Raw genomic sequence first — 72,089 nt, 5'->3', positions numbered from 1 at the left:
CCTGAGTTTGAGAATCTGTGCTCTAGAATATGGACAGATCATTTGTTTTGCTGCCTGTGGTTGAAAAACAAAATTTAGGGCTAGTGTATACAGACATTATAAGAGATACAGGGGAGCTGTATGCACACTAGATATTATTGATCACTATGAGAGTGCACACAGACTTTGCCATATAACATAAAATAGAAAAAGTAGGATCTGTCCTGGTCATGTTTTATGTGAAGGGGTTGGTGTGCTTGGGCTGTGCATTTTTTAGAGATCCTTGAGCCCTTGTGTGCATACGTCTCCTTTCTGTATGAGGGAATTAGGAACTGTCCATCGCTGTTCTGTACTTCGGCAGCACTTATATTCACTAAAGAAAGAAACATTAATACAAGCAGCTACATATGTTTTTAATGTTCTTACCACTTAATTTACTGCACACTTTCTGTGAAATATCAATTATATAACATCAATAACATAGCTACAAGTAGCTTGAAATGAAACCAGGAAGATTAAACATCAAACACAAGGAAAGTTAATGGCTCCAAAATAGCAAATACTCAGCCTAGTTACCATTGGCAATGACTGTTTTGACGCTAGACACGTAATATATACCTTTTTTTTTTTACCTTTTGTATAAACAAATCTAAGCATATAGTACATCTAGGGGCCCATTTTGCAACTAGTTTTATCATATGCAATGAGTTTTAAAACTCGTTGCGTATGATAATGCTGCTCCAGCCAATCAGCTCCTGTCATCTGTTTGAAAACTGACAGTTAAGAGCGGATTGGCTGGAGCACCATTTATCATACGCAACGAGTTTTAAAACTTTCTGCGTATGATAAAACTTGTTGATAAATGGGCCCCCTAGTTTGATACAATTTGGGGAGTACTATAGGGTGTATTATTAGATACAATACATTTACATTGGATCAATTTGTTCTGACTCTAGAGTAGACATTTGTGAGTCTCGTAAGAGTCTGTGGTCTCCCCTGGTTTGAGGTATATATCATTTTTTTTTTCAATTTAAAGTGGAACTAACCTCAAAAAAATTAAAGCTCTTATTTTAAACCTTTTTTTATGAGGCATTTATTGTACATGTAAAAGTGATGAATGACTGTTTATATACACATACACACACACTGAGTTAAATCAGTTATGCAGTTTCTATCACCTGACAGAGACTGCAGGTGGCACTGTTCCGTATAGATGGATATGATTGGTTAGAAATCCTTTACTGTAATTGTATTTTTGTAAATGTGTAATATAGGAGCAGAAGTCTATTGCCGTACACATTCCTACTCACAGGGCTGAGCTTGTGGGTTAGATCCTCGCAGAAACAGTGCAGCATGCAGTCAGCCATTTTTTATAAATATATATTAAAGGGATTCTAAGGGCTCCTGCACATAGGCATGAAGAAACAATCCTAGTTAAAAGTGCAGACACAATATTTGTTCTCACTTGAACACAACAGTAGAAGCACTTTCATTAAACTCGCCTCTCGCAGCCCTCCTTGCAGTACTATAGACCTGATTCAGACCCGCTAGCTAGATGCGGCCGCTCACTCCCAGCATATTTCAATTTTGCAAAGTGACGTCAAGGCAGCCGCTCGCTCGGCAAGGCATAAGCATGCCCTCTGTCTTGGCGAGCGATCACTTTGTGTTTGTAGATGCCCACTAGCATACTTCATCTCCAGGAAGTATATACAACCATCGGATCTGACCACATCACTTGCGATTGACTGTACCCTTCCGCGAGCACTTCAGTGTATTATTCAACCAGGTGACGTGTACTATGACACTGCCTGTTAATTATGCACGCCCTAGAAACGGCGTTGAAACACTCAGGCACGCCTGCGTCCGTAACCCCACTCCCCCATTACTACTGCCCTGCCCCTGTTACCACCCACAAACTGCTTCTCCTGTCACTCCACTGGGCTGGAACGAGTGGCCGCTTGCTAGCAGGTCGAATCAGGTCCTATGTCCTTAAGGCAGGGGTTCCCAACCACGGTCCTCAAGGCACACTAACAGTCCAGGTTTTAGGGATAGCCATACTTGAGCACAGGTGACTTAATTAGTACCTCAGTTATTTTGATTTAACCATCTGTGCACAGTCATGGATATCACTAAAACCAGGACTGTTAGTGTGCCTTGAGGACCGAGGTTGGGAATCACTGCCTTAAGGAGTGGTCTCATACGACTCCATTGTATTTTACCTTAATAAAAGTGACGCAAATTGAAAATTTCTTAGAAAGTGTCTTTGTGTACAGATTTATTAACCTAAATAATATTTTAGATTGTCAGTGTTAAAGCTGGTTTAATAGGCTTTATGAATGCACTTTAAAAGCTTAAAACAAATCCTTGTGTAAAAAAAAAAATAGTAGTTTTGTTTTTTAATGCCCCTTCTGGTTTTGTGTAAATATTAACAGATGCAAAATATTTTTGTTAGAGGACTTTGCCTAGTTTCATTATTACTAGTAATTCTGCTTCCAAAACGTATCAGTCGGTACAGTTCCATTGTATCATTAGCTCTCCTTATAATCCCTGTGTTTTCTCCCAGCACTGGTAGGAGTAATAATAGTTTAAGATAAGGCCTAATTATAAGGGATGTGTGTGACCTTAGAACTAGTGCCAGGTTTATACCTGGTCCAAAAATACGTCAGAGAGCAGACAAGGTAGCAGTTCCCTCACAGCCTGTACACAGGTTCAACATACAGTATTAAGCTGGCCACACATCTAAAGATTACACTGTACATCAAAATAATACTTTTAATTTGTTTCCTTTCTAAAAAATAGTCATACATTACTAATTTGAGGTCAAGAAAACTAAAATGATTTCAGAATGTTTTTACTAGCTCTATTTCTTGAGCTACACTACTTGCACTATACTGTATGTATATTAGTAATATAGTCATAGTGAAAAGCTATTTTAAAATAATTTTATATTTTCTTGATTGATCGAAAATAAATAAGTTGTTTTAATTCAATCACAAATAAGAATACAAAACAAACATACAGCATACGAAAGTACTATCTAATATAGTGGCCTATTCATGGGGGTGCTTTCTCTTTGCTTGTCGCTTGTACTCCTCTTCTGGGGCCTCTCTTGTCACTGTCCAACAGTAGTGATTCACCTACCCTGATATCTTTGTTCCATTGCTGAAATGTCTTGGTGGAATCGCTCACTATGCTTGTCACTCAGTGCACCACAGTTATCGTATGTGGGTAATCCCGTGAATTGCATATATTTGAATAGGGGAGGGGACAAATAACTGATTCATTTAATTGGGTCATTAGGCCCCGCCCCCTCTGCGCGGAACGCAGATTGCTGGTAAGATTCTCTCCATTCTGCCCACTTCACTAGGAATACCCCTACATCGTCATAAATGGGCTATATCTCAGAACTCAGAGCTGAGAGTTTTAAATGTCATATTCATTCTTTGCATGCTGAAATCAATTAGAAGTAACTATTTTCACATCGGAAACATTTTCATTGTTGTGCAGTGTTATCTGTCCAACCAGCCAACTAGTTGATTGGTTGGAATGAAAACCTGGTAAGGTATGAAAGCAAATGACAATCAGCAATTTGCTCCCAAATGCCAGAAAATGGGCAAAAACTGTTTGTTAAATGTTTGATCTAAACAATTTGTTCAAACTTGTCTGAATGACCATTTTCATCTGTTTTCTGGCATTTAGGAGCAAATTGCTGATCATCAGTTACTCCCATGCGTTACCAGATTTTCATTCCAACCAATCAACTAGTTGGCTGGTTGGACAGATAATCTTTGGCCAGCCTTGCACTGTGCAGCATATAGATTTGTCCCAGAACATATCCAAGTTCCTTTTGCTTGAACTGGTCTGTCTTGTGATACACATTTCACTCTACAGTATGTCGAAATCTTTAAAGTTTTTAGTTCCACTTTAAAAAAAAAAAAAAAAAAATAGAAAATATATTTATATGTATGTATTTTGGTATTCTGAAAATCAGGATAATTAAATAAAAAAAAATTGGACAGAATCTTCCCACCTTTTCCTATTGCTAGTTTCAGATTTTAAAATGCTGTTACTGTAACATGTTCTAACAAGCTACTAAAAGAATACCCTGCATGTATCCCCAAAAAAAGAAAAATAGTATTAGCAAAAATGAATTAAGGTACTCCCAGCAAAACCCAGAACACCTGGTAACTACCTTCGGTCGTGAAGTGGTTAATCAAACACAGGTGACTAAACACTAATTGAGCTTGCTACACTCTACCCTGCATGTTCTCCAACTGTAAAGGGGAGAATTCAATAGCTTACTTGCGCCCACACCTCCCATCTACAGAGACGGAGCTATTCTATTGTTTGTGCCACTGGGCGCCCATTATATCTGCTCGCAGCCTCCTGATTGGCACATTTCTGCTTGACACAAGTAGGTCTTTTGGGCGCCCGAACACATAGCGGCCAGTAGTTTGCTCGGTTTTAGCTGCAGGCAACATTGCAGAATTTTCCTTCTCTCCCTATAGCGGCGCAAAAATATCTGCAATGATGTGCACAACCGCACATTGCTCTGAATTTAATTGCCCCCTAAGTAACAGTATGCCATTGGTCAAGGACTCTGACATGTCAATGTGGCTTTGTACTAAGGCAAAGGTTCCCAAACGCGGTCTTCAACAGTTAAGGTGCGTACACACACACACAACGATGTAAGTTCAGTTTTTCCCTTGAAAAAGTGAACGAAAATAGTTTTACAAAGTAGTTGGTTTTACTTTACTTAATAAACGATTTTCTGTGTGTTGAAGGAAAAAATGTTGCAACTTCTATTGAAAATCGTTCAGTTGGCCATTCTGACTGAACTACAATCGACAAACTTGAACGCGCATGAACGATAATAGTTCATCATTTTACACTGAACGATAACGACGTCGTTATAGTTAAATCGTTAAAAAAATCGTGTGTGTACGCACCTTTAGGCTTTTAAGAATGTCCATACTTGACCACAGGTGACTTAATTAGTACCTCAGTTAGTTTGATTTAACCACCTGTGCTCAAACATGGATATCTCTAACACCTGAACTGTTGGGAAGCCTTGAGGACCGCGTTTGGGAACATCGGTAATAGGTATGAAAAAGCGAGAGCTCCCAATTGAATGTATTGCTTATCTGACAATCAGACCCCTAAAACTGTTACTATGATCCAACCCCATAGGTTATAGAGCAAGAATTTAAAGTACCAGATAAAGTGATGCATCTCCTAGCCACGAGGAATGGCCCTAGCATATGTGATTTGTAGATTATCACTTTGTTATTAAATGCATTGTTTTTATTTTATATTTGTGCTTCATTATTCCTTCAACCTTCATAGCACAGGTTTTGAGTATAGGAGCAAGCTGACTATGGAGTGAACATAATGCAGTTTGAAAGCTCCCCTGAGAAAGTGAGTTATACTTTCAGAGTAGAGAGCTTATTCTAGTGTCCTGTATAATTCACAGCTTCTCCTGCTATATGCCCTACAGGAGGTGAGCCCAGGAAACAGTAATTCTGTATTACCTTTATGTATGTAATATTATATGAGTGAAAGAGACCATGTGGCGGCACTCCAGGACTTGTAAAAAAAAAAAGATGAGGCTACACACTCCTATTTACCAATGTTTCAGTAATGCTGGGCATACACTATACAATTATCTACAAGATATCTGTCCAATCTGGCTGGTTGGAATGAAAATCTGGTAATGGATGGGAGCAAATGACAATCGACCATTTGCTCTTAAACACTGGGAAACTAACAAATTTGTCTGAATGTCCATTTTTGTCTAATTAAACAAATGAAACCAATTTGAACAATCGGTTTTGTCCATTTACCAGTGTTTAAAACCATATGGACGATTGTCATTTACTCCCATACATTACCAGGTTTTCATTCCAACCAGCCTGATTAGACAGATAATTGTATAGTGTATGCCCAGCATAAGGATTTACTTTGCCAATGTTTCAGTAACGATCCCTAACCAAACGAGTGTAGCCTCATCTATTTTGCAAGTCCCGCAACATGATCTTTCTATATTACATACATCTGAATTGTATATGGTGGAAGGCAACCTAACAAGTATTTGCTTGTAAGCTGGTTTTAGTGCCAGACTACTGCTGTTGAGATTTTTTTAACAGGGTAACATTAAAACTCATGTTTATCTTCAGAATTTGGTTACGCCGGGCATACATGTCTATCAGTCTGACAGACATTTGTTTGGACAATGTCTGTAGAGTGTTTGTCCTGTAAAGGGTATAAGTGAGGACACATCCTTCTAGAGATTGTATCTTACCAAAGATTAAAGATAGAACAATCAGGCTATTACAAAACATTAAAGAATTGGCTCTATGGATATATTACATTTAAAATGTTGGTCTATTGGGCAGAGTGACTTAAGTAGACATACCAACTGTATATGTTGTTAATAAAGCACATGCCTACCTTTTAACCATTCATTAGACACTCTATTACAGAGTGTATCTTATGGTACCAATTTCAAAAGTTTCCTATACATGTAGGTATTACCTGCCTTCTCCCACATGTACTCTGATCCCACTAGCAGTGGAATTGTAACCATGTGGAAAAAAAAAATAAAAAAAATATATATATATATATATATATATATATATATACACACACACACACACACACACACCGGTTGAGTCTCCCATATCCAAATATTCCGAAATACGGAATTTTTTTGGCATGACTGAGATAATGAAACCTTTGATTTTTTGATGGTTCAATGTACACAAACTTTGTCTAAGGCACAAATTATTAAAAATATTGTATAAAATTACCTTCAGGCTGTGTATATGAAACATAAATGCATTTCATGTATGTACACAAACTTTGCTTGAGCCACAAAATTATTGAAAATATTGTATAAAATGACCTGCAGGCTATGTGTATAAGGTGTATATAACATAAACATGCATTCTGTGTGTATATTGGCGTCCTATTCCCAAGATATTTCATTATTATATGCACATATTCCAAAATACCCCTGCTCCCAAGCATTTTGGATATGGGAGACTCAACCTGTATATATGTGTGTGTGTGTGTGTATATGTATATATATATATACACACACACTTCCCCTGATTTCAACCCCCAATACTGGCCAGATGACAAGGCAGTTGGGGGACAACAAACTTAACATGTACTGTAAGTTAATTACTAAAAAGCAGCAAAATTTACCGTTTTTGGCATGTACAAAAACTGAAAAAGGAGTTGTCCATCTGCCACTATCCTTAGTTGTTTGCCATTATCTGTCTCTTATCTCGCCTTAAGGATTCCATGTAAAGGTGAAGTATTTAGATTTAGGAGAAACTTTAGGATGCTTAAAAAGATGTAACTTTCGAGAGAATGAGAATATTTCTACAAAATGCAACAATGGTTTCTCATAAAAGAAATGTAAGAAAATGAGCCCAGGCACTTGAGTTAAAACACAAACCCTAATTCAATAGAGCTGAATGGGGTAGTCAATCCCAAGTAAATAGAAACAATGCATAAACATAGATTAAAATACAATGGCCATCCACTATACAATTTTCTGTCAGCTATCTGTCCAATCTGGCTGGTTGGAATGAAAATCTGGTAATGTATGGGAGCAAATGACAATCGTCCATTTGCTCAAAAACACTGGAAAACAGACAAAAAAAATGGTTGTTCAGACAAATTGGTTAAAACACACAAATTTAACCAATTTTTTTGTCCTTTTTTTTTTTTTTTTTTTCAGTGTCTAAAACCATGATTGACTGTCATTTCATTCCAACCAGCCAGAGTGGACAGACTTTGAGTCCTGTAAGAAAAAAATACAGCTTCCAACTGTGTGGATAAAAAAAAATAGTTTATATTGGTACATGTCCTGGCTCAACTAAATTGTATGTAATCTTGTAACATGTCAAAGGGAGAGCCATGTTATACAGCAGACTTGGGCATGTGTTGTAGAACTAAAGGTTCCAGCATAGTGAGCCATGTTACTTTTGTTCTGCAGAGTTGTTCAATGGGAATGTCTCTTGTTCAAACAGTCTCAATGGCAGCCCCAGCTCACTACTGTCCTGTAGTTAAAAAGTACAAAGTGCTCCTTTTACCTACACACGCCAGAGGTGGCCAATTTGTAAGTTACCCAATATTCATGAGAATTCAGCCTATCACGGAACTGGTGAAATCACTGAGGTACTTCATGAGTCAATAGTTGCCATTGAATGGATAGGCTCATGAATCAGGATTTAGCCATAACAGTCACCTCCAACATGAAGGTGACAGGTCATTTTTAATGGTCTAGTTACTTTGGCAGGTGCATTTTTACATCTAGTAAGGACTATTTACAACACTGAACAAATAGCACCAATCTATGGTTTAACAACCCTTCAAATATTACAATTCAATAATTTATCTTGCAATTATTTAAATTACTCACTATAGTTCTGTGGTTTTTTTTTCCATGTTAGAAATGGGCATTTAGCATTGTCTGAAATTTTATGTATTCACCCTTTGTCAGTTGTAAGCAGGGACCAGATGTCAAGCAGTAGTGCCATGTTTTTTGGCATAGGGGTGGTAAGCATTAGATTAACATTGTTATAGAAGCACTGTGGAGAGAGCATCTCCTCAGCATTGCAGGTGGTCGTTCACAGGGACCGTTTGGGATAACTGCAACAAAGTTATAACCTGGGATAACCAATACTTTTACTTTCTAAATTGTACAAACAAAATAATTCAAATTTGGAAGGTTTCTAAAGGTGCGTACACACTAGACAATATTTTACACAATTCGCCCGATTTCGACGCATCGGAACGACAAATCGTGTAAAATATGTGCACTCACAATGCTCGTATCCGTGGGTCGTACATCGCATCTTCAGATTTGCCAATCTCATACACGATTTTGTGCAGATTGATCTTTAGTCAGATTGGACACTTTGTAGCACCATATCGTGTCCTGGAGAACCGGGGAGAGTTCAAGGAAATCACTCACGATATCGCATCATGAGCACATAGTCAAGGGTGTAGGCACCTTAAGGATTGTACAAACTGTCCTATGACCTGTAGAAGAAATATCATACTGTCCCTGTGTGTCTACAGCAACACATTGTGTGCTGACATCACTACAAATTGTCCACATCAACAGTTCTAATTGATTTGACTTATTGCATATTTGCATAAATGGAGTTCATTAACTATTTCAGTTCTTAAGTGGAAAAAAAGTCATTCAAAAATATACAATTTGGTTGATCATTTAAGATGTTTGAATATTTAATTCCACAAATAGCAGATGTGGATGGCAGAAATGTAAATGTGGCATTTAAATCATCCTTTAGCCCTGTTGTCTGTAAAGTGCTTAAGTTACATTGTATAGAACTGGATCCATGAAAAGAATATTAGGTATGGTACGTGTCTTCCAGATTATATCAGGGTTTCTGTCATGGAATGTAAAGAGCTCATTATTTGAGAATGCAGTTAGTGTGCCTTCCTCTTTACACAGTGGAGGCAGCCATCTTATGGGCAAACAAGTATACATGAGAGTAAAACCTGTCAGTTTACTAGGAACCAGCGACATGACTAAATCACACAGCCTCCATTTATTCCCACAGAAATCGCTAAAGCATGAATGGGAACATTTGTTAAGTTAGCTAGTCCCTGAAGTGTTTAAGGTTATCACTGTTATGAACAGTTATCTAACCTTCAAAATGGCCACACCTTACCCTTAATCTCAGTAATAAATTAAAATAGTATATATTTTTTACAAAAAAAGAGGCCAAATCTGTATTAACATAGCAGGCATTCTAAACAAGTGCATAGAGCGATAACAAATCTGACAGTAATGTAGGAAGAAGTCCCTAAGTAAAAGCTGTGGCAACACCCATAGTAACCAGTCAAATGCTAACTGTTTTCTAGTGCAGTTCAAAAATAAAAGCACATATCCAATAGGATTATATGGGTAAAACTGCCTTTTCGACACCATTATATACAGTACATACATGTATTTGATCTGGCATGTACAGTCATTTTGGTATATGCACTGAACCTTTGTGGCGCCTTATAAATAAATGATCAGAAAGAACAGTTTTCCACACTTGAGGCATCAGAAAAACCTGCTAGAGCGAGGCTCCAAATGTTTCTCTGATGTATAACTGGTAGTCTAATGCTGGGCATACACTGTACAATTATCTGTCCAATCTGGCTGGTTGGAATGAAAATCTGGTAGATGTATGGGAGCAAACGGCAATCTACCATGGTCGTTCTCAGACAAATCAAACGAATTTAACCAATTTGAACAATCCTTTTTGTACATTTTCCAGTGTTTAAGATCATATGGTTTATGGTCACTTGCTCCCATACATTACCAGATTTTCATTCCAACCAGCCAGATATCTGGCAGAAAATCGTATATAGTGTATGCCCAGCATAACTGAGATAAAGTTAAATGATTATGTGACAACTGGGGAATATTGTGCTACACCAAATAGGTAGGTGACAACAGATTTCCATCCAGTGAGAAAGTAGCATCTATAAAATCAGTGTGGGACATTATGAAACCCGGTGCTGTAAGTCATCGCCACTAAAACTAGTTTGATTTTCTATGCTGCACGCAAAAACTGACAATCGCCATCTGCTATGGATTCCCGCACCTTTCCTTGCGCAAGAGTTTTCTCACTTGACTCCCCCAATGTATATAACACACAGGTGATTCCACTGAATTGTACTTGTGTACAGTCTGGCCACCCATATTGAAGGCTACACCATTAGTAAAAAGTATTAACATATAGCTTGTTACATTAACATACATTTCTTTGTGAAAGCTCCAAGTCTCATGCCAGAAGTTTTGCTGGTGAGCTAGGCCTGCTTGCTTACAGCCTGTTGCGTATAGTAAAAGCCTCGTCATATTTCACATCTTTATTCAGTAAACCATTATTATTTATTTGTGAAGCTTACTAATTTAGTTTTTTATATAATTTGCATTTTTAGATTACTCAGTCCTTTCAAAACATTTGGTCTATGTACTAAGTTTTGGAGAGAGAAAATACCAAACAATAAGCAGCTGCTGTCCCAGGCTGTGTTTGAAATGACAGGAGCCGATTGGTACTTTATCTACATCCACTTGCTCTTTCTTCAAGGCTTTGTACATAGACCCCTTTGTCACACAGTAGTCAATTATAGATCTGTTAAGAGTAACGTATAAACATACATTTAGCTGGCTCTCTGGGCATATTATGTAAGTCTGCAATACAATTGTGCTTACATGGATAACTGTACACTAAAAAATTGGTTTAACTGTAAAGAGCATTTTGTAAAATAGATATATTAAATTCTTGTATGCTTTAAGAAAAACTACAGATATGTACAGTTGCAGTTTCTGATTGCAAGGGAAAAGTGTTTACCTTAAGTCAAGAAAGCATTTTACATTATATATTTGTGGACATAAGAAAATGCTCTTTCATATAAAGCCAAAAACCTATAGCTATAGTTTATTAGAATATAAAATATATATTATATTTGTGCCAGTAGCATTGTCCTCCCACTGTGGACCAATCACTGACAGTTGTAGCACTTTGATATAAATAGTTTGGTTTATTAGTAGAATTCATACAGTGTTTTGTAATACAGAAAAGGGAACGTAAACAAAGTTCTATTTTTTTTTTTTTGTTTCAAGAGTGAAGTTTGCTAAATAAACATTTACTAGATGACATGTTGGTCATTGTCTCATTTACACACAGCAACTATGGTCTTGGACGATAATATATTTCAGAGAAAGTCTGCCCCACTCTCACGGGTAGATTTACTAAAGTGCGAGTTTTTAGAAGTGGAGATGTTGCCGATAGCAATCAGATTCTAGCCATTATCTTCTATAGATAAATGTTAAGTAGAATCTGATTGGTTGCTATGGGCAACATCCAGTTCTAAAAACCTGCACTTAAGTATACCCCACAATCTCAGATGTGTCAATAATTAAATTACACTACAAGCAGTAACGATATGATACGTCATTACAGACTTTATTGTATCACTTTACTTTTGACAAAGATATATAAAATTCTTTCAGTTTGCAGATTGGAGTCTAAAGACAAAGTCCACACCTGCTATTGAATCTACCAACCCTTTCCTGTGCACGGCTGCAACGGCTCTGCAGCAGCTAGACTTGGCTCTGCTCAGCACTGACATCTGCTGCAGTACAGAAAAACTGATGCGATTCTGCATTTTTGCTCATTTCTTTTCACGCAATAAGTCATAACTACGTTCTGCAGCAGGACATTCAGACAGACAACCCTGGAAATGCACGTGAATTTCCTGGGTCTCAGTCCCCGACGCTGGTACAGAGCAGGGTCGTGGACCCGGGACTTCGACCCAGGTTGTTTGCATTTACACATAGCAAAAACCTGAGTTGATGCGCGTTCACGTGTGAGATAGGAGTATCAGTTTGCTGAATTATAGGTGGTGCATGCCTGCTTTTACCATCAGAAACTATTCTCAGTGTATACAACCTTCATATAAAATTATTATCTATGGTTAGAGCATGTGCTAACAAAATCATGGCAAACTCAATAATTTTTTCCCCTATTTTTGCAGTGTCTGCTTGTTTGCGCGGCCGCTGAAGTGCTCATTTCACACACACACAGCATTGTGCATGATATTGTTAAAAGTGATTTAGCCGGTCACCAAATATTCAACTCGTCGTCAGGTAATTTTTATTTTCTTGCTACGTGTGTCTAGTGATATACGGACTCAAATTACTTTGTGTATATTGGGCAGCTTTCATAAGAATGGTCAATTCCTCTGTGCAATGTAAAAAGGAATATCTTGGCTTCATGAGCCTGGTGTGACATGGTCTGATTGGCTGTGGAATGCTTCATGTATAGTCTGCCAATCAGGTGCACTCCTCACCTAATACACTGCTGCCGTCTTAAAAAATGCAACTTCTTAAATTACACTAAACAAATGCAAATACATTCTAGTGCTCCCTTTCAATGTCTAAAAGCAGATCACCACTGAGAAGTGTAAAATAATGCACAGAATGGAACACCTGAAGGGGCATTTATTTACAAAATGGACAAAGATGGGAGTACAGTAAAAAAAAACCAGTACTTTAATAGTCATTTAAAAACTGGAAACTATTTTAAAGTGGGCCTGTCACATACATACCAGTGAGGCAACCATCAATTTGACTAGTGATATCATTTAAGTAGTCTGTGCCTCATGCTTCAGTGATATCACTAGTTCCTGGTAAACTGACAGGCTGACTATTAGTTCAGCCCATAAAACTGCAGCCTAGGCTGTGTAGGACAGGTCCACCTTAAGTTAGGATAAGTGGTGCTGGATACATCCGAGTTGGCCGCCACCAGTCAAAGGTAAGAAAAAAAGAAAACAGATTGAAAATCCCCTTCTAAAAGATTTTGTGGCACAAACCAGTATTACATTACCGTTTCTTCTTTAGTCATGGACTTGACTGCTGCATTAAATGTCATCAATAGCAAAACATTTTGGTGCCAACCTCCCCCACAACATACTTTTTTTTTTTTTTTTAGTCACAGTCCTTAGCAAATACTTTTTCTCCATCAGGGAGCCATTAGTGCCAATACTTGTTGGCATTCCAGAGCTGTGCTGAACTATACAACAAAGACAGACCAATAATCACCCTCATGTTGCCTGGCGTGGTAAAACATGCAGATACAGATTTGTAGAGGCCTCTCCACTGCACAAGTTAAATAGTTGGGTTCTTAATGGCGGGTTTGGTGCCTGTTGACAGTCTGTGGTATTGTTGCTCCTCCATTACAGGCTCCCAGCCAACCATAATTAAAGTTTGTCCACCCCCCAATATAACACCTCTTAAATCATCCCCTTTGATTTTTGAATACACAATAATAATTTAAAAAGAGGAAAGAAACGAGCGATACAATGATAAAGACGGGAATGATTTTGGCTAAAAAGTAAAAACCCGCACTGAGAAATGGGAATACCAAAGGTTAAAATGCAGTTAGATACAACTCCTTGCCCCGTCCATGGACACTGTACCAAACATTACATTCTGGATGAGGATGATTGTTTTATTGGTTACTGTTCCCTGATGGTGGAGTCTTGGCGGAGGAGTTTGGCTCTGCCTTGTGCTGGATATACTGCAGCGAACCTCAGGATCAGTCTATTTTCACTGCCGCGTAGATCTTCCTGATAAACATGTAGGCAGCGTAGAAGCCGATTGTCCCAGTGAGGAGCCAGAAAGAGAGGACCATGAGTGTGGTGTAACCAAAGTACAAGAGAGACGGGATAACCTCTACAATATCCAGCTGCAAGGCAAACAGACTCATATTAAAAATCTTGCCACGGACATCACTTTAAAAGTACAGAGACACAGCCATCATATGTGACACAGCCATCATATGTTTACCTTGTTTATAAAGTAGAATATGGCATAAACCAGCACATAGAAAGCAGATCCTCCGGACACCAGAAACGTCCTCCACCACCAGCGGTAATCCTATGAACAACAACATTAGTCTTCGCACTGTAAACAGTGCATCCGGAAAGTATTCACAGTGCTTCACTTATTCCACATTTTGTTATGTTACAGACTTATTCAAAAACGGAATAAATTACTTTTTGTCCTCAAAATTCTACACACAACACCCCATAATGACAACGTGTAAAAAGTTTTTTTGAGATTTTTTGCAAATTTAATTAAATAAAAAAAACTAAGAAATCACATGTACATAAGTATTCACGGCCTTTGCCATGAAGCTCAAAATTGAGCTCAGGTGCATCCTGTTTCCACTGATCATTAAGAGATGTTCCTACAGCTTAATTGTAGTCTACCTGTGGTAAATTCAGTTGTTTGGACATGATTTTGAAAGGCATACACCTGTCTATATAAAGGTCCCACAGTTGACAGTGTATGTCAGAACACAAACCAAGCATGAAGTCCAAGGAATTGTCTTGTAGACCGCAGAGACAGGATTGTCTCAAGGCACATATCTGGGGAAGGGTACAGAAAAATATCTGCTGCTTTGAAGGTTCCAATGAGCACAGTGGCCTCCATCATTCGTAAATGGAAGTAGTTCGGAACCACCAGGACTCTTCCTAGAGTTGGCCGGCCATCTAAACTGAGCGATCGGGGTAGAAGGGCCCTAGTCAGGGAGGTGACCAAGAACCCGATGCTCACTCTGTCAGATCTACAGCATTCCTCTGTGGAGAGAGGAGAACCTTCCAGAAGGACAACCATCTCTGCAGCAATCAGGCCTGTATGGTAGAGTGGCTAGACAGAAGCCACTCCTTCGTAAAAAGCTCATGGCAGCCCGTCTGGAGTTTGCGAAAATGCACCTGAAGGACTCTCAGACCAGGAGAAACAAATTCTCTTGTCTGATGAGACAAAGATTGAACTCTTTGGCATGAATGCCAAGAGTTATGTTTGGAGGAAACCAGGCATCGCTCATCACCAGGCCAATACCATCCCTACAGTGAAGCATGGTGGTGGCAGCATCATGCTGTGGGGATGTTTTTCAGCGGCAGGAACTGGGAGACTAGTCAGGATAGAGGGAAAGATGAATCCAGCAATGTACAGAGACATCCTGGATGAAAACCTGCTCCAGAGCGCTCTTGACCAGGAGCGCTCATCTTTCAGCAGGGCAACGACCCTAAGCACACAGCCAAGATATCAAAGGAGTGGCTTCAGGACAACTCTGTGAATGTCCTTGAGTGGCCCAGCCAGAGCCCAGACTTGAATCCAATTGAACATCTCTGGATATCTCAAAATGGCTGTGCACCGACGCTTCCCATCCAGCCTGATGGAGCTTGAGAGGTGCTGCAAAGAAGAATGAGCGAAACTGCCCAAAGATAGGTCCTGTGCCAAGCTTGTGGCATCATATTCAAAAAGACTTGAGGCTGTAATTGCTGCCAAAGGTACATCAACAAAGTATTGAGCAAAGGCTGTGAATACTTATGTACATTTGATTTCTAATTTTTTTTTTTTCTTTTATTAAATTTGCAAAAATCTCCAAAATTTTTTTTTACATGTTGTCATTATGGGGTATTGTGTGTAGAATTTTGAGGACAAAAATGAATTTATTCCATTTTGGAATAAGGCTGTAACATAACAAAATGTGGAAAAACTGAAGCGCTGTGAATACTTTCAGGATGCACTGTATTTACTAGTTACAATATAAATATTAACATTTATTTTATAAATAAATAAGTTCAGGGTGCAAAATTAGGTGATCTTCCTTAGACCCTTTAAAGCCACCATCAACGCATTTCAATGCTGTCAAACAGGCCTTCTATCTCTGGTTGGTTTTAGTGCCCATGCAGCCCCTGGTTCCAATTAAGTAGCTGGGAAAGTACAGCTCACACGAAAAAGGACTGGGTTTCCCCACTTGCCACAAAAATACTCTGAGCTTGAGGTCAGATTTCCCAGGTAACTACAGTAAAAAGGCAAATCTTAGATCTGGCCTGCCTGTCAACACAGGCTGGACTTTTAGTGGCTGTTGGATCGGTTTTTAGATTCACCTGAACCCATGTTGACAGTACGGTGGTAAACCTACTAAAAAGGTTCCCGGGCTAAAAAAAATAAAAAGGATTAAATACATCTAAAATAGAAGTAAAACAAAAAGAAAATCTACCTCTGTTCTAGGTCCTATAATGGTTATATGTTACATTGAGTAAACGTGCTATCACTTTAATTGGAAAATCTAATTAATTACATTTTGAGAAAACTTTCTGCTGTTGTACAATTTAAATTAAAGATGCTGTGTAAAGAATACTTTGTACCAGTATAATGGATTCATAATAAAACAGATGTGGAAAAGCACTATTTATCCACAATCCAAAAAGGACAATTAAAAAAAAATTTGAAGTTTACCAGCGTTCACAGTGTTCCTAAAAAAGTAATTATATATATATATATATATATATATATATATATATATATATACACACACACACACACACATACATTATTGATTAACGATTAGGTGGCAATACAGGGATTGCGATCCATTCAAGAGGGTATAAAATGAGCACCATTATGAAAGAGCCGACTATGATAGAAAGATCTTGTTCCTAATTGTGTTTCTCAAACAAACTCTCTCAATATCATGGATTACTATACATGATTCACACTGCCTTGAAACTTCCCAAGTAGACAATATGGGTAATCCTACTGTTGGATTAAGTTTAGTGGGTTATATGCGCTAATATAATAACCATAACTTCTTTCCACATGGCCATCTGTCCCCCACCAGTGCTATGGACAATGTACAAACAAGCCCCTGCCATTCTAAGAAACCCTCTGGAATATACCACTTCCATTACAAAAACAAAAAAGCCCGTTCCCCAAATTTACCAGTCCACACACCTATAGACTCCTGTACTACATCAAAAGGTGCCAGCACCTGTTCCCAAACCTTCACACCCAACACTGCTGCTGTCCTTACCTCTGCACACAACTGGAAATACACCATAACAATGCTGATCTGGGAGCACGATACCACAAGGATGATGAATACCAGGAATAAAAAGCCAAACAGGTAATAGAACTGGTTCTCCCAAATAGCCTGGAAAAGAGTTGTGTACAACAGTTCAGTATCACGTGGCAATATTTTATTTATCTTTTATTCAATGGAGTTATTCCATAAAAATGGCAAGAAAAATGTTGTAAAAGTGGCTTAAAAAAATAATTTATTTAACAGTCGTATTGACTTTAAGGGGATTGATTCAATTAGCTGCAAGGGGTGTGTTTCCACCGCATGGAAACGCGGTCAACAGCTCCTTAACTCACCCCTTGGAATCGCAGAATTTAGTACGCAGCCCTTAGTACGAAGCAACACATAAATACGGCATATAGCCGCACTTACTAGCCCGGGCGAGCCAATTGAATCTACATCTAGAAATTGACACTACATGGAGACAGATTATATGAAAGCGCATACATTTGTGAGGATGCCATGTGTCTACCTTTATATGTAGAGTGACCTGCCCAATGCCCATTTATCCCCCTCCCGGTTTCTCCCTAATCCCCTTCAGCCTCTTCCACAATACAGATTGACACTTTTTGATTTACAAACAGTTCCTCTGTGCTTGGTGCTGTACAAATCAACTAATGAATAAAGGATCAGCAAAACACATTTACACCATATTAAAGTCATTTTAACAATTTGAAAGTGAAAATGTATGTAAATGATGACAAACGGTATGCCTGTTACTGGCTTACAGTTTACAACTTAAGTACAAAAATTACAGTAATTAAAATTTGATACTACATACAGTAACATTCACAGTTGAAAATACCTGCTATTTGGGCCGAGTGAACAAACTAAATGTAAATAAAAGCTAAACTAAAAGGAAAAAAGTGGCCAGCATTTATCACAACGGAAGTTCCCAGACAACCAGGGGTAGTATAAAAGAGCTTCAACTTTTTGCCAGAAAATGTAAAGAGCTCAAGCTTCTGTCAGCGCACACATACCCATGGTATACAGTGTACCCCAAAACGATGCTAGAGAATGTACAGTATGTGCAGACACCCAATACGATATGAAACAATAAGAAAAATGAATAGGAAGGAATTTAAAAATATTGCATTTAGTCACCAACATTGCCATCATGTTATGTTGGAAAATATTTTCCGAAGATGTATGCCTCATATTTTTGACCTGTGATAACTTGCATGCAAGCATAGATCAAAACTGTACGTGACCAGTCTGATAAAAAAATAATGCACAATGTTACATTGCACAGTCACAGGATAGTGTATCTGCTGCAAGCGTGTCTACAACAATGTGACCAGAACAGGCCACCAATGTGCTTACACTGAAGATGAAGAAAAGTTCAATGAACATGGCTCCAAACGGCAATATCCCAGCCATCAGAATCCTAGGAGGAAGAGAGACCAAAACATGACAGGGTCAAAACTTCTGTAAAGCAAAGTACAGATTAAAGAGCAGGATTTACTGGACAGAATTATACTGTACAACACAGATTAACCTGGACAGGGTTATATAACTAGGCAAACGCAGGGTCATCTAATGTAGAGTGTCCTGATAAGAGGGCAACCTACCCAACAAATCTCTTCATATACCAGCGCTGCTCTGGAATTTGCCGTGGAATCTGGTTGGTTCTGACAGGGTTATCATAAGGCTGCTTGCGGAAGCCAAAGTAATAACCAAGGTAAACGAGTGGGAGAGAGATCCCAAACCACATGCACAATAGTGCCAGCATAGTGGGGAAGGGAACCTGGGGAGACAGAGAACTTAGTACACTCAGAAAATGGTCACGTTATCCTGAGGAAGACCTATCTTTAAACTCACCGCGCCAGAGGAATGTTTTCCCCAGATAAAGCAATTCAACACAAAGCAGATCCCAAACACCACTCCGGGGTAAAGAGTTGCCGTCTGAAATTAAAGGAAATTTAATTGGAGAGAAAAAAAAAAAAAAGACAAATATCAAAGATGGTGGCAGCATCTCTGACAGGTATCTCCTATGGTGCCTATCTGAGCCATTTGTATACCAATACATAATATAAATGACTTTCTAAGCAATCCACTATATAACATAGTGAATGTTGATTACACTTTACAGCCAACAAGTTTCTTTTTAAACTTCCAGCAAAGTTACTCACACAGAATGCTCCTTTGCGCCACCTATGACCCTTCAGAGTGCGATACAAGCGACCAGCGAAGAAGCCACCAAAGACCCTGAGAAGATCACAAAAGTGTGATGTCATAACACAACCTTAATTCTAGATTATAGGTAAAAGTATTCTCCATTGTCTTATTGAGCATTTGTAGTAGACAAATGTGTAAATAAAACAAGCTAAAACTGTCACATATTACACACACACACACACACACACACACGAGGTGGTTGTTTCATGGACTGAACCAATATTCAGGAGCCTTTGAGGAGAGGTATACACAGGGAGACTAGACCCAAAACCTCCTGAGACCAGCAGTTTAAGCAGAGCACTGACGAGTGGTCGCTGGGCGTCTCATACACAGAGGATAGGAGGAGCAGCTCAGACGTGGGAAAACCTCGGATGGATCGCCGTCTGGGCTGGCGGAGGGGCTGCCAGGGAGAGCCTACCTCCCCTATGCTGTATTAACCCCCCCGGGTGCGCTGGTATCCTGTAGCACCATGGCTACGACCTTCCCCGGCGCCAAACAATTATGCCCTGGTGGTCTTAGTGTGGGAGCGGTCACAGCGGTCGCCCCACTGCAGCAACCTCCGGCGGGTCTCCACCACCGTAGGTACGGACTGCCACACTCTGTTTTCCGCGAGTTTCTTACCTGCATCTCCGTGTACCCGGCCGCAGTCCTGGGTCCCAGCATCGCCGCTAGCCAAACTCTGCTGGTGCCTGCTGAAATCACCAGTCCGGTTACTGGTGTTGCGGCGCCGGCAGATGGAGCAGCAGCATCGGCGTTCATTAGGACGCCTAGTGCTGCTTGCTCTGTATAAAAAAGGTGCAACTGATCCTGCTGCACCAAACAAAAAACTGAATGCCTGTGGCCAGGGGCAGGGTATGTGCGGAGGACGACTCGAGGCATCCTGGGAGCTAAAAGCTTAACTGTTTGGGGTCTGGATCACTCCAACCACATTTCCCCAAATAATAGTGCAGACGTTCTCACACATTAAAGAAACACTTTGTTTAATATTCACTCACATATTCCACATAAAAAAACAAAGTGTTTCTTTATTGTGTGAGAACGTCTGCACTATTATTTGTTTCATTATTATTTTGGGGTCAAACTGGACATCTGAGAAATACAGAAAGGAGGTCCCAAAAGCTGCATCAACTATTATATGATATATGCCTTCAATTACCATGGAAAATGTGAGTGCATTAAATGAGTAAAATCAAATACTCTTGTAAAAAGGTTTTCCACCATTACCTGATGTCTTTTTACTTTTGGGTAACCCACTTCTGAAAAGAACATTATATCAACGGAAAATACCTTAAGGAGGATATGAACAATACTTACTTTCAAAGAGTAAGAGTGAATATATATCTTTTTGGTAGATGTGGTGGAACTCACGTTTGAAATTTTCTACACTGGTGTTTATCCCTCATTTTTTGATAGCAATTAGCGCCCTCTAGGCAAATCACCTTTTTTCTGTATATTTCCATGTGTATGAGTGTGGTGTAGACTCATTTGATTCACCTAGAGGCTGCCGATTTTGTTGCGCAATTAGTAAGGTCATTTATTCTTGTTTCTATTTGCTAACAGAAGGCAGACCTGTCTTTAATACAAGTTTCTCCTTCATCCACCAGGGGACACTGGAGCCTCAGTACAATGGGGTATAGGAGTGTGTTAACCGGGAGCTGGCACCTTTAAATAAAAAACTACTGGTAACTAGCTCCTCCCCCTCTATACCCCCTCCCCAGGTCAGTCTAAAAAATGTGCCCTGGGAGCTGGACGTAAGCCTCCTTAGGGCTCCGGAAATATACTCAAGCATTGAGGACAGACAGGCAGCCTACTGCACCTGCCTGTCTGCGACGAGGGAGCTGCCGGGGAGATCCTCACTGCTGCTGCATGGGTTTTGCGCTGAGGTCTCCTGCTACAGAGACCTCAGTCTCTAGGGTACCCAAAGACGCGCTGCATGCAGTGCACGTCGCGGGACCCAGTAGCATATGCCTGCCGCCGGCAGCACAGGCAGGGCTAAGGTTAGTGTTTCCTGGCTCCCTGGTAAGCAGAGGAGCCAGGACATGTATTCAGGCGGGCATTCACAGTGCGCTCCGCTAGCGCTGAGAGCGCCATAGCGTGGGGGCGGAGTCTAAGTTTCCCCTTCTGCTCCTGCCTCCCAGCAGCCTCAGCGCTTCCAGAAGGATGCTGGTGGCCATTTTAAGCACAAGGCACACGCACTACAGGGTGGAGTGAGAGCTGTGCAGGAGTCAGGCTAGTATACTGTATCAGCAATTGCATTTGTTATTCTTATCAGCACTATTCGGTTAGCGCTGCAAGCATTATAGTTTATCTCCCTCTGTGCCCCTTTCAGGTCTCTGTGTGGTGTGATTGAAAAATCTGTTATTGCATTACTGTCCTTTTCTCTGTGTGTGTGTGTGAGAGTGTGGTGTCTGTAACAGACATGTCTACCAAGGGGTCTAAAGCAGCACAGAAGTCTTTTTCATGCAAGACTTATGGTGAAAAATTCACACAGGGACAATCTAATGCTTCCTTACTGTGTGATAAATGTGTGTCTTTACCTCAGGATACTAATCTTGAAGTCCAGCCTAGGTGGTCTGAACAATTGACTGCAGTTATATCAAATCTGTCATCAGAGCTGGAACCAGCTCGGAAGGACAGGGAGAGGCTGAGACAAACAGCAGCTGAACCAGATTGGGCTCGCTCTCTGGCCAGATCTGTGGAGGGTCTTACAAAAGCAATGTCCCAGGCCCCACCTGCTTCTTCTTCTCCTGCTCAAATCCTTAGTAAGAGATTGATTCATAATCCCTTACACTGGGATGAGTCAGATGAGGAGTTGCAGGACACTGAAGAGGGCGAGGTTCAGGAAGAGGAAACTTACATTCCTGAAGACCCCGAACCTGCATCTCAGGGCGTAGATGCTTTAATTTCAGCAGTACGCCAGGTGTTGCATGTAGAGGATTTAGAGGTTACAGAAAAACCATCTATTTTTGGTAAAAGATTTAAACAGTGTTACCTTTCCAGCATCAGAAGAGCTGGATGAGATTCTTTTTTCCGCATGGAAACACCCAGACAAAAAATTTCAAATTTCTAAGAAATATCTGTCTTATTACCCTTTCAGTAGCCAGTCTTTCCAAGAAAACGGTGCTTCCGGTGCCTGGCGCGGTTTCCCTAAAGGAAACCTCGGATAGGAAGATGGAACACACATTGAAATCCTTGTATACAGTTGCAGGGGTTTTGATGCGTCCAGCACTAGTCAGTTGTTGGGTGAATAAGGCCATTGAAGCCTGGGCGCTGCAGCTGGCTGAGGGGATTAAGACAGGTACGCAAACTGAAGACTTAATTCAGTTAGCCGAACAGATCGCAGAGTCGGCTGCTTTCCTCGGAGAAGCGTCTAAGGACATTTGTAATCTATCCGCCAGATCTTCAGCATTAGCTATATCTGCTAGAAGGGCTCTGTGGCTGCGTCAATGGCAGGCAGATGCAGAGTCCAAGAGAGCGGTAGAGGCCCTTTCCTTTACTGGGGAAGTACTTTTCGGATCGGAATTAGATAAGTTGATCTCACAAGCTACAGGTGGGAAATCCACTTACCTAACATCTGCAGCTCCTCCTCCTCCTCCTACTAGAAGATCTTTGGCAGGTCCCTCCTTTCGATCCTTTCGTGCCTCTGGAAGATTTAGAGGGCGTTCCAGAGGAGGTCCGGCCTTCTCCAGAGGTTCCAGAGGCCGAGGTAGAGCTCCAGCATCAGCCGCCTCCAATACTCAGCAGGACAAGGCAGCTGCCAAGCCTGCCGCATGACATCCTTCCTTCTCATTTGGGGGATCCCAGGGTTGGGGCGCGCCTTTTACGTTTCAAAGACATTTGGATCCAGTCCTGCCAGGACGCCTGGGTCAGGGACATCATTATTCACGGCCTGAAATTGGACTTCAGGGCCCATCCTCCTCCTCGTTTTTTCAAAACCGGTTTACCCCTGGTTGCAGAAAAACGAGGAGAAATTTTAGGGGCAATACAAAAACTGTTATTGTCCCAGGTAATAGTGAATGTTCCGACCCATCAGAGAGGTCAAGGGTTTTATTCCAGCCTGTTTGTGGTGCCCAAGCCGGACGGCTCCATGAGACCCATACTCAATCTCAAGGATTTAAACCCTCATCTTCGAGTTTTCAAATTCAAGATGGAATCCCTCCAATCAGTTATAGCGAGTCTCGACAGTAACGAGTTTCTGGTGTCCTTAGACATAAAGGACGCTTATCTCCACATCCCCATCTGGCCCCCCCATCAGGCCTTTCTTCATTTTGCGGTACTAGAGTCGCATTTTCAATTACAGGCCCTACCTTTCGGACTTTCGTCACCTCCAAGAGTCTTCACAAAAGTTATGGCGCCAATGATGGCCCTACTGCATGGTCAGGGGGTCGTCATTGTTCCATACTTATATGATCTATTGATAAAGGCCTCTTCGGAAGCTCGGCTGTTAAGGGACATTCGCTTAACTCAGAGCATCCTCCTGCAACACGGTTGGATACTAAATTTCAAAAAGTCCTCCCTGATCCCCACACAGCGTTTACTATTCCTGGGAATGATACTGGACACAGTGCAGCAAAGAGTTTTCCTGCCTCAAGACAAGGCTGCCTCCATTCAGCATTTGGTGCACCTGGTCTTACATCGCCGAGTGTCTGTATCTCTGTATCCGCCTTCTGGGGAAGATGGTGGCGGCCTTCGAGGCGATTCAGTATGCACGATTTCATGCCCTTCCTTTTCAATTGGATCTCCTCTCCCAGTGGTCAGGATCCCACCTTTTTCTCCATCAGAGAGTTCTCCTGGCGCCTCAGACTCGAACATCTCTCATTTGGTGGCTGAACCCTTCCCACCTGCTGGCGGGGAAAAGGTTTGCGGTGTGGGATTGGACCCTCCTCACTACGGACGCAAGTCTGAGGGGCTGGGGAGCAGTGACTCTGGGAAAGCATTTTCAGGGGCACTGGACGCAACAGGAAGCCAGATTGCCCATAAATATCCTAGCGTTAAGAGCGGTATTTTATGCTCTCTAGCTGGCGCATCCGCTGCTGGAGGGGCAGGCAATCAGAGTCCAGTCGGACAACGCCACTGCAGTGGCGTATATAAACAAGCAGGGCGGCACAAAAAGCAGTGCCACCATGAGGGAGGTAACCAGGATTCTGCTTTGGGCAGAGGAATTCGCAGTAGCGATTTCTGCTATCTTCATCCCAGGAGTGGAAAACTGGGAGGCCGGCTACCTCAGTCGGCAGGACGTTCATCCAGGGGAATGGTCACTCAATCCTCATGTGTTCCACCAACTAACTCTGAGGTGGGGCTGTCCTAAAGCCGACCTTATGGCGTCAAGGTTAAACCACCAACTACCAGTTTACTACTCCAGAACAAGGGATCCACGGGCAGCTGCAGTGGACGCACTGACGGCTCCGCAGAAGTTTCATTACATTTACCTATTACCTCCGTTTCTGCTCATTTCACGCCTGCTTCAAAGAATCAAGCGGGAAGGGATCAAGGTGCTTCTGATAGCACCAGATTGGCCCAGACAAGCGTGGTACTCCCAGATACAGAATCAGTTAATAGACGACCGTGGCCACTGCCTCTTCAGGATGACTTCCTTCGTCAGGGCCCATTTGTTTATCGCAACTTAAGGCGGCTTTGTTTGACGGCCTGGCTATTGAAAAGGCCGTCCTCAGAAAGAAGGGTATTCCGTCTAGTGTCATTCCCACAATGATTCGGGGTAGGAAAGAAGTCACTTCTCAACATTACTACCGCATATGGAAGACATATGTGGCTTGGTGTGAGAGACGTAATTCTCCTCCTTCGGTCTTTAAGGTATCACGTCTCCTTTTTCTTCAGGCAGGTCTCACAGCAGGCCTTCGTCTGGGTTCATTAAAGGTACAGGTATCAGTGTTGTCCATTTTCTTTCAGAGGAAATTGGCTTTTCTTCCGGATATACAGACTTTTCTCCAGGGAGTTGTGAGGATTCAACCCCCCTTTGTGTCCCCCACAGCACCATGGGATTTGGATTTGGTGTTGGCCTCCCTCCAGTCTGATACTTTTGAGCCATTACAGAGAGTGGAGATAAAGTACTTAACCTGGAAGGTGGTTCTGTTGTTGGCTCTCGCTTCGGCAAGGTGTGTGTCAGAACTCAGTGCTTTATCCTGCCGCCCTCCTTATCTTATTTTCCATGAGGATAGGGCGGAGCTGCGTACTCAAAGGGCTTTTCTTCCCAAAGTGGTGACAGCTTTTCATATAAACCAGCCTATCGTGGTTCCGGTGTTTAAGGATGACTCTTCCAATTCAAAATCCTTGGATGTAGTCAGAGCACTCCGGATTTACGTTGACAGGACTGCCTCCCTCCGTAAATCGGATGCTTTGTTTATTCGGTTTGATGTGGCCCGTCCAGGTTGGCCGGCCTCCAAACAGACCATTTCTAGATGGATTCGCTTCACTATCAGGCAAGCATATGTGATAGCTTCCAAACCACCACCGGGTCCTATTACGGCGCATTCTACGCGCTCAGTAGGTCCTTCATGGGCGGCTGTTCGCAGGGTTTCCTTAAACCAACTTTGTAGAGCAGCCACTTGGTCAGGCACGCATACCTTCCTACGATTCTATCGTTTTGATACTTTTGCGGCCTCCGCTTTGGAGTTTGGCCGTGCGGTGTTGCAGGGCTCTCAGTGCTCTCCCACCCGGGATGTAAGCTCTGGGACGTCCCCATTGTACTGAGGCTCCAGTGTCCCCTGGTGGATGAAGGAGAAAATAGGATTTTGGTACTTACCGATAAATCCCTTTCTCCGATTCCACAGGGGACACTGGACACCCACCACTACGCTGTTCTGCCTGCATTGTTACTGTTTTTACAGGTTCAGACGCTAGTTTGCGTTTAATGTTGTCTGACTGACCTGTTCTTGTTTTCATGTATATGTGGTTTTCTTATGTATGTGTGATTAATGTAGCTTTTCTGTCTCCTTCTCCTTACTTTCCAGCTCCCCTCGGGCACAGTTGTTTTTAGACTGACCTGGGGAGGGGGGCTATAGAGGGGGAGGAGCTAGCTACCAGTATTTTTTTATTTAAAGGTGCCAGCTCCCGGTTAACACACTCCTATACCCCATTGTACTGAGGCTCCAGTGTCCCCTGTGGAATCGGAGAAAGGGATTTATCGGTAAGTACCAGAATCCTATTATTAGACTAGTGCAGGCAGGAGGAAACCTTTAGTTCAATAACAGCTTTACAGCCACCAGAATATCCTGGAAGCCAATATATATACTACACCACTGCTTGCTCGGTTTCACAAATATATTATATTTTTTAAGGATAAGCTCTAATTGTATGTAAAGGTTTTTTTTCTAAAATAAGTTCAGCTATACTATTAATTTATTTACCCCATGAACATAAAGAGGAAGCATGCCGTGGTCATCAGGGCTCCCCTGCTCGATGGAGACAGCATTCCGAGCATGGCCACAACTAGAGAAAAACAAGGACACTGAATTAGCAGAATGTCTACCTAACAGCCATACAAAGGACTTCACTGTTCCCAATATACTCACAGATCACAATCAGGACCATGCAAAAGAGCTGAATTCCAGAGCCCAGCAGAGAACTTAGTATCATAGGGTACTGGGGAGGTCGGAACACGTCCCCATGGACCAGCTTCCAACCAGATTCCTCCATTGTATCTTCCTGTGGGAAGAGGTCAAGAGAATAGTTAGAGGACAGTAAGGTTATCTGGTTGGTGAGAAATGGGGGCAAACTTAATCGGCTGTGGCATCGAGACACTGGCCGACATTTTAAAGTAGCAGTCTTTTAATAGCCAATATCAGCCTGGTTTTGCCTATTAAAAGACTGATACTTTAAAACATTGGGTAGTCCAGCACAGGACTCACCAAAGTCTCAAAGCCTCAGCTTATTACATTTACCCCCTGGTCTGAAAAGTCACCTACAATATCATCTTCCTTGTTGTAGTTTGCAATATCCTTCCTCAATGTTCTGATTATTATCATGCTCAGAATACCTGGGAACCAGAAGACAGAAGTATAAGTACACTGCAGAGCACCCACACCAAGCTCCTCAATAACAATCCTCTGACCCTCTGCTCACCTGACAGGAAGAAAACCACCACCACAGAATTGATGATGGAGAACCAGTGGATCTGTACATCACTCATGGTGAGGTAAGTGTCCCATCGAGATGCCCATTTAATGTCGCTCTCCTAGAGAGAAGAAAACAAATGCTAATAACAGACAACACTGCTTAAGAACTTCCATACCAGATCATCATGAAGTCCTGACTGTCCTACCTGCCAATGTACAGAATATGTGAACAACATCTTATTTTCCGTTGTCGGGTTAATTTCCTGGGGTGCTGAATTGGAGCTCTCTGGGACAGTGCAGTGCCTATCCTTAGTTCCCTTGAGATCTGCATGACGGAGAGAGTTATTTGTAGTCAAATAGCAAACAGTCATTATGTTAAGGTCAGCAGCATTTCAGATTTATATTCGAATATTCTGTATACTTGTCACAGAACACAGCTATTACATTGTCTATCCTATTAACAAAAGGGACTCTTAAAAGGACCAGCTACCACCACCTCCCTTGGGAGCAGAAGCTTACTGTAAAATACCCTCTCTACGATATTGATGGAGCTTCCTTCCTTCATGTCTGACAGGCTGGCCAGGAGGGAATACATTGGTAGCGTTGACATAATGATTGTCTAACTGCCATATGGTCAGACCCACGTTGCCAGCACCAGTAAAGCATTTTTATGATGCCACTAATAAAACTTTAAACAAACTGTAAAAATAGTTTAAAAAGTAATACTAGTAACATTTTTAAATTGTGTTAAGTAGCATTTTAACATTGTGGGCATACTGGTGCCGGGAACGTGGCTCAGACATATGGAGTGTCGACTACTTGATGTTTGTCAATCTCGGAACTGCATACCGCCATGTGCAACCTGTAAAGCGCACAGAGAGATCTTTGTCGTACTTAAATATATTTCCATATAGTACTTATATCTAGGGCCCCTCCCCCTATATATTTCCATATAGTACTTAGGCACGCTTTCATATATTACACATTTTACAGATGTAAACATTCTTAGTCTAAGTTTTCATCACAATAAAGATTCATTATACAATTTATTTTGTTGGATGTCACTGCACTGTTCAAGCCCCCTTAATGTTCATACACAGAGATGAGGTCAATCAATAGGCTTATATACATGGGTGAAATACACCTCTCTGTGCCAGATAAAGTATTAGTAGCCTTTGCCGACTGACATCAAGCCCTTTTGGCAAGTTTGCAGTTAAACACACTCCACAAATAAATGCCCCAAAATAATAATACTAAATGAGAAATAGCTGCATTATTACCATTTATTCCCAAACACTAGTTTACAGTTAATCTATTCCATGGTTTACTACTGAATACAACTTAGGTCACCAGACCACACACTGGTCACTATGCAGATCATCCTGTGATCTTCGTCTCTAAGAATAGAATATCCTCAATCCAATATAATATCTGCTATTATGGTCACAAATTGCATCATACTGTTACCTTCCATTTTGATGCTTTGGGGGACAACCTCAAATCTCACAACCCTAAATGTGGGTTCCTGATTATCTTCCACCTCTTCTCGATGAAAGTACAGGTAGAAGGAAAGGTGATTGTGTAGATAAAACTGGAATAAAAGCAAAGCTAATTAACATCATTATAACCTAAACAAACAACATGGTTCCCATTATCACTGAAAATCTGTCATTTTACTATAAAATTCAGCTATCGAGGGGAAAAGGTTGCTTTCTGCCTGCCTACAATGCAATACGGAATGTGGTGAAAACAAACTACCGTATATACTCGAGTATAAGCCGAGTTTTTCAGCACAAAAAAATGTGCTGAAAAAGTACCCCTCGGCTTATACTCGAGTCAAGTGCAGCGCTGACCGGACGGAGTTCGGTCAGCGCTACACACTGCCAAACACACAGCCGCCGGAGCCGGCAGCTGCGTGTTTGGTGTAATCAGCAGCCGCTGAGAGTCTGTCAGACTCTCAGCGGCTTCTGCTGCTCCCACTGCGGGAGCCATCTTCCGGCTCCCGTAGTGGGTGATGGGAGACACGTCGTCATGACGACGTCTCTCCCATGCAAAGCGGCCGGAGGAGCGGACAGCGGCGGGACCAGGAGCGGGAGTTTAAGGTAAGTGTTTATTTTTTTTTTATTCTTTTCACGTCTCTCTCTACTAGGGGGGGGGGACTACAGGGGGCACTACCAGGGGACATTATCAGAGGGCACTACCAGGGGGCGATTACTACAGGGGGCACTACCAAGGGGCATTATCAGGGGGCGATTACTACAGGGGGCACTACCAGGGGGGGGATTACTACAGGGGGAACTACCAGGGGAGGATTACTACAGGGGGCACTACCAGTGGGGGATTACTACAGGGGGCACTAAAAGGGGGGATTACTACAGGGGGCACTACCAGGGGGGGGATTACTACAGGGGGAACTACCAGGGGAGGATTACTACAGGGGGCACTACCAGTGGGGGATTACTACAGGGGGCACTAAAAGGGGGGATTACTACTGGGGGTACTACCAGGGGGGGATTACTACTGGAGGCACTGAAAGGGGGGATTACCACTGGGGGCACTACCAGGAGGGTTTACTACTGGGGGCACTACCAGCTGTTGCCATTTCCCATACTAGGCTTATACTCGAGTCAGTAAGTTTTCCCAGTTTTTTGGGGTAAAAGTAGGTACCTCGGCTTATATTCGGGTCGACTTATACTCGAGTATATATGGTAACTACAAAGCAAAGAGAAGGCACATGGGAGATTTAGAGGGCCATATACCTTCTGAGTCCTGCTTGAATTTATAAGCAGGGTACCAAGGATGGGTATGAAATGAAAATGGGAACCAAATGGGAGCTGAAAATGAATCATAGGGACATTTGATCTGGTTCCTAAGGGCACCAAGGATGATAGACTTCTCCTTCTCCTGTAGGCAATTTTTCTTCACTTAGAATTAGGGATGGGCAATAAGCGGCCCTCCAGCTGTTGAAGAACTACACATCCTAGCATGCCTTGCCAGAATTTTACTATTTGGTCATGCTAAACTGTTGCAATGCATGCTGGGAATTGTAGTTCAGCAACAGCTGGAGGGCCGCTTATTGCCCACCCCCGAGATGTGAATAGTGGAGAAGTTGCCCACAGCAAACAATCAGCTTCTACCTAGCATTTATAGAATGTACACTTGAGGAAGCTTGATACATCACCCTCCTAGTGTACAAGCTTAAGGCGGTAGGGCTTATAACCCCCAATTCATGTGGTCTTCCCCATTGCAACATGATGAATATATATTCCCAAATATTACCCCTATTTCTCCCATTTCTATAAATGTGTGGTTTTTGCCAACAGAATGGTATAAATGTATGATGTGAGGGTTTAACTTTTTTTTTTTTTTTAAACCATTCAAAACAAAGTAACCTTTTTACTTTTCATTACTGTATTCAAATAAAGTACAAATAGATTTTCACTTTTGAAACACCCATTTCGTTACTATAGAGCAGGGATGGGGAACCTTTTTTCTGCCGAGGGTCATTTTGATATATATAACATTTGTGGGCCCGGTGCAGGCCACGCTCCCTCCGTGTTATGTTACAAGGGGACGGGGCCACAATCGCCGGTGATTACAGCAATGCCTGGAGCATCCTGAGGATGCTCCGGGGAGCTGTAAGGGCAGCGGTGTGACCGTCTGAAGTGTCATAAGGACACTCCAGGCAGCACTGCTGCATAGGGCCAGACCAAATTATTGCGGGGGCCTCATATGGCCCCTGGACCTGAGGTTCCCCATCCCTGCTGTAGAGACATAGGGGCTAATGCTGGGGTGGAAGCAAAGAAAAAAAAAAAAAACTTTGTAAATCGGGAAAAAACCATGTTGCAATGCAGGGGTTATAAATACATTTGTTTTTTTTGCATGCAGGGTAAATACTGGCGGCTGCTGCTGCATGTAGCCCTCAAATACGGCACAGCTTTATTTTTACACTGCAATTTAGATGTCAGTTTGGAGACACTCCTCCCAAATTCAACTCTCTCTGCACATTTTACACCTGTCCCACCTGCAGTGCAGCATGGTTTTACCAAGATGCAGTTACTTGCTCTATGTTTTTCTATTCCCAAGTCATAATCAGCCCCATAAACTGCACATCTTCTCCCTTTTTTTACACTAACGAGAGCGGTCCCGTGACTACTGTAACTCAGTGTGCCTCAGTTCTGCAGGCGGCCCCCTGGGACCATGTGATGTATGGATCTCTCTTAAGGGATGAAATGCATCTTTGCCTTACTCATTGCTAGAATCACCAGGCCCTAAGGATTCCTGTAGCCTTCTCCTTTGCTACTCTCCCCATATCTTGAATAGACATTCAATAAATATAACATTTGGTAACCTAGCTTAACAGCATACTTAGCCACCCTCTATTTTCCAACTCAAAAAGCATGTTTGCCACACCTCATGCGTTGAGAAACTTCCTTACCACCTACATGATAAACCACACACACACATTTACTTCCACATGGTCCTTATAGTCTTTCCATAAAAGACATGACTACCTCTCAGGAGTGCTACACATCCCTTCTCGTACCCTTCTGATCTAGACCACATCCTCCCTATTTTAAACAATTCAGTTTTACAACCAACTGGTCACCCTTGATAGACCTTTGACAAGCCGGTGTAGTATCCAGTGCAGCAGGGGGAAAGCAGCAAAGCACTCTCCTCTCCTTGCTCTGCTGATATGCAGCGTACGTCCTGGAGCATGGGGAGAATGCATACTCTCCCCTGCTTGCTTTGCTGATTGGCTAGAGCATGTCCAAGAGCTGGGGGAAAGTGGCAAAGCACACTCTTCTCTCTGCTCTGCTAATAGCCCAGAGCACGTCCTGTAGGACACTGCCTTTTTTTGTTGTCCCACTGTCATTGTGCGTCACGCGCCAAGGACCAACTCATGACACACTAAGGTGTTAATACACACACATTTAGAAGCGCTGATTTCTAGTGTCTAGTCAGCCCAACTTCACGTGTACATCGGTCATAAAATAATAATAATACGGCAGCTAGGGATTTAATCCCTGACCAAGGACTGACTATTGTTGACAGGTTAAAAAGTTTATGGGAAGGTGTTTGTCCAGAATTGCAGTTTCTGCCCAACTTAATGAACGTCATACATCTTCAGCAAACTTCCAAGCCACAATATACAAAATGCAGGTTGGTGATGTTCTGACTAAGGAACATGTAAAACTGTAGCATAATTCATTCAATATTGCTTATTTGTAAGGTGTCACAAAAGTCTGCAGCACTGGACAGTCAGAATAACAAATCACACACAAAAAACAAGATTGAATGAGGATGCAAGACAGAGGACCATGCTTTGGAGAGGTTACAGACTAGAGGCAAGGAACAATGCTGATACAATAGGAGCAAGTGGAGATTGGAACAGTAGCAGTTAAACACTCAGAAGTATCAGGTGGAGGTATGGTAGGCTACAGTGCAGAGATGGACTCAGAGGGGTATATTTACTATAGTATGGGTATTCAGAAGTGGAGAAGTTGACCATAGCAACCAATCAGATTCTTCTTAACATTTATCTAGCACCTTCTAGAAGATAACAGATAGAATCTGATTGGTTGCTATGGGCAATACCTCCACTTCTAAAAACCCACACTTTAGTAAATACACCCCAGAGAGCGATTAAATGGTCACACACATTAACAGTCAATATGAGAAGGAAAAGATCGCCATCAACTCATGAGTCAAAAGTTCTGTTCACCTGAAGCCTCATGGGCATAATCTGCCATGTACCAAGGAGAAGCAGTAGAAATGAACATACACATGTATCCTTACACATCTTTGCTGCAGTCGCACTAAAAGCCCCTCTCGGCGCACCAAGTCCCGCGAGACTCGGCCCGCGCTGGGCTTCTTTTTTTTGTCTTTATTGCCGAAAATGTGAAGCGACTGGGACACACCAGCAGACTGTGCTGATTAATTGCATATCCAACACTTATGTCTGTGTATAGTGCTACAATGTAGCGGCCGCAGCTTTTTTCATTTTCATTCCTGAGTCTGTTCTGCATATACAGACTCAGGTGCACACAGATATACAAGTCTTGCATATCAAATTGATCAGCACAGTCTGCTGGAGTGTCCTGGTCACATCGCAACTTAGACGCAATTTTATCAAAATATGAAGCCCGACGCTAGCAGAGTAGTACGGGACCTGGCGGCTCACTCACGCCAGGCATGATGCGCTGTGTGGTGAATTGAGGCTAGATATATACGGACACATCTGTAGTGTCTGATATCCTTAGGACGTAACCCTCAAACATGCCACACTATTATATTCAATCTGTATAAACAAGTGTAGAGAATGGGACAAATGCCTTCCCCCATGTCTAACCTGGATCTGCTCCTTGTTCCCAAAAAACTGTGGCATCAAAAGACAGAAGTAATACATGCAGCCAAAACTAATGCGCTGCCTGTACATTTACCTTGTTGTTGTCGGTGAACCCCAATCTATATCCATGCTCAAACTGAACATCTCGCTCCTTCTTCTTCTCCTCCTCCTCCTCATGGACAAGATGAACATCCAGCCTTGTGGCCACCGGTAAGTTATCTGCTATTCTGGATACACACAAATCCAATAAAAAACAAACAAAAAAAAACAACACACATTAGAAAACTTTAGTATGCGGTGTTAACAAAAAAACTATTACGCTAGTGCACAGGTTCTCAAACAGTGCATGTTTTCCAGACCTCCTTACAATCACAAGTGAAATAATTAGCTTCACCTGTGGATCAAAATGTGTCAGAGAGTAATGAATACACCTGTGCACCTGCTGGCTGACCTGGAAAACATGACCTGTGTGGGGGTCCTGAGGACAGAGTTTGAGAACCACTGTGCTAGGGAATACCTAAATACTCAATTTGCTGTCAATTTGTCAGTTACAATGTTTCAATTTAATAAATTGACTTGTATGTGAAGTCTATAATTAGTACATTTACAAACCATATCTTCATCATGAAGATCAAAAAAAAACATTTGAAGATAAATAAAAGAGCTTACTGAAAAGGTAAAGGTTATATGAAGAGCACTGCTAAGCCCATCATCATAAAGAAAAGGAGACACTGGTACAATGGAATTTGTCTAGACAAGCAATCCTTTAAAATAATTTGTGTGAGAAGGGCGCTTCTTTGCAAATACAACATTGCACATTATGCCTCGCACCCCCATAGTGGTGCGCAGTAAACTAAGAGATGCTACCTATCGGTAGTATCGGGAACGTGCACCACAGCACATCGTGACCCAACATCGCTCCAAACTCAATGGCAATAATGGGAGAAAGGACCATGAGACAATATCTTGGGCACTTCACATGTGTGTTTCATAGGAGTGTCAATAATAATAATTTAAGAAAACTAGCATGAAATCCTCTACACACATCCATACCAAGTGGGAAGAACATTTCTATGGTTTGAAGTTAAAACCTTAAGGCCTTGCTATTAGGTAAATGTATGAGGCAAGATGAACACTGCGCATCATACCTACAACACTAGAAGACTTATCAGAATAAAGAGTAAAATTAATAGAGCAAGTATTAGTAAATCTTGGAAATACTGTTGTAGTCTGCAAGAGCTTTGGCAAAACATTTACATTCCAGCTGGACGACAACTGAAAACAAACATCAAAAACCACATTGAACAGCACATAAGAATGGGCGATAGTTGCAGTCTCCAAATTCATAAAGCTGGTAGGGACTTAAGGGGCCCATACGTCTATGGCCCAGATTCTCTGTCCTGCTGATCCACGGCCATCGATAATTGGCAATCCATCAGCGGATCAGAGAAATTTAACATGTAAAAAAATCCACAATTAGGAACATTTTCGGGATCAGGATATTGTTGAATATCCCCAATACCACGACCCCAAGGAATCATCATATTTATATCAGGGACAGAATAAAAAAATGTCCTTAACACCTTCTACAGGCATATGAAAGCCCATCTTTGTATACCTTGTATAATAATACTTATACATCATTGATTCAATATGTTGGTAAAAATCTAATGCTATGTAAGCTGACAACAGCAAACACTTCATTGATAATATTCTACATAGTAAAATCGAAGTTATAGAACAGGTAACACATTGAATAAGCTATTACGAAAAAGTACTCACAAATGGACGTAATAATCCTCTTGTATACGCTCTGCAATCAGTTTGCTCTTCTCCTTTGTAAGCACCCGCGGCTCACTAGGATCCTCGCACAAAATCTCACATTTTTTATTACTGTTCATAAACACCTTGAAAGGAGTGTTAACGATTCGATCCCCCCGCAGGACCTCACCTAATGGAAGACATAACTTGCAGTAAGGCACAACAACAGACACCAGGTTACATCACAAGCCTATACACAAAGTGGTCATCATAACTCTTTACCCATTCCTAGGGCTCCAACGACACCTCAACTCAATACAGACTCCTCCTACACCACACCCTCTACACAAACCAGGCTCTTATTACACCCCAAACTCTCTATCCAACTCATACAACACCTACACCCCACCTCTACCCTAACCAGGCACCATTTAATCTCTACCCAACCCTGGCTCCACCTACACCCCACCTCTACCCAACTTAGACACCAACCCTCCTCTATACAGATGGTCTCCATCTACTGTAGACCTCATCAGTACCCACCCTGAGCTCCCTTTACACCAGGTTCCACCAATACCCCACTTCTCACAACCCGGAATCCACCCAGAGTTCCATATGCATACCACAAACAGCCGTCTGTTCTACGCCTTACCCAGATTTTCTGCCTTGTAAGTGATCTCATCTGGCTGGCAGAATGGAAGGGAATAGTATTCATAAGGCAGCTGAGTCCGAGAGCTTGTCAGCTTCACAGCCTGGAGAAGAAATTGAACACAGACATCAGCCAGGAGTTACTGGTTTTCATCACCATAAACAATTACACATTAGAACCTACCTTTAGGTCTACAGCATCACCTTGGTGGAAGTTTCTCGGTGCCACTCCTGGCACATAAAATGCGCCAGTTCCATAGAGGTGGGAGAGGCTCAATAGCAGCCACAAACACCTCACCTACAAGACAGAAGTGGATATAAAATGATACACTCATGTAAAGCACCGGAACACTGCATGAACTAGAAATGGGCCTTGCCCTGCGAGAAGAAGAGTAGCAAATGCTTCCGATACTGAGAGACCAGACCGTATGAGAGGAGATACCAATGCCTGAATTACACCCTTAGAATATGCTTGGGCAAGTTAAAAACCTACACCATAAAAATTCTAGCAGAAACTGCAGCATTGCAAAACCATGAAAACTAAACCAATTTCCAAGAAAACACTGAATATCTGTACAATGACTTCAGCATCATTTGTGTAGTTTAGTGTAAAGGCCATTTGTATATATCGCTCAGTGATTGTAAGACTAGGTCACACAAGCAGGGACAGATATTTGTTGTGGTCAGGGAACAGTTTGGGATCCACTTGATCCATATTGTTTAGGGAGCTCACAAGGCAGAAAAATCTAGACACCAAAATAGAACACATGTAATACAAGAAAACTGTGTTGAGTCACATCCAGCTGGATTAGAACCCAATGGAACTGATTACATTAGTACAGGCAGCCTACACTATAACATTAGCCATGTCCTGGATACTCTCATTTCAATGTTTCGTCAAGGGCCCATTGCGCAAACACTATTGCATAGACTATTGCCCAGTCGCTATTCTATTGAACTGCCACAACCCTCATGGTTCTGCAGCTATCCAGTAAGGAGTTTGCTGGCAGAGTTTTTCAAAATAGAAAGGGAAAGGCTGACACCTGCTCAAGAAGCGTGTGGGGGTCTATAAACAAGGGAAAGTCATAACCAACAATACTCACTGTAATGTATATCAATTTAATTTCCCCTGGGGCTGTGCATGGTGGGTTTGGGATCACCTCACATTTTTGTTCAGAAACTACTATATAAAAATGAAAATTTGTCCTTCTGTCATTCTATACAGAACCACAGTTTACAAGCCAAGATCGTGAAATTTTTTTACACAGGAGCGTATTCAAACACGGCAGAGGCAACTAAAAACCACAATTTTTGCATAGCATTCGCCCTCTACAGGTCAGGTCCGGAATTAGAAAATGATTTAGCCCACAGTTTACAAGCCAAGATCTCTCATGGTTCTACACCTAAAACACCAAAGAAGAATAATAGCGTTGTCCCGTTTGGTTTATTGTTAGATGCAGATTTGGACACCATTCTTCTTGGGCCATCTGCAAGCTCAATAATATAAAATATAAAAATTTTATTTTTGTTTCATTTCAGAATTTGATTTTCTAACATGCATTTTGCTACATACTAAGGAATTATGGAATGTTATTCTGTATCATATAATCTAAATCTCTGAACATCATTTACTATGGCTCTCACGTGGAGTTTACAGTACCTTTTAAATGCTGTATGAATTTATTAGGGATGAGCGGGTTCGGTTCTCAGAGAACCGAACCCACCCACATTTCGGGGATCCGGTGCGATCCAAGCCAAGCTCGGATCTCCCTGCCTGCCCCGGATCCCTCACCCGAGGCAAAACCTTGCGATGCAGCAGTCGAGTCGCGAGGTTTTGGACTGAGCGGGCTTAACGCTGATTGGCTGAGAGAGCCGTCTGTCACGGCTCTCAGCCAATCAGCGTTAAGCCCATTTAATGTGCACACAGGAAGCAAAAGAAGATGGCGTCCGCCATCCCTCGCTACCTGACACCGCCGGCACCCCCCGCTGCCGACAACGCCGGCACCTCCACTGGCAGCATCCCCCACTGCCGACACCCCTGTAATGCTGCCCCACATACTCAGGACACCCTTAGCGACCCCCACACTAAGGACACTACTAGCACCCTTGCACTGCCGACACTGTCAGCACACATGCACTGAGGACACCGCTGGCACCCCCACTCTGCCGACACCCTGCATGGAGAACACACTTGCACTGCCAACACAGTCAGCAAACCTGCACTGCCGACATCGCCGGCACCCTGCATTGAGAACACCCCTGCACTGCCGACAGTCAGCAAACCTGCACTGAGGAACCACTATTGATATTAAAGCCAGGCTTATTAGGTGTCTGAATATGGTAAAAATTGATATCTGCATCCATGAGGAGAGATCCATCTGATTTACAGTCAGGCCCATAAAGATGGCAACTATACTGGGATGCAAAAACACAGCTCTGCAGCACAAATTTTTATTTATTCTTGCTCATGTATCACCTTACACAACTAGATGGTGTCAACAGTGGCGACCAAACTTTTTTGTATACCTCCTTGGTTGCTGGACCGCACTATTGAATGCACAGAGGCTACTTCCGGTTCATTCCCTTGTCAGCCCCTGAAGGGTAAAACCGATTGGATGAATCTTATACACCATGGAGACCCTAAATGCCGGAAACAGCTGCACAAGGAACTGGAAGTAGTTGCTGTGCATTTCATAGTGCGATCCAACAACCAGGAAGTACACAGTCATCCTGGTATCAGAGCAACAGAAGCTCTTGGCCGTGTTTACACTGTACATCCGACAAATTTTGAATGCTTCTATCTCCGAAGTTTGCTTTACACCGTTACAGGTCCTACTTCCTTCAAAGACCTTAGGACTGCGGATGGGGCAGTTTGTCACACTTTTCGTGAGGCCTGCCTAAGGAGAGGTTTGTTGGAGGATGATGAAATCCTGGGCAACGCCGGGTACTCCAGCTAGTCTATTAATACACCCTCTCAACCCAATGATCAGCAACGCTAACCAGTTATATTACATATTTTACAATCTACTGAATATGCCAGCAACCGCCTCCTACCAGACATCCCCTCTCGCCTCCTTTCCTTCCCCTTCTGTTCCCAAGTTAAGCCTCCAGCATAAAACAATCAGATTCAAGATAATTTTCTGTTAAAATACTTTTATTGTACAGCATATAACTGCACTGAGCTTGACCCTAGAAAAAAAAAAAAGAATATCCCCTGCTGCACATGTACAACTAAACAGTGGAAGGCTTCAGTCTGGGGTGTTGGCTGTAATGTACAGTAAACAATAGGTACATCCATCAAGAACATATGTCAAAAAGTAAACTGGGACCTGAAAGTTGGACAACATCAAGTGTTAACAGGTACTGAAATATACACACCGATACCCAAGCCTTGTTACAGCCAACTACAGGCAGTACCATTGAGATTATGTGGTAAGTTTAAGCCATCAGAAAGAGCTTGTAAAGCTCTATAAAAGTATAATGCAGTATATGCAGTCATATCTACAGGTATATAATGACCCTATTGACAGACTAAAAAGGACACACTCTACCCCATAGAAATCTAGCCGATGGGGCTCCATCACACAGCAATGAAATACGAAATGATGGGATGGTTCCTTCTTTAGAATACAATATTTTCTGATTCAAGATTTATTTTAACATTTGTCCACAGTTTGGAAAGAGAGACAGAGGTGAAAAGAGGATTTAAAATGTTTGCCAATGTTCTGTCAATCACATGCCCGAGGGTTAGGCATTTCGCTAATGGTTAAGAATCAAATGCAAAAGTTATGTCATTTTGTCTCTTTTGTGGGTGCAGACTGCAAAGGATGCCTTAACTTGCACACACTGATCAGCATAACCTCAGACGTTTACCACCCTCGGAAGACCTATAGCACTGATTAGTTGCAGAGACAGAAACAGCCACAAAGAACAAAGCAGGAGCGGAAACATTGGAGATGTATATTCTTCAGAGGATGAATGTACATCTCTGAATCAGGCCCTGAGTTTTGCAAAATGGGTGCGTCTATTAGGATCTAGCTGTGTGTGGCTAGGCCAATAGCAATCCTGCATCTGTCTCCCCATTCGCTCAGTGGAGAGCTCAGTATATAAAGCGGAAGAGGCGGCAGGCTTTGGCACTCAGCTCTTCTTTGTTCCTTCCTTCTAGGCTCTAGCTAGCACATCGCACTTAGGCAGCAGCTGCAGCGCACAAGTCCAGGATCCCTATTTTTCATTGTCAAGATCACTTTAAGAAAAAAAGAAAAAAGCGAAAATGGCACACTTACGTACTGTAACGTGTAAATTAAGTATTACTTGAACGTAGCATTCCCGCTAGGCTGTTTCAGCGGGGCGCCGCGCCCTGCCCTATTTCTGAAACTCAAAAAGCACCCTGCCCTCCAGCGCGGCGCCCCGCTGAGACAGCCTGCAGGTTCTGTCTCCACCCACGGGTCACACAGTGTCTTGCGGGTGGTGAAAACTGCGGCACAGCAGTCACCGTCGGTGAATGGATGCCGGGTGCATGCGCCCGGCAATCATTCATTGTGACCGCAGCGCTTGGGGGCTGCCCGGCATGTCCGTAAGTGCCGGGCACGCCCCCAGGAGTGACGAAATGGGGGAAGCGCCATAAAGACACCCCCCCTTTTCTTTGGCCATGCCCCCTATTCGGACGCGACTGCAGAAGTGCTCTAGGTTCGGCGCCCTGCCTGCTGCCGGACCTAGAGTGAACACTAGAATGCATTAAGTTGTTACCACATTGGATTTTGGTGAAATCTCCGGTACGGCTATAACTTTCGTTCTCTCAGCAGTTCCCATCTCTGTAATGGGAACTGCTGTCTTCGCAGATGTATCAAGGTCCGAAAATAAAATATTTTCAGAACTTTCTCCTTAAAGCTAACCCAGCTGGGAGCTCCTGGAAGAGTCAGCACCTACTGCACCCAGTAATGTCAGCAGCCGCTCTAAAAAGCCCCTTGCCTGGTGGAATTAGATCGAAGAATTATAACGCAAAAAGAAGCTTATCACCAGGACAGCATTTTCTGCACCCGCTGTGCCGGCAAGCACAGGTACACATATTCTGGTGATGTGATCATTTACCGAAATGCTATTTTGGCCGATAATATCGTGCTCAGATAGCACTAAAAATGTGAATACTGATAAATGGCCCTAGTGGAGATAAGGTTGCAGCGGAAACAGTTATTACTCCCCTTCTCTGCACCCTTTAATATGAGAAGAGCCTCCAAGATAAGGCTTGTAGCACGGAACTCAATAAGATTGTGTAAATGAAGGGAGGGTAGGAATAGTGTATTACAGTACGTTTATGTCATAATTCCCAGCTGGCGCAGTTACATCCAATCTTCATTCCCAACTCATCTGCTCTAATATCATGCAGTCACTGCGTGTGCAGTCTGCTAGGACTAAGCCACAGTAGTTTAACATTGTATTTGATTGTGTGCCTGTACAGTAGTGTCCACAGGCTTATAGCAAAGCATGGTTTACTGGCCCCCTGGTATCCTAATGGTACAATTAAATTATAATATGGGTGCAGTTTTGAAGGCAAGTACTTTAAGCCTCATCCAAACCCAAGCTCTAAAATCTCTCTCGGACCAGGCAGCTGCGGCTTATGTTCCGGCAGTTGCAACTAACGTATACGGAATATTAGTAAAACCTTTGCATTTTGATGGTTCAATGTACACAAACTTTGTTTGAGCCACAAAATGTAAAATATTGTATAAAATTATAAAATTATATGCAGGCTGTGTATAAGGTGTATATAAAACAAACGCATTCTGTGTTTAGATTTGGGTCCCATTCCCAAGATCTCATTATGGTACGCAAATATTCCAAAATACGGACTATTCCGATATCCAAAATACCCCTGGTCCCAAGCATTTTGGATATGGGAGACTCAACCTGTAAAAACGTATGTCTACTAAATAAATTCTGTGCATGACAAACATTATTAAATACATATTTAATAAACTTAAGAATTAAATAATGTCCTTTTAACCAGAGTTCCATACACTTCCATCTGTATGCAAAAACTCAGCCACAGGAGAGAAATCAAACAAGCTGTCTGTCATCTTGAGAAATACCAAAGTTCCAATATCACTCTGTATACCTTTTCTCATAATACATCGTCAGAGTAGTGGAAGAAGCTATTTAATATATCTTCTCTAAATTATTTACATCTCTTTCCACATAAAATGTTCCTTGAGAACAGATTTTCTAATTAATAAAAAAGAAAAATATAAATGCAGAGGGGGTGATTCAATTGTTTATCGCTCCCAGTCTATTCAATTGGTTTGGGTGACCAACCCCGAGGTTACAATCATGCAGGATTACTGCTCGCACACTTCTGAGTAGGGTTCCGGGGCTGGCCTCCCAAACAACTGAATAGCTCCCGCGTCACTTTAGACGGGAGCAATAAACAATGGAATCACCCGCAAAGAGAGCTGAGCAAGCAGCCAGATCATCAGTCATTACACAGATTAGAAGAGTTATGGGGCCTATCCATTAGCAGATAAAATGAACGATTGAACGATATATTGTTCAATCGTTCATTATATCTGCTAATGGATAGGCCCTGAACGATGACAGATGCGCAGTCCCGCGACCGATAAATCGCATCTATCATCTCTCCAACATGTTAGTCAATTATCGCATATAGCTGTACGATATTAGCAATATTGTGCAGTTTATATACGGTAAACGACGAAAGATATTAGCAGCAGCTACAGAGAAAAAAATCCACTCCCTGAATGTCATGCGTATCGTTCGCCAAAATCTGTCATGTATATAATTTTATATACTGTACTTTATGTGGATATTTTATTTAGTTGAAATAAAACTTACCCAAACATGTTGGATTTTGGCGATTTGACAATCGTCAAATTGGGGACATTTAACATGTCAAATGTCAGCGATCCGGCGACTGATCGCTGAACATCGATGGTGGGCGATCGTAAATTTCCGATGTGCGATCGGAATTTTCCAATCGCATTCCTGCATTACGACGATCCGTCGCAGATGTATGGGCACCTTCAAAGCTCAAACAAAGCATGAAGTCCAAAGAATTGTCTGTAGACCTCCGAGACAGATTGTCTCAAGGCACAAATCTGGGGAAGAGTACAGAAAAATATCTGCTGCTTTGAAGGTCCCAATAAGCACAGTGGCCTCCATCATCCGTAAATGGAAGAAGTTCGGAACCACCAGGACTCTTCCTAGAGTTGGCCGGCCGTCTAAACTGAGCATTCGGGGGAGAAGGGCCCTAGTCAGGGTGGTGACCAAGAACCTGATGGTCACTATGTCAGAGCTACAGCATTCCTCTGCGAAGTGAGGAGAACCTTCCAGAAGGACAACCATCTCTGTAGCAATCCACCAATCTGGCTTGTATGGTAGAGTGGCCAGACAGAAGCCACTCCTTAGTAAAAAGCACATGGCAGCCCGCCTGATGTTTGCCAAAATGCACCTGAAAGACTCTCAGACCATGAGAAACAAAATTCTCTGGTCTGATAAGACAAAGATTGAACTCTTTGGCATCAATGCCAGGCGTTATATTTGGAGGAAACCAGGCAATGCTCATCACCAGGCCAATACCATCCCTACAGTGAAGCATGGTGGTGGCAGCATCATGCTGTGGGGATGTTTTTCAGCGGCAGGAACTGGGAGACTAGTCAGAGAGAAAGATGAATGCAGCAATGTATAGAGGCATTCTGGATGAAAACCTGCTCCAGGAGCGCTCTTGACCAGGAGCGCTCATCTTTCAGCAGGGCAACGACCCTAAGCACACAGCCAAGATATCAAAGGGGTGCCTTTAGGACAACTCTGTGAATGTCCTTGAGTGGCCCAGCCAAAGCCTAGACTTGAATCCAATTGAACATCTCTGGAGAGATCTGAAAATGGCTGTGCACCGACAATTCCTATCCAACCTGATAGAGCTTCAGAGGTGCTGCAAAGAGGAATGGGCAAAACTGTCCAAAGACAGGTGTGCCAAGCTTGTGGCATCATATTCAAAAAGACTTGAGGCTGTAATTGCTGACAAAGGTGCATCAACAAAATATTGAGCAAAGGTTGTGAAAACTTATGTACATGTGATTTCTTCGTTTTTGTTATTAAATTTGCAAAAATCTCAAAAAACAAAAAAAAACACTTTACAGGTTGTCATTATGGGGTATTGTATGTAGAATTTTGAGGACAAAAATGAATTTATTCTATTTTGGAATAAGGCTGTAACATAACAAAATGTGGAAAAAGTGAAGCGCTGTGAACACTTTCAGGATGGACTGATATATATATATATATATATATATAAAAATTCTGACTACAATACCTTTACAGAATATCACACACAAAAATCTACATAGAACACTAGCAAATAACCACATTTATTAAGTGTCACAAATTCTACGGAAACAAAATCCTTGTATATAATCTGATAATTGATGAGTATCTGGGTTGGCTCAAAGAAGAGGAAACAAATGTCAGGTGTACACAACCTATTAAAAGTTCCCAGGTGAAGAAACAAAAAAATTGATCGATATCTACACAGAGTCCAAGATGTAATTTTAAATGTTATATCGCGAAATAACTCTGATGTACATACAGAGCAAATAATGATGAATAGTAAAAATCAAAGGCAAATTCAAATCCAAACAACTGCAGATTGGTTTTAAGTATCAGGCAAGATAGTTTAAGCCTAATAAATATTACTCATAGTAGATCAAATAATATACAGCAGGCACCAAAAACGTTGATTGTTCAAATACATATCCTCATTATTAGCATGTGGATAAGGTAGAGTAACCATTGTATTTAGGATAAATAGATATAGGCCCTCATTCAGAGCCACTCGCAAACAGCAGTACGCTCGTTGCGTTCCGATGTTGAATAACCGCGCATGCATCGGTGTAACAGTGCGCATGTGCGTACGGCAGATTGCGAGCTTTTTTGGTCTCGTTCGTCAAATAGCGTACAGGAAGTGACATGTCAAATGTGATTGACAGAACAGGGCGTTTTTGGGTGTTGACGGGGGTGGAGATGGAAAAACGCAGGCGTGGCGAGGGGTTTTTGGGGCGTACATACATTAGCAAATGCGAGCGTAAAATGTGTTCGGACCGACTCATACGTCACTGGATGATCCTCTTTCCCTTCAAAATGCTCGCACAGCTTAGGGTCTGGATTACTCGACCACATTGGCGATGGCCTTCTTCTCCATCCCGGGACTCCACGATGTTGTTGCGATTAATCGCGGGAGGGCTGAAAAGCAATTAGTGTTGGATTGAAAGCCGGCTTGGTATGTGTTTTGAAATCAGTTTTTTGGGATAGCACAAAACCGTACGCAGGTGGAAATCAGAGCTGCTAATGTCAGGATGACAATCAATTTGCGTACATTTGTGGGGGTTTATTTTGCCCTCAATTTGGTGGTTAGGGCCTATTGTAACAATAATGTCATCATGTTTTAATTTTCGCCCCATTTTATTTTTGCCTCTTGAATTTGCCTCGTTATATGATTTTTTAAACGTTCCTTAAAGAGCCCATTTTTTTTTTTTGTTTGTTTTTTCCCAGTTTTTGCCTTTTGGTCCAGGATTAAATTTAACCCATTTGTACAATAATTTCACAATCCAATGTCAGATTTTTTGTTTCAATTTATTGCTCAAACAAAATAAAAAAATAAAATAAAACACACAATAGGACAGACATGAAAACATGCACATGCAGATATGACTACAATGACTCAATAGGACAGATATGAAAACATGCACACGCAGTTAGGGCCCACAAGATAAACTTGAAAACCACAGTCCAGAACACTTACTTTCCGCAATCTGCATGCGAAAGCATGCCAGCAAGCGGGGCGTCCGCCGGTGCAGGTCCGACCACCTGCGCTCCAGCTGGCCAATATGTCGGCGTGAGCCGAAGGAGCGCAGGCGTCGACGTACCTCCGCATATGCGGAACGCTCGCGCCTATTGGAGATGGGTGGAGGCTGACTGGCGATCCTCCTGTCCATCACCTCCGTCAGCACCAGCAGTTCACGCCTGGTGAATGCGGCGGATCTCATGATGGCAATGGTGTTTTTTTGACAAAATATTTTTAATAAAGCACCACCAAAAAATTTGATTGGCTAATGTATTTGGGAAATTAACAGGACAAATTCTATCGGTTAGTGTATGAGTCATGTGTTCGACAGGGCCACAAATCTCTTGAGAGTTATGATAGGCTTGATGCAGTGACATGCGTAAGCAAATTTAAATAAAGAAATGAACCACAGAAAAATTGTGGGGAGACAAACAAATAGAACAATTGTTTAATTGGGGCTAACATGTCTTTGGAACAATAAAAGCGAAGGTTTCAGCCGTACGTATTCTGCGAGCAAATACAAACACGGACAAGATTAAAGTTTATTGCATTGTGTTGAAAAAAAAAAAAACAATTAAGCTAATTGATACATTGATTGGCATGATACGATTGAGGGAGGTAGGCCGAAAAAACGAGCAGGTAATCGGAATCTGAGAGTCCCACTTCCGGTTTGTACTTGTGCGTGCGTTCCCTTCAAGCCATTTCGGGGATGTACGCTCGCTATTTGGCACGCTCGTTAGTCAGAGGAGGGGTCGCCTGAGTTTGGGGCGGATTTTTAGCTGCGTAGGAAAAAACAAGCGAGTGCTTGAATTTAAATATTTTTTTACGTACGGCGAACGTGCGTACGCCCACTTGCGAGTGGGTCTGAATGAGGGCCATAGTAACATAGTGCAGGCATGAAAAGCTCATATAGAAGTGGTGGTGAAGTTGTTACTTTTTAATTGTTTTGCTTATAGCTTTGGACAGTTTGAGGAGGGAACATCCTTCCAGGAGAGGCACCACCAGTAACTATACTGTTTCTAAACAGCCACTTTGACATTATTATTATAATTTTATATGGCGCCACAAGTGTTAAGCAGCATCTTACAAAGTACATAAACAAATAGGTGACTAGTGACTTACAGTACAATACAATGCAGGACAAGGACATGGATAATATACATTGTTACATTAGCAACCATAACACTCAAATAAGCAACAAAGCTAAGCAACCAAGTGTTAGGTGCCCTAGTGGGGAATAAAGGCGAGTATCCACTTGCCGATTAAAATGAGCGATTGAACGATATCGTTATCGTTCAACCGCTCATTAATCGTGCACAAATCGGGCACGAAAAGGTCAGAAACAACCAGCGATGTGCACTCCCACTGCTCGTTTCCGACATCAGTCAATCGCCAGAACATGCTGGCCAATCTATATAACGACAGATTGACCATGTTCAGGATGAGGGAGGGTGCCTACACTGAACGACATATCTTTCAGTGTAGGCACTGCAAGGGAAGAGGAACGACTGTACGATTACCGTGTTGTAATCGTACTGTCGTTCCACTATCTGCTAGTGTATACCCACCTTAAGAAGTAGATGAAAGTAAGGAGAAACACAAGAGGGTAGAGGGCCCTGCTTGTAAGAGCTTACATATTCAGTAGGATAACCTTCCCTCTAGTGCAGGGTTCGACAAATTTTTCTAAAATCTAATAGCCATCTTAAAAATATAGGAACCAGACCATCGTCCCAAACCAAAACCTTGAATACACTACCCCACATGCTTGGGGTGGCCCACCTATTTGCCTTTTAGTGACCAGGGCTTTATGCCCAGGTCACTCACACCTGTTTTGTGGGGCAGATACCTAATTTTGGGCCTAATGCCCCCTATGTAGCCCAGGCCTTGTGCCCGCCTATATCCAACCCCGCAGTCCTCTCCGGTCCTCAGCCGCATTCTTCGTTCAGATTTTAGAAGAGGCGACACCTCTTCTAAAATCTTAATGGATTTCAGCCACTTGATCCCAACACGACTTTGCAAAATCCAGTCGCCAGGTCTGAAAATTTGGTCGCCGTGGCGACTGGGATTTGTCAAGCTTTGCTCTAGTGTGGATGTTGTAATATATTACACTGAGCACGATTCAATTCAATGCAATGTTGAATAGCCCTGGGAGGAAGCTCCCAGAGCTATTCAATTCAGCACGCTGTTAAGTCGGAGAATGCCGGTTCTCGGGACTTAACCTGGATGTTTAGTCGCGAGAACTGGCATTCTGACTAAAGTGCCGGCCGCGTAGCTGTTGGTGTCGCGCTAAGACGGAAAACAGATGCACGACCGTCACTTTTGTCGGATTACTCCTCGCATCACAGGAGGGTGGGAGAAGAAATCCTTTAGTCCACCCAAACATTGCACTGGATTGAATAGCTTCGGGAGCTCCCTCCCAGGGGTATTCAACATCGCATGAATTGAATCGCCCCCCACTATTACTAGTTATCATAATGTTTTATTTTAAGACCTGTGCAGGAACCTACTCCACCAACTCTTGCACGATATGTCATTTGTTGCCTGTTCTATTCCCTTTGCATGGTACTAAGGAATCCTTGTAGGGCCTCAAAAATAAAAGCCAATAATAATAAATTCTAAAGCATCCGTAGCTTACCCTTTCCCCTGTAGAAGAGGAGACTTAGTTTGAGATAAGATATATGGTAAGAACTTACCTTTGTTTTCTCTCTTTCTATGAGGTCCATAGGGTTGACCTTGGGGTATAGCTGGATCTGGATCCATAGGCACCACGCAGTTAAAGCTTTGCTGCTCCCAGGATGCACTGGGTCCATCCTCCTATATACCCCGCCCCAGCCACAGGCACCTCAGTTGGTAAGTAGCCAAGGCCGGAGGAGATATAAAAAAAAAAAAAACAGAGAGAAGGAAGACTGGAACACACAAGAACCACACTCACAGAAAGGGAGACGGAAAACCGGTGACCAGCCACAGAGCCCATTTGAAGCCATGTGCATCAGGGCGGGCGCCCTGTGGATGCTATGGTCCTCGTAGAAACAGATAACAAAAGGTAAGTTCTTACCATCGCTCTTGTTTTCTACTTCAGGTTCCATAGGGGGTCCAGAGGGGTGACCTTGGGGATGTCCCAAAGCAGTTCAACTAAGGGCGGGGACGCTCCTGTGCTGAAAGGAGAATCCAGCGCCCGAAGGATGCATCCTGACAGGAGAATGTGTCAAACTTATAGAATCGTGGAAAAGTCTGTATGGAAGACAAAGTGGCCACCTTACACAGCTGAACAGCTGAGGCACCACGGCCAGCAGCCCACAAGGGACCCACAGACCGAGCCTTAACAGAGGCTGGGACAGGTAACCCCGCCTGGGAATAAGCCTCACAAATAACTAAACAAAGCCAACGGGCTAAAGTTTGCTTGTTGGCAGGCCAACCATTCTTATGAAAGCCAAAGAGGACAAACAAAGAATGAGACCTGCGAACGGAACTAGTGCGATCAATATAAACCTTGAGAGCACGGACAACATCTAAGAAAGCCTCACCAACCGAGAGATCAGGTGACTGAAATGCCGGCACCACAATTTCTTGATAAATGTGGAACTTGGAAACAACCTTAGGAAGAAAATCAGAAAGGTGAACAGCAAGAGAGTGCGCCTAGTTCTGACACCATTCTGGCTGAAGCAATTGCCAGGAGAAAAATAAACAAACAGTCTTAAGTGTCATCCACTTTAGCTCCACCGACTCTAGAGGCTCAAACGGAGGACCCTGCAAGGCCCGAAGGACCACAGCCAAATCCCAAGGAGCCACTGGTGGAACAAAGGGAGGTTAAATCCGGAGGGCACCTTGGAAAAAGGTATGGACATCAGGCGATTCTACGCTGGAACCATACAGAAAGTGCGGACACATGAACCTTCAATGAAGCGAGGCGTAAAACCCAAGTCCAAACCAGACTGAAGAAACGCCAAAATCCTAGAAACCCGAAGCGCTTGAGGATCATAGTTCCTTGACTCACACCATTGAAAATAAGTATGCCACACCCTGTGGTAGATCCTGGCGGAAGCTGGCTTACGTGCCTGTAACATTGTGCCGATGACTGAGCCGGATAAGCCCCGGGCTCTCAAGACTGATGTCTCAAGAGCCACGCCATCAAAGACAGACGACCCAGGTCCGGGTGTAGGCAGGGCCCCTGAGACAACAGGTCCCGATATAGAGGCAGAAGAAACAGAACGTCGATGGATAGACTCCGAAGATCGGAGTACCAGGGACGTCTGGGCCAAGATGGTGCCACCAGTAGAAGCGTGCCGCCGTCTTCTTTAAATTTCCGAAGGTCCCGAGGCAGCAAGGCTATCAGAGGGAAGAGATACGCTAGTTGAAATGTCCATTTCACTGACAGCGCATCCACTAGGGTTGCGCCGGCGTCTCTTGTCCTGGACCCGTACACTGGCAATTTGTAATTGTGACAGGAAACCATGAGGTCCACCTCCGGCAGTCCCCACTTGTCCACGAACAGTTGAAAGACCTCTGGATGAAGGGACAATTCCCCGGGAAGCACGTCGTGACGGCTGAGGAAGTCCGCTTCCCAGTTCAGAACTCCTGGAATGAAGACTGCCGAGATGGCCGGAAGGTGGCACTCTGCCCAGGACAGGATGTGTGACACCTCCGACATAGCTGCTCGACTGCGAGTCCCTCCTTGACGGTTGATGTACGCCACTGTGATGGCGTTGTCGGACTGAATTTGTACTGCTCTTCCGTGAAGACCGTGACCACACAACTGGAAGGCCCTGTACACGGCCTGAAGTTCGAGAATATTGATGGGAAGAACCGCTTTCGCTGTCCAATGTCCCTGAAGTGAAAGAGGACCCGACACCGCCCCCCAACCCCGAAGACTGGCATCCGTCGTGAGAAGGACACAGTCCAGGATCCAAAAGGGGCGGCCCTTGGTGAGATTAGTTGTCTGAAGCCACCATGTCAATGATAGGCGCACCTCCAGAGGAAATACAAGCATTTGCGTCCTGATTCGGTGAGGCAACCCGTTCCACTTTGAGAGAATTAGCCCCTGCAGGGGGCCGGAATGGAATTGGGCATACTCCACCATGTTGAATGTCGACACCATGGACCCTAGAACTCTCATTGCCAAGTGCACTGATACCTGGGAACTCTTTAGACAACTGCTCATTCGCAGTTGTAGAGAGGCAACCTTCTCCGGAGTCAGGAAGATCCGTTGCTGACGGGAGACTAGAAGGGCTACCAAATGAACCATCCTCTGTGATGGAATGAGAGAGGACTTCTTCCAGTTTACTAGCCACCAGTGCGCTTGGAGACAAGCGATCATCGTCAGGTGCAGATGTTGTAAAAGGACCTCCGGAGAGCCGCCCAGCAATAGGAGGTTGTCTAGATACGGCAGAAGCCGTATACCTTGGTTGCGCAGATGTGTCGCCATGACAGCCATCACTTTTGTGAACACTCTCGGAGCCGTGGAAAGACCAAAGGGTAGAGCCTGGAATTGGTAGTGAAGATGTTGTATAGCAAACCTCAGATACTGCTGGTGTGAAGGGGCTATTGGAACATGGAGGTAGGCGTCCTGTATATCCAGGGAGACCATATAATCCCCCGGTTCCATAGCCAGAATGATGGAACGCAAAGTTTCCATCCTGAACGTAGGCACTTTGAAGTACTTGTTCAAAGATTTCAGGTCAAGAATGGGCCGATGAGACCAATTTGGTTTCGGAACCAGAAATAGAGAAAAGTAGTAACCCTTCCCGCGTTGAGATGGCGGAACAGGAACAACTACCCCTGCTTTCAGCAAGGACTCTATGGCTTCCTGGATCAACAACGCCTTGGTCTTGTCTAGGGAAAGGCTCGTGCAGAAGAAATACTGAGGAGGGTCTATTTCGGAAGGACAGGGCATACCCCTGGGAGACCACTTCTTGTACCCAAGCATCCGTGGTTGTATTGCATCAGCATAGGGCGAAGCAAAGAAGTCTGCCTCCCAATCTGGGATCCCCCAGAGAGTAGCCCGTCCCATCAGGCTGAAGGCTTATCCTCGGGTTTGGAAGCCGGACGTTTAGTGCTCCAGGCTTGCTTTTTTGGTTTAGGGGCAGTGTTGTTTGACGACTATCTTGGGAAAGATTGACCCTTGGACTTACCCTGAGTCCGAAAGGACCGAAAGGCTGATGTCCGAGGTTTAGAAGGTGCAGCAGCTGAAGGTGAGAATGCCAACTTAGACTTTGCTAAGGTCTCAACAATTTTGTCAAGGTCCGCGCCGAACAAAATTTCCCCATTAAAGGGTAAAGGTCTCTAAGCCTTTCTTGGAATTCGCGTCCGCCCTCCAAGATCGAAGCCACAAAGACCTGTGAGCAGAGACTGCTGCCGCAGACACCCTAGAAGTGAGGAGACTAGCATCTAAAGATGCTTCCCCAATATAGGAAGCGGCATCCCTCATTTGACCAATTAAAGCTCTTTGCACTTCCTGAGCTTCCTCAGGAAGCGTATCCTCTAGTACATTGGCCCAACTCTCAATGGCTTTAGCCACCCAAGAGATGGCCATGGACGGACGGGCCACCGCCCCTGAGAGAGAATAAATTAACTTTAAACAAGTCTCTACTTTCCTGTCCGTGGGGTCCTTTAAGGACGAAATAGACGGCATAGGTAAGGTAGCACTTTTGATGAGGCGAGTGACGTGAGAATCCACCGCCAGTGGAGTTTCCCACTTATTGCAATGACTAGCAGGAAACGGATAACTAGTGCTTAAAAGTTTCTGCGGCTGAAACCTCTTACTAGGTGACTGCCAGGCCTCCGCCATGTGATCAGTCAGTTGGTCAGATAAAGGAAAACAGCCGACGTCACCTTCGCCTGCTTAAAGTTTGGATATTTGGACTTAGGGGCCGGAGCATCATCCTCAATATCTAAAATGGACTGCACCGCCCGAACTAACGCTGGGACATTAATGGTAGACCTAGTCTCCACCTCCTGAGCAGGGGAATCTGAATCCTCATGCAACTCGCCCTCATCCGAGGACGCATCTGAGTCTGATAACTGCGCAGACTGGGATAACGGAACAGTGAGTTTTGACGCCTTGTGAGGCTTCTCACTACGCAGCATGGATTGAAAAGCCGAAGAGGAGGCCGCCAAACTCTGTACAGAATTGGAGAACACATCGACCCATGGGGGATTATAGCTTGCGGGACACCTTGAAAAGGGATGACGGACTGCTGTGTCATAGGAGGAGACTGCACATACATAGGGAACCCCGCATATGGATGAACTGTCTTAGGCCCAGGGGAAGACTGTAACAATTGCAGTACACCTGGAGAAGAAGGGATGGCGGGTTGTGCTAACCCCCTATGGTGGAGGGAGGTCGGAACCGCCAGACGTCCATGATGGAAACCAGCACTTGGGAAAACATCGCCCAAGGAGGATCTGGTCCCAACGTTGCGGGATGAGAGGGACCCGGTAACAGACGGCACCTGGCACACACATGCTAAATCATTCATACTCCCCACTGCAGCGCAGCGTCTACAAGTGAGCAGACTGGGAGCCGCCGAGCGCTCAACTTCCTCATCAGACATGCTAAACAATAGATATATAGCAAAACAATCCGGGAAGCTAGCACTCCCAAGTGTGCAGCACACAAGTCCACAGATATGGCAACGTATAGCACACAACAGTATGTGACCGACCTCACAAATACGTGAATTTATATATGTGAGATCCTTGAAAAGCCCTTCCCACACACACCTGCCAGGGCTGGAGGAGACGGAAAGGGATAGGTATAGACTGACAGTAGAAATACAGCAGATACAGTCAGCACTAGCAAAAAGTCACATACCATGCAGAAAGTAAAAACAGCCTGCACTTTTTGTCACTACAATCAACCTCCCAGATTCAGTGTCTGGGAGGGCTATAGCACTGTGCACACTAACCTTTAGAAGGGGAGAGGTACACAGGGGGATCGACCACACAGCACCGGAGAGATCTGCGCTGCCCACCCTTACAAAGATGGCCGCCGGAGACCTCAGAGGAGGAGTGGCCACAGGAGGAAGCAGCTCGGCGTCGCCAGTACACATGAGGAAAGGCTCGCTAAGCTGAGGGGAGGGGCCGCTAAACAGGGAAGGCTCTCTGCCCTGGCTAGTGATTAACCCCTGGGACGCCAGCTTACCGGCAGTTGGTCCCTGGTGGTCTAGTGGTCCGGTGGGGTATGCCTTAACGGGGAGAGCCCACCGCCACTGTACTAGTGCCTCCGGTCTATTCCCAGAGACCGGAGGCTAAAGACTGCATAAAAGGTGCATACACGAGGGTCACCGCAAGCAGCGACCCGCGGCTTACCTTAACCCCATCGCGTCCGGCAGCAGTTCAGGGAGAGCCCAGAGCCTGTGCAGGCTCTGAGGTCCCGCCGCGATCCCCAGATCGGTACTGGCGTCGCTGTGCCAGTGGGGATGGAGGAGCGGGGGCTTAGACATCCAATGGACAGTCTGAAGCTGTCGCTCATAAAAAGTGTAACAAATTTATTAAACTAAAGATAAGCTTAGGGGCTGCCCAGCAACCCCCCTGCCTAGGGTGACCCGACTCCAGCCGGGCACCAACTAAAACTGAGGTGCCTATGGCTGGGGTGGGGTATATAGGAAGATGGACCCAGTGCATCCTGGGAGCAGCAGAGCTTTAACTGCGTGGTGCCCGTGGATCCAGATCCAGCTATACCCCAAGGTCAACCCTGGGGACCCTCTATGGAACCTGAAGTAGAAAAAGGTTATTAGCTTTCTGAAACATCTTAGGACAGATCTGTGCTTCTCTAGTTAAGATTATCCAAAGTAATATAAAAAAAACACACCAACTGTTCACTGCCCAATGCGGCCGATTTGCAACTCCAAAAGTGTTGAATTAGGTGGACATTATGGACGATTCATCTTGTCTGACAAATACACAGTACAATTATCTGAGCAATTTGCCGATGTCAGGCAGATAGCCTATATAATTGTGTAATGATAGCCCAACATAAGTCTGCATGTCCTAAAGAATAAAATTCTAATGATTGACCCTCAGTTAAAACATCTCAAATGTTATCTTGAAATACTCTTACCTGCACCATCTCAGATCTACTTCTGACTTGTGTTATGCCTCTGGTAACCAACACTAATCTCTCCCACGCCGATACTTACTTATGGAATTTTCAACCACACCATATCAGACTCTCAAACGGTCCTCAAATCTTTAAGCATTCTCTAAGAATCCATCTCTATTAGGAATTACCTTTCCTCCATCTATATTACTACATAAGGTGTGTACACACTATACTATATTGTGCAATCTTGTTACTTTCGCCCAATCTGCATGACCATCATATAGTGTGTATACCCAATCTGTCATTTACACACATCACTCATCGCATCGTCCCATCTGATGTGTAGCATGTCAGGTGGGACGATGCGATCTACGATGTGGTGTACATCGTGTAGTCTGTAAGCATGACCACACATATAACAGGAGAAACGATTAGTTGGATACTATCCCCCAACACAATATATTGTGCTGTCTTTCAGAAGATTGCATAATGTGTACAGCCTAATTTGTGTGTTCTGGGACCGTATGATTGTAAGTGAAAGTGGATTGGCTGTTGTATCGTTCAGGTGTGTACCTAGCTTTAGTCTTATTTTGTGTCCGCTTTCACATTAGAATAGAACACTGTAATGAGCAGGTCCTTCCCAACACTTTGGCGACGATTCAATTGTTTGTTTAAAGGCACTCTAATTAATGGGCGACCCAATGTTGCAAGTCAATTGTTTTTTGCCACCAATTAAATATCGAGCTTGTCGTACCAAATCAGACCAGGTTTGGCCGCATAAAATGTCTAAACCCGTCTAAAGTACACACTAACAAATGACTGAACTGCGCTTGTAAGGAATGTATACATAATATAACACTTGTTGCAATATGGTAGCACCTGTCTGAATAATGTACTAAGGACAAGGCTTCTCTTAAAAAAAATTATTTCACAATTATATTAAATACATATACTCTTTAACATGACTCAACACTAAAAACATGTAATACACAAAAACTGGCTCTGTAGCGCCTAGTTGCTACGCTGATCAAATACTTTTGTTTAGTATATATGTTTCACGCTGGAATATATGAGAGAATGTCCAAAATCCACAGTCAATTGCTTAGTTCTTAGTGGATATGTATCTCTCTCTCCACCAAAGATTTGTGCACTATATAAGTGCTTGTACAGCCCGTATCAGAGTGAAGGACCCGTCTGCATATATTTCAGTCTAAGAGGCCTAACCATTAGCATATGTATTTCTGAACGATGAAAGACAAACGATATCTCTTGAAAATTCCGGTGGCTGTGCTGAACGATATCTGTCATGTACATGACAGATTTTGGCAAAAGACGAATGATGAACGATATCGCGTGGCATCATTCAGGGAGCGGATTTTTTTTCTCTCCAGCGCTCTGTAGCTGCTGTTAATATCGCTCGTCGTTTACCGCATATAAACTGCACGATATTGCTAATATCTGCCAGCTATATGCGATAATTGACCAACATGTTGGAGAGATGAAAGATTCCATTTATCGGCCGCGGGAGTGCGCATCTCTCATTGTTCAGGGCCTATCCATAGCAGATAAATTGAACGATATATCCTTCAATTTATCTGCTAATGGATAGGCCCCTTAAGTTGCCACAGATAGCAATAATAAATGGCTGTTAATCCTCTGTGGCTGTAACTCCAGAATAATACCACGGTCCTGTACCGGCACACTGATGTAATAGGTCCGTATTTCAGGGAGACCAGGGTGCAGATGATGCAGCGGCCGCTTGCTAGCACCCAGTCAATCCCTCCGTGGCTGTATGTTTGTCCGGTCTGCAGGGCTCACTTCAATAGCCAAAAGGTGCAAAGTAACAGGCTTGGGTGGGTTGGGTTCTATTCCAGCGATAGTAACCCTTTCATCGTCTAATTTCGCTCCACGTTGTAAGCTTTTTCAAGACATCATCTGCACCCTGGTCTCCCTGAAATACGGACCTATTACATCAGTAGCCGAGACAGGGCCATGGTATTATTCCAGAGTTACAACCACAAAGGATTAACAGCCATTTATTATTGCCATCTGTGGCAACTTAGACTGAAATATCTGCAGACGGGTAAGGACACTTTGATACGGGCTGTGCAAGCACTTACAGTGCACAAATCTTTGGTGGAGAGAGAGATACATATCCACTAAGAACTAAACAATTGACTGTGGATTTTGGACATTCTCTCATATATTCCAGCGTGAAACATATATACTAAACAAAAGTTTTTCATCAGCGTAGCAACTGGGCGCTACAGAACCAGTTTGGGGGTATTACATGTTTTTAGTGTTGTGAGTCATGTTGAAGAGTATATGTATTTAAAATGATTTTTTTTTAAGAGAAGCTTGTCCTTAGTACCTTCAGACAGGTGCTACCATATTGCAACAAGTGATATATTATGACTACATTCCTTACAAGCGCAGTCAAGAATTTGTTAGTGTGTACTTTTGTGGACCAGATGGTACTGGTAGATGAACTAGCTGCATAAAAGGGGGAATTTTCTACTACCCAATTAATACCCTACTCCTTTTTAAGCAAAGCGCAAGGATACTGGATACAAAGCCATTAGTATCCAGAAACTACCCAACTTTGCTATACCCATCTATGGTCCTGGTCAGAGACCAGGTCTTATCGCACATTTGTGCTCGACTCCTCAGGAGACGGCAAGCAGAAATGTTAGCGCCACCCCTGAACGTAGCAACAATTGAATCACTCTGTCAGGAATCCGGCACTGACAGCCGCCGCTAACAATTGAATCGCCCCCTTTGTCTTTATTTATATATACACATACACTTCATAATATGTACATTTATTTTGTCTACCATGTATGACCCGTTTTCCCACTGGTCCAGTGCTGCTAAGCACTGTGGGCAACAACAAACAATAATCAAACCATACATATAAGTCTTTTTAACTGGGTTACGAGATTTTACTAATATTAATTTACTTTTGAATAGAACATAAAATCATCATACCATTAAGATGTATTAACTTATTAATTAGCACTAGCACATTCTATTGCACTTACATTATACAAAGCTTAAGGAAACTGGGGAAACAACCAATGTGCAATAACTGTGGCACTGACCCAACTCACTGGTTGGAGATGATATAAAGTGAAAAGGGGCTCTGTGTCTAATGCCAGCAACAAAACTGTGTGCAGATGAGGAACACTAAGGGGGAGCAGAGCACAAGGGGTTGGGGGGAGCTGCCCCCATACAGCGGAATAAGAGGCCACTATCACCCAGAATGAGAAGATTGGGGGGGGGGAATGATCGCTACTTCCGGGATAAGTGACAGCCCGGAACTTGATTTCCGGATCCGTCCGGGGAGCGCACCGCTGGTGTCCTCTCCATGCTCCCCGGACAGGAGGCAGCATTCGGCCCTGAGCCCACACACCTCGGGCCCGGAGGTGGTTCCGAAGCAAACACTTACCGCAGCAGCCGCCATCTTGGATCCACGTGTCCCTGGCGACGTCAGCGGAAGTAGCTGCGCGTTCACCAATGCCGCTGCTTATTGCCATGGGAACTGGCGGCGGCTGCCGGGACTTGTGACTGAAAAAGTGCAGCGGCTGCATTATTACGTAATATGAGACACCAGGGTCATCATGATCATAGATGTGATGTCATTATTACATAACTGTTCCCTGTCGTAATCCACCCTGTGATTTGACTACTAACTTGGTGCTGTCTTCGCTTTTATGTCCTTAATTTCCAGGCACACAGACGCAGGGAGTATCCATTTTTTCTCTATTTTTTTAACCGAATGCACGATGCAAATTCTGCACATTGAGTGTAATATTTTGTTATCATGGTGGCTTCATAGGTTAATATTTATTAAAAAGCATTTTTTTTTAAATAATACATCATAAATGATTTATAGAAATGTGTTGTGAGGATATTTTAGTGCTTCCATCTACTGAGACTGGGTAACGTATACTTGTCTAGTATTAATTTAGTAGGGATGACCATTGATGGTCTTATATGGTGCGTGTTTCTTCATCACTCTATAGGGGACACAGAGACCATGGGTATAGGGTGGAGCAGGAGGGGTCAGTGCACCAACTAGTTAAACTTCTTCAATCTTCTCCCAGCAGTCCTGGCTCCACTCCCCTATACCCCAGCCTCAGCCAGGCTGCCAGTTTAGTCTGGTGCCCTGTAGGAGCAAGGCACATTCTAAGCTGTTTCTTTTAATATTTATTTAATCTTTTATGATTGGGCAGCGCTAGGCATCCTATAGGACGCCCGCACTGACTGTCCACCGACCCCCGGCGGCAGCAGCACAGGCAATCGGGTCAGTGACTTCGGCCGGACGCTGGGTGGGGAGCACGGACGGTGCTCAGAGGTAAGAGCGGCTCCCTGCTTACAGGGAGCCGTGCTGCAGCGGCTGTCACCGCCGGTGTGGGAGACCACCGGCGGCGCTGACATTGGTCAGCCTGGCACCTCCGCTAGACTACCAGGGTACAGGCAATGGGGTGCTTCATTTGAAGCAGCCATTGTCCTGGGGGATCTCGTTCAGCAAGGGGGAGGTAGGCTGTGTTCCCTCACTGCGATAGCCATGCCACAGGGATTCTCCCTGCCCTCCCAACTGAGACACTGAGTAGCCATTTTACCCTGTGCCTGCTTCAGTCAGTCTCTGGAGAGCAGTAAAGGGCTCATGTCTCCCTGTATAATACACTGATTCAGACCCGCTCGCAAGCGGGTCGATGTTGGCCCAGTGCGCATGCGCACGACGGAGCCGGCTCCGTCGTGCACATGCGCGAGACCCGGATAGCGACGGGCAAACTGTCGCCCCGGGTCTCGTACCAAAGGGGCCGTGCTGTTGATGTTGAGTGACAGCACGCCCCCTTTGGTGGGCGTGGATGCCCAGACGGAGGCGTTCCCATGGGAACGCCTACCGTCTGGGGCCGGCCCCGATGACATCACAAGTGATGTCAGTGGGAGTGCTCTCGGCTCTGTTTGAGCCGAAAGCACTCCAGGGCTTGCGGCAACGAGACCCTACCACAAGGGTCTCGTCGCAAGCCCGATGGTCTTGACCATCGCGACTATCTTCCTGGCCGCATCCGCCTGGCTCCGCTATACTGCCGTCCCCAGGGAGCCCCCAGCCCTGGGGACGGCAGTATAGTGGAGCCAGGCGGATGCCTGCGCTCTCCACTAGACCACCAGGGATGCGGGGCTGGAGCGTTGCGAAACACGCTCCAGCATCCCGGGGGTTAATGGCCTGCCAGGGGAAGACGCCTTCCCTATAGCGCACAGGAGGCTCCTCATCACTGCTATCCGCCGCCCTACTTGTGGTTTTGGCGGGCTGAGGCAATGATCCTCCCCAGGCCCGCCTCCCTTCATCCTCCGGTCAGCCCTCTCAGTGCCAGTACTGTCAGGGTGGGAATCTGTCTCACAGTTTAAGAAGTTATTACTGTGATAGAGTGTCACATACCACTATGTCCAGTGAGGACTCTGTTAGAGGAGCACCTCTCCTATTTTCCTGCTCCAGATGTAAAGCAGGTGTGGGGGAGGGGGCGGTACTTCAGGATGGGTTATGTGCTGCATATTTGGCCATTCCTGGTACCTCTGCTGTACCCAGCACCTCTCAGGAACCACCTTGGGCTTGTTTTGCGCAAGCCTTGACTGTCCTTGTAAATAGGCTGGCAGCCCCTCCTGCGTTTCCACAATTGGGGTTCGCACAGCAGGCGGTAGTCCCGCCTCCAGTTCTAGGGGTTCAGGGGCCGATAGTAATGACACAGTGCCCCCCACAACAGGTCCTTATTCCGGCAGACCCAGGTTTGTCTAATTCTGGGGTGCGAAGCACTCAGCAGGATCAGTCTAGACCTGCTAAAAGAACATTATTGTCATATCCATCCGCACAGGATGATGAGGATGACGGGTCGTCTGATGAGGGCGAAATTCTAGATCTGTTGGACACTGACACTCCTCAAGCAGGGGCAGAGGCTAAGTCTAGTATTTACATTCCAGGGCTCATACGGGCAGTCCGTGCGGCCATGGTAATTATGGACGACAACTTACCTGCAGCGCCTACTCATGCTTATTTTAAGGAGGTTAAAGGAGCTGCAGCAGTTTTTCCTCTATCTGGTCAGCTAGTTGATCACATGGAGGAGGCGTGGAAATCTTCTGGAAAAAGATTTCAACCTCACAAGCGCCTGACCCGTGCATATCCCTTTGCGGAAGATTATTTCACTAAATGGGAGTCTCCTCCTCAGGTGGATTCGCAGTAAAGAGTGCAACTTTGCCTATGCCGTCTGTCTTCTCTGACGGATGCTACCGTAAGGTGGAGGTGTGCCTTAAGTCTATCTATTCCCTTGCTGGAGGAGTATCTAGACCAGTAAGGATATTGAATTAGAACCTCTATACACTCCTGCCTATACCTGCTAATATCCTGCCTATACCTTCTAATATCCTGCCTATAAACCTCTAAGGATGACGCTATTTTGCAGTCATATAGTAAATAAAGACTCCAGACCTTTTACCTGTGGTTCCAAAGCACAAAGTGATATTTCAAGTAAAAGTACAGTCAGTTACATGCTATGATCTAAGTACAATTCAGCGCAAAGAATTATACTGACCCAAGTACAGTTATACATACGCAGCGCTTCTGGACCAGATGTAGGTATCAGCAAGAAACCCCCGTCAATCAGCATTCAGCAAGAAGACTCAGACTGGGGTCACAACACACACGTTTATACTCTCACAGAAACAGACAACACAATAGAGAGGCTTGTCACTGATGCCATTGGTTCCCAGGAGGATGTATCTGTTGCAGAGCATTTAACAGGTTGATTCAAATAGACACAGTCCAGCCTCTAACAACTGGTTGTCTCTGGTTTCCTGTTCATGCACATCCTAACAGTTGGTCATATAATGTACATTTCAGTGCTTTAAGTCTCTGCGGTCCATAAGTTGAGAATGCATGTTGCAATCTTCACACTGACGTTATCAAAATGCTGTTGAAAGAGTGCAGATCAGTATAATATCAAACATGACTTACTTATCATGTATTAAACAGCTACCAAATAACCTTTATTTCTCAGCAATTATAATAAATGAACAAACTTGAATCTTATACTTTAAAGCTTATGAGACCTTTTATGTGAATATGTACTGTGTAAGTATTTGGGGTTTTATATAAAGACGCTAGTTAACTTGGGGCAGATGCGTGCGCATGAAGCTAATAAACACCGTTTTCATACAGGATCTTATGCATTCGCTAATATGCAACTAGTTAACAGCGCAATTGTGCGTATTAATGTGTGTATGAGAAATGGTGAAAGATGCAATCGCATGATGCTAATAGTAATATCGCCATATGTACTTAAGTGTGAGTTTACCTAAAATGGCACTGGGGCGGCCATTCGCAAAATGGCGTCTTGCGGCTAGTCGCAAGATGGCGTCTTTACGATCTAATTTTAAGCTGATCTTGTCTCAGCCAATTATCCAGCTTCGACAGTCCACCCTTTGATAGTGAACAACATGCTATCATAATCTGATTTAAAAAATTAATTTAGGCTTACATCTATATATTATTTAGTGTTATTATGGGATGGCACAAGGTGGTTCTTAATCCATCAATAATGTGTCTCTGAGTGGGGACATAAAACTACTATTATACGCACACCGCGGATCTTGGAAGATCATGTGAAAGGTATGGGAATGCACCAGTCCTATTGAGGCAGTCTTGAAGGGGAATTTGAGACTTTACATTATCTGAGGTGTTTTAAAAATAACATTTCAATAATACATTCTATGCAGGTCTAAATATAATACATTAAATGATGGTATTTGGTAGTTCAGGGTTGTAATGCAGTTCTATATTTACCTCGGTATTCATATTGTCATTACTGACCACCATCATAATTTCGTTCTTTCGTTTTACTTTATTTTTAAATTTTCCACACTTCAACACAATAGGAACACACCTGACACATATGCCAATTATTATGATGACAATCAGTATAAGGATCAAGAATTTGCCTATGCTGGTGATTACTTCCTGGACCCATTCCCCTAGACCTGAGAACCATTTCACTGGGTTCTGCCATGAAACCCATTCCTCTACCTTCTCCTCTACTTCAGCCACTGAAGCATTATGGTTCTTACGAAGCTCCCATTTTAGCTGCAGAATTTCATCCATCTTCCAGTCTATCACCTCCTTGGGGTCGCTGGTATCATTGGTGACATAGGTGCAACATTTTACTCCAAATTGTGTGGCCAAAGTTATGCAGTACCCTCCAGTAACAGCAGTTAAATAATTTAACACGCCTGTGTTGCACCAGTTCTTTCTTGTACACTTGCAATTCTCTCCCTGTATACCTGAATGTGTCATCATACATCTCGGTGATATTATCTATCAGTTTAGCAAGTTCCTGAATATATCTAAAATTTAATGTACCCCGAGCGATCCTGGTGGGATCCAGTGCGACTAAAACTTGGAAGCCAGTTGTCTCACTAATTAACTGAGTGGCTTTATGTACGTCACCAGGTATCATATTTCGTTTGTCTCTGTGTTCATATTGCGTGTGAAGGTATGGTGATGGTGTGTTTTTATGGATACCAAGCATTTCAACATGTGTGAGGGTCATAACTTCTGGGACTACCCTTCCCAGGTAACACAAACCTTCAGAACTCGGGGAGAGCCACTTATACGCCTTTCTTCCACATATAAAATACACATTATCGGGGAGAACATAAGGGATGGTATGCATCATTAAACACATTTCCCTTGCAAACAATCCTATCTCAGGCTCTTCCATCTGGTATATGCAAGTTTCTGGTTGTATTATTTTAGCACAATAACCATCTGGTACCTTACCAATAATTTCTTTGGTGGAACTCAATGTATACCGGTACCTAAAATGTTTCACACTAGATTTAATTGAACGTAACAGATCATGATTTACGGACTGATTATCAGCTCTCTGTGAAAAGGTCATCGTCTGATTATTCCCTGTCACTTCCCAACTCCCGGGTTTATTGGGGTTGGTTATGTTCAAACACAAAGTGATCTATCTACTTGGAATTGATAGAGTTTAAAATTAGGTGGTTTGGATAAGAGGAATTTTCCATCCAATGTTTTCCCTTTTTGCAATTCTAAAATTTCCGTGATATTCAGTGGAAATGGCACCAACCCTACATTATGCTGTCCCTGTGGCACATGTGAACACACCCAGCAATCAATTTGATTTAATATTTTGCCTACCATGCTATGATAATCCTCTAAAGGATACCCACCCCAGTATGGGTTATATTTAGGCTGGCACCGTTGAATACAATTCTCATCAACTAGGGACCCACAAAGCTCACAAATACAGGAATCTTCAGACGATAAACTTCCACACCGTCCCCGAGTATCCGGAATACCAGCTCTCTTAACAATAACAGTACTAAGATTGGTCAGACACTCCCCTGATTGGCATAGCACTGCTCCTGATTCCACTCCATCAGCACTGCCATCAGCTCCCATCTCCTCAATCGGTCCCCCATCACAAAAATCGGATATCCCAGAACCAACCAGGATGGTGAACACTCTAAAAGAGAATATGAAAATGAACACAGCAGGCCCGTCTATTGCCACAACAAGACCTTCAAATTTCTTTTAGTTCAGGTATCTCACTACGACCTTTTCAATCCTCCCGGAACAAGTTCGCGATCGACAGGTCCACGCTATCAGCCTTGTCTCCGACTTGTTTCTCCACCGGTTGATTGACCTTTTTGCAGTGTGGAATGGACCCAGGTATCTCTCAGCCACCTTCAAAGATGTAGTACTTGTCAGCATCACCTGGTATGGACCTTCCCACCGATCAGTCAAACAACCTGAATGCAAGAAATTTCTGATCATAACATATTCTCCTGGTTCAACATCATGACAGTTAGTTTCAGGCATATCATGGGACAACAATTTCAGTTTCTGCTGTTGCTGTTTTAATTGCTTACTCATTGATATGATATCTTTACCTCGTTGTTACCTTTCAAGTCTTCCTGTGGTCTTATAATCAAATGAGGTTGTCTACCGAACAGTATTTCAAATGGGGACAGATTTAGAGGGGGTCTAGGAGTGGTCCTTATGCTATGCAGGTCCAACGGTAACGCTTCTGGCCATCCTAGTCCAGTCTCTGCCATGATTTTACTTAACTTATTTTTAATAGTCCCGTTCAACCTCTCTACCTTGGCACTGGCTTGCGGTCGGTAGGGGGTGTGAAGTCAGCTATTAATACCCATCAGCTTACACATATTTTGGAAAACATCACCTGTGAAATGAGTACCCCTGTCACTCGATGATTTTAGGGATACCGTATCTGCATACAAATTCCTGAACTATTTTCTGGGCAGTAAACGCAGCAGTATTAGTGGCCGCTGGGTAGGCCTCAACCCAATTAGAAAATACGTCAGTGCACACCAATACATACTTGAGATTCCTGCAGGGTGGTAATTGGATGAAATCAATTTGTATCACCTGGAAAGGTCCATCAGTCGGTGGAATGTGGGACGGTTCGGTAGGGATCGCTTTCCCTATGTTCTTCCTCAAGCAGGTGAGACAGGACATTGCTCTCTTTTCTGCTTGTGAAGAAAAACCTGGTGCACACCAGTATGCTCTTACCAATTTGCACATACCTTGCTTTCCCAGATGAGTCATACCATGTGCTGCCTCAGCCAGGCTGGGGTAATATACCTTGGGGGCTACTGGTTTACCTTGTCCGTCCCTCCAGAGCCTGGAGGACTCTTGCCCACATCCCTTAGACTTCCAGATGGACCTTTCCTGGATTGAACACAAATTTTGCATCTCAATTAATTTCAGCATATCAATTGTTTGGAAAGACATAATTTGTTCAGTTGGAGAAAACATTTTTAACCCTGCTGCCCATTTTGCAGCTTCATCGGCTCTGTTGTGGCCCAGTGACACCGGATCATCCTCACATGTATGGGCTTTACACTTAATTACTGCCACTGCTTTGGGCAGTTGGATTGCTCCTAAAAGATGTTTTATGTGTCGGGAATGTGCAACTGGTGTGCCTGCTGCTGTCATAAAATTTCTCAGACGCCATAGAGCCCCGAAATCGTGCACCACCCCGAAAGCGTACCTCGAGTCAGTGTAAATGTTAGCAGACTTGCCTGCTGCCAGTTCACACGCTCTAGTTAGTGCTACTAACTCTGCCACCTGGGCTGAGTGAGGAGGACCAAGAGGTTTAGCTTCTATGATGTCTGTGTCATTTACAACAGCATAACCTTTACATAATTCACCTGTGTCTGTTTGTCTATGACAACTCCCATCCATGTAAAAAGTTACATCTACATTCTCTAAAGGTGTGTCATGTATGTCAGGTCTAGCAGTAAAGGTCTGATTCAGATATTCCATACAATCGTGTGCATCATTATGTCCGCTGAACTCACCTCCTGCCAGCAACTTGTCTCCTTCCACCCTTTGTACATCATGTTGTACATATGGTAAATACGTTGCTGGGTTCAGCGTGCTGCAACGTTTAACAGTGATGTTTGCAGGTACGATTAGAGCTAGTTCCCATTTGGTAAACCTAGAAGAGATGTGTCTGGTTTGAGCAGAGTTCAGCGTGGGGAGTATAGACAATCATATCATGACCCAATACTACATACTCACCAATAGACCCAATACTCACTTTTACTCACCAATACAGCGGTAGCTGCTACACTTCTCAAACAGGTGGGGAGTGATCTTGCCACAGTGTCCAATTGGGCACTGTAGTATGCTACGGGCCTACTGGCATCACCATGTTTTTGTGTGAGGACACCTGCAGCACAACCATCGACTTCTGTACAATACAAATCAAAAGGTTTTTCATAATCAGGTATTCCCAGTGCAGGTTATTTTGTCAGACTATCCTTAAGATTAAGGAAAGCCTGCTCTGATTCCTCTGTGTGTATGACACGATCTGGCTTTGAGGAAGAGACTAAGGACCTCATTCAGAGTCGGTCGTTGTGGGAAAAGGGGCCGGATATGCAAATGATGCACTCGCATGTTGCGTCCTTAAGATTGGATCATTAGCTGGCCAACCAGCTCTCTTAACAATAACAGTACTAAGATTGGTCAGACACTCCCCTGATTGGCATAGCACTCCTCCTGATTCCACTCCATCAGCACTGCCATCAGCTCCCATCTCCTCAATCGGTCCCCCATCACAAAAATCGGATATCCCAGAACCAACCAGGATGGTGAACACTCTAAAAGAGAATATGAAAATGAACACAGCAGGCCCGTCCATTGCCACAACAAGACCTTCAAATTTCTTTTAGTTCAGGTATCTCACTACGACCTTTTCAATCCTCCCGGAACAAGTTCGCGATCGACAGGTCCACGCTATCAGCCTTGTCTCCGACTTGTTTCTCCACCGGTTGATTGACCTTTTTGCAGTGTGGAATGGACCCAGGTATCTCTCAGCCACCTTCAAAGATGTAGTACTTGTCAGCATCACCTGGTATGGACCTTCCCACCGATCAGTCAAACAACCTGAATGCAAGAAATTTCTGATCATAACATATTCTCCTGGTTCAACATCATGACAGTTAGTTTCAGGCATATCATGGGACAACAATTTCAGTTTCTGCTGTTGCTGTTTTAATTGCTTACTCATTGATATGATATCTTTACCTCGTTGTTACCTTTCAAGTCTTCCTGTGGTCTTATAATCAAATGAGGTTGTCTACCGAACAGTATTTCAAATGGGGACAGATTTAGAGGGGGTCTAGGAGTGGTCCTTATGCTATGCAGGTCCAACGGTAACGCTTCTGGCCATCCTAGTCCAGTCTCTGCCATGATTTTACTTAACTTATTTTTAATAGTCCCGTTCAACCTCTCTACCTTGGCACTGGCTTGCGGTCGGTAGGGGGTGTAAAGTCAGCTATTAATACCCATCAGCTTACACATATTTTGGAAAACATCACCTGTGAAATGAGTACCCCTGTCACTCGATGATTTTAGGGATACCGTATCTGCATACAAATTCCTGAACTATTTTCTTGGCAGTAAACGCAGCAGTATTAGTGGCCGCTGGGTAGGCCTCAACCCAATTAGAAAATACGTCAGTGCACACCAATACATACTTGAGATTCCTGCAGGGTGGTAATTGGATGAAATCAATTTGTATCACCTGGAAAGGTCCATCAGTCGGTGGAATGTGGGACGGTTCGGTAGGGATCGCTTTCCCTATGTTCTTCCTCAAGCAGGTGAGACAGGACATTGCTCTCTTTTCTGCTTGTGAAGAAAAACCTGGTGCACACCAGTATGCTCTTACCAATTTGCACATACCTTGCTTTCCCAGATGAGTCATACCATGTGCTGCCTCAGCCAGGCTGGGGTAATATACCTTGGGGGCTACTGGTTTACCTTGTCCGTCCCTCCAGAGCCTGGAGGACTCTTGCCCACATCCCTTAGACTTCCAGATGGACCTTTCCTGGATTGAACACAAATTTTGCATCTCAATTAATTTCAGCATATCAATTGTTTGGAAAGACATAATTTGTTCAGTTGGAGAAAACATTTTTAACCCTGCTGCCCATTTTGCAGCTTCATCGGCTCTGTTGTGGCCCAGTGACACCGGATCATCCTCACATGTATGGGCTTTACACTTAATTACTGCCACTGCTTTGGGCAGTTGGATTGCTCCTAAAAGATGTTTTATGTGTCGGGAATGTGCAACTGGTGTGCCTGCTGCTGTCATAAAATTTCTCAGACGCCATAGAGCCCCGAAATCGTGCACCACCCCGAAAGCGTACCTCGAGTCAGTGTAAATGTTAGCAGACTTGCCTGCTGCCAGTTCACACGCTCTAGTTAGTGCTACTAACTCTGCCACCTGGGCTGAGTGAGGAGGACCAAGAGGTTTAGCTTCTATGATGTCTGTGTCATTTACAACAGCATAACCTTTACATAATTCACCTGTGTCTGTTTGTCTATGACAACTCCCATCCATGTAAAAAGTTACATCTACATTCTCTAAAGGTGTGTCATGTATGTCAGGTCTAGCAGTAAAGGTCTGATTCAGATATTCCATACAATCGTGTGCATCATTATGTCCGCTGAACTCACCTCCTGCCAGCAACTTGTCTCCTTCCACCCTTTGTACATCATGTTGTACATATGGTAAATACGTTGCTGGGTTCAGCGTGCTGCAACGTTTAACAGTGATGTTTGCAGGTACAATTAGAGCTAGTTCCCATTTGGTAAACCTAGAAGAGATGTGTCTGGTTTGAGCAGAGTTCAGCGTGGGGAGTATAGACAATCATATCATGACCCAATACTACATACTCACCAATAGACCCAATACTCACTTTTACTCACCAATACAGCGGTAGCTGCTACACTTCTCAAACAGGTGGGGAGTGATCTTGCCACAGTGTCCAATTGGGCACTGTAGTATGCTACGGGCCTACTGGCATCACCATGTTTTTGTGTGAGGACACCTGCAGCACAACCATCGACTTCTGTACAATACAAATCAAAAGGTTTTTCATAATCAGGTATTCCCAGTGCAGGTTATTTTGTCAGACTATCCTTAAGATTAAGGAAAGCCTGCTCTGATTCCTCTGTGTGTATGACACGATCTGGCTTTGAGGAAGAGACTAAGGACCTCATTCAGAGTCGGTCGTTGCGGGAAAAGGGGCCGGATATGCAAATGATGCACTCGCATGTTGCGTCCTTAAGATTGGATCATTAGCTGGCCAACCAAGGGGAGGAAGCGGCCGGAAGACAAAAATACGCCCCCTTCTCGTACGCATTACACGTCATCTCCGGGCATATAAGGATTAATCAAGACCATCAGGAACCATCGAAACTGGTTGTAGAGCTTAAGGTCGACCATACCCTCTCTTAAGCACTACGATCAGGTCAGTGTACAAACCAACCATGTCACGTGTGCCATGACACTACTTTGCTAATTATGCACTCCCATAAAACGCCGTTCGCATAATTAGGCACGCCTGCGTTCAGATCTCCACTCCCCCATTTTCAAGCACCTTCCCCTGTTACCACCCACAAATGCCTCATTCTGTCACTCAAACTACCGACCTGGCTGTGTTCAAGGAGAGAGAAATTTCTGATCGTAGCAGCTAGTTTGCGCACGCGCATTGCGAACTTTACGCATGCGCAGTTCAGCGAACATCGGCCGCAACGACCGACTCTGAATGAGGTCCTAAGTCCTGCAATGACAAGGCCAAAATAGAAAAACCTGGGATCCACATTCTACAGTATCCACACATTCCCAAGAAGGTACGAATTTGCTGTTGATTCTGCGGCAGTGTCATGTTCTGTATGGCCTGGATGTTATCATTTGTGAGATGTCGTAACCCCTGGGTTAGGCAGTGTCCCAAATATTTTACACTGCATTGGCACGGCTGTAGTTTGTCCTTAGCAACCTTGTGTCCTGTATGTGAGAGATGAAGCAACAAAAGTTTAGTATCATTCAAACATGACATAAACGAATCAGAACATAGCACCAAATTGTCCACATATTGAATTAGAACAGATCCATTGGTAGGTTGAAAAGATTGTAAACAGTCGTGCAAGGCCTGGGAGAAGATACTGGGGCTGTCTATGAAACCTTGGGGCAACCGTGTCCATGTATATTGTACACCTCTGTATGTAAATGCGAATAAATACTGACAGTCAGGGTGGAGAGGCACAGAGAAGAAAGCAGAACAGAGGTCAGTGACAGTGAAATGGGTTGCGTTTGGAGGGATCTGCGTAAGAATGACAGCTGGATTTGGCACTATGGGGAATTGGCACTCTACTACTTTATTAACACCTCTAAGGTCTTGTACCAGCCTATAACCCCTCCCACCACTCTTCACCGGTAGGATGCTTCTTTCAGGTGGCGGGTTCTCTCAGCACAGGAGCGTCCCCTCCCTTGAAGGATACTGCTTTGGGACATCCCCAAGGTATCCCTGTGGATCCCTAAGGACCTTGAGGTAGAAAACAGGAGCTATAGTAAGAACTTACCTTTATTATCTCTGTTTCTACGAAGTCCTTAGGGTCCACAGGGCGCCCGCCCTGACGCCCTGTGCTTCTGTAGGGTGTTGTTCTGGTCGCCAGTTTCTGTCTCCTTTTTCTGTGAGAATGTGAATCTTGTGTGTCCCAGACTTTCTTCTTCCTTTTTCCTCTCTCCCGGCCTATGGCTTGATACTTAGACTGAGGTGCCTTGGCCTGGGGGCGGGGTATAGGAGGGGGCCTGGTGCATCCTGGGATGGACATATTTAACTATGTGGTGCCCATGGCTGGAGCCTATACCCCAAGGTATCCCTGTGGACCCTAAGGACTTCGTAGAAACAGAGATAACAAAGGTAAGTTCTTACCATATCTCCTGTTTTTCCACAGGCTTTCCGGTGGATCCAGACACTGGGGGACTCTATTCCTGCCCTGCTGGCCTCCAAAGTGTGTTTTCCAGTTCCCCTGTCTTACAGAGGCAAGGGCTTTTATGCCAGTCTACTCTTGGTTCAGAAGCAGAGGGTTCTTGCTGGCCATTTTACCCTATGCCTGCTTCAGTCAGTCTCTGGAGAGCGGTAAATGGCTCATGTCTCCCTGTATACCTACCTCTGTGGTCAGGTTATACACTAAGGACCTCATTCAGAGTCTCTCGCTAGGGCACGCTCGCTCGCTGGGAGCGATATTCGCACATCTGCGCATGTGTATAATTTGCAGTGCACGTGCGCAAGTCATTCGTTCACAAGCCACTTTCAGGTCGCTGCTTTGAGT

At 43.7% G+C, this 72,089-nt stretch overlaps 1 protein-coding gene across 1 annotated transcript; it reads right to left on the bottom strand.

Moving 5' to 3' along the window:
• Positions 1 to 11,960: 11,960 nt before the first annotated feature.
• Positions 11,961 to 58,893, bottom strand: TM9SF4 (transmembrane 9 superfamily member 4). Its single transcript, XM_088467087.1, has 18 exons — positions 58,803 to 58,893; positions 36,649 to 36,762; positions 36,469 to 36,568; positions 35,838 to 36,006; positions 34,150 to 34,282; positions 29,174 to 29,297; positions 27,913 to 28,031; positions 27,714 to 27,825; positions 27,557 to 27,627; positions 27,164 to 27,296; positions 26,999 to 27,080; positions 19,589 to 19,664; positions 19,278 to 19,361; positions 19,028 to 19,203; positions 18,780 to 18,843; positions 17,409 to 17,528; positions 14,372 to 14,461; positions 11,961 to 14,270 (listed from the first exon to the last, which is right to left on the bottom strand). The coding sequence occupies exons 1-18, from the start codon at positions 58,815 to 58,817 to the stop codon at positions 14,121 to 14,123; spliced, it is 1,932 nt and encodes a 643-aa protein (XP_088323213.1). The 5' UTR covers positions 58,818 to 58,893; the 3' UTR covers positions 11,961 to 14,120.
• Between the last annotated feature and the right edge of the window lie 13,196 nt (positions 58,894 to 72,089).

Source organism: Taudactylus pleione, unplaced genomic scaffold (assembly GCF_031769625.1).
Source record: "Taudactylus pleione unplaced genomic scaffold, aTauple2 ptg000069l, whole genome shotgun sequence".
Lineage (NCBI taxonomy): Eukaryota > Metazoa > Chordata > Amphibia > Anura > Myobatrachidae > Taudactylus > Taudactylus pleione.
This window is presented reverse-complemented; position numbering and strand designations above follow the sequence as displayed.

Bases quoted from the DNA above. Each gene is read 5' to 3' on its own strand.
- TM9SF4 (XM_088467087.1), bottom strand. The intron at 36,007-36,468 runs GTAAGGCGTAGA...GTCTTCCATTAG, and splicing joins TTACAAGGCAGAAAATCTGG to GTGAGGTCCTGCGGGGGGAT. The intron at 29,298-34,149 runs GTAAATGTACAG...CTTTTATTCCAG, and splicing joins GGTTCACCGACAACAACAAG to TTTTATCTACACAATCACCT.